We start from the raw sequence: 72,089 nt of genomic DNA on the forward strand, positions 1-72,089 counted from the left end.
TAACTCGAAGTAATTTGATTAGAAGGCGAATTTCATGTCAAGTAAAATTAAAAAAGAAAATAATAGGAAATAATGATTTAAAGATATATGAATAATCTAAAACATTTTGTTCATATCAAAAATACGCAAATTTAATAAAAATTAATAACCTAATATTTTATGATTTGCCACATAAAATATATAATTTGGAATTACTGGTCTGTAAAATCATATCTCATTAGATATTAAATATGTTCTACATTTTTACATTTACTGAAAAGATCGTTATATAATTTATTTCCTTTACTTTAAATAAAATTCTGAAATTTTTAATCAAATTAAAATAAAATATAAATAAAGAATATGTATTCTTTTCAATTTATCGTTCAAAAGTTACCGATAAAAATTTTTTCTTATTGTTGGTCCATCATCATTGAGATATTGTATTGACATACATGTACTTCGTGTCAATGTTTGAGCTTGAATTCTCTCGAGTGTCGCGTAAGTACTTGCGTGCGACACTGTGATATACACGCTCGTCATATGGCATGACACGTGCGCCAAACGCTAAACTCATTGTATGGCAAACAACGAATTAAGTCTCACCGGCCGTCTCTCGCTTCAAACCCGAATCAAATTCTCTATATTGAAATTTGTCAATAAGACGCTGCGAGTGCGACGAGATCGATCTATAACAAAGTTAATGATGAATGAATGTTTCCGTTAAGTACTAAATACGAACAGTGTACTTTGCAAAATTTAACAGAACAAACATATTTTTCTAACAATAAGATTATACATTATAAGAGAGTAACAATAGGCTCGGCTTTTACTTAAAGTATAAAAATAAACAATATTAAATTTGTTTAAACGCACATATTACATACGCGTCATATATTATAATATAAACAAGCCGGTATTATCGTACATGAGATTTTAAAGTAGTCATTTGGCATCGTCAAGTCCATTTAGATCTCGGGTATGTTCGAAGCTCCCAGATCTACACAACGAAGATGTACTTAACAGTGGAACGTAATTTGTGTTCCTCTTCAGTTAATTATGCGCGGGAGGCATTGATACCGAAAGGGGCGAGACGAGACGAGGCGATGTTTAAAGGGCAACGGTGTAATCTGAAGAAAGAGGCGTCGAGGCGCATCGTGGCATCGTTGAGTAAAATGGATGGCTATCGAGATGTGGTAGCAGAGAAAGAGAGAGAGAGAGGGGGGAGAGAGAGAGAGAGAGAGAGAGAGAGAGAGAGACATACGGTTGTGTGTCGCACACTAGGAGTCGCCGTCTTAGTGAAAGCTGGCATGATCTAGCATGGAAGATCTTAAGGGAAAAGGGGGCTGTCTATCTGTCTTTATCAGCCGGGCAGGCAGGTAGAGCCGTGTCGAACCGTCGTGCCATCCTCGCTTCCCTCGCTTACCCTCTTTTTCCTTTCATTCCTTGCACCTCATCCCTCTCGCCGAGAGCTACGGTGAGAACACCCGATTGGCGTTTCTCTCTCGAACGAGGGAGGACATCACGCACCCCTATTGGCTCCCGGCGAATCCATACTCGGTATTCATTCGCCACCCCATTCGTCGGCCCCTCGCGGGGCCGAAATCCCGCGTCTATCCCCTTTTCCCCGCGTATTCTCTCTCGTTTATGTCCTCCTCTTCGACACCCCTTGAACGACCGATGCGACTCACCCCTCTTTCACGGGGCGCCTTCACAATGCATTTCACCGCCGGCGCTTTCACCTTTCGCGCCGGATATTTCTAAATAAATACTTTTTTAATAAGCGTTGGCTGCGCGAACGGCGAGTAAGCGTCGTAACTACAGCGCCATTTTTCATCATGTTTTTGTGCCCGGGGAGAAAATTGGATTTCCACAGCCAGTCGTTGGAGTGCCAGTCATTTTTCTTATTCCGATATTTGCTGTATCTAACTGGGGTACCACGATTTTCTACTAATGTTGGCAAATGGTGCAGAAATATTATTCTCTTCCCTCTTTAAATAAAAAATAAAAATTTTATACAAAATAAAAATATATAATATATATTTAGAAGTTGGTTCCAGATATCTTGTAATAGCATATAAGCAAAGTTAAAAAATTTTGTACTATACGCACTTATATCTAATATTATATAAATTATAATTATTTATTATAATAAGAATAATAAAAATAAAGTACCAGTTGTGTACTTTACATCAAAAATTTAAAATGGTTATATATATATATATAAAAATAGAAACTTTTAAAAAAATACACATAAGTTTATAATATTGTTCAGAAAATTATTCAAATAGAAAATAGTTTAAAATTAATAAAATAGTTTTAAAATTAATGCGCATAATTTGCTGTAAATGTCGCGTAACATAAAATATAATTTTATCAAAAATAGAAATAGAAATCTTTTTAAACTTAGCGTCTATTATCAGAAACACAATTCAAATTAGGCTGTACTTTCTACGTCGATCGAATTATTGAGAATTCGATGTATAAATGGTAATTTTTCAAGAAAAGACCATCTATTTTGTTACTGGTATTTAGAAAAATGATAAAATGGCATTTAAAATAAAGAACATCTTACAAGTCCCAACGAGCAGCGGTACATGGGAGCATCGCCGATATCTGACTTCTGATACGGCATGGATTGGTGGCTGGTCGACACGGCGGTGAACAAATTAGGCCAAGAAGGAGCCGACGCCTCGGCACCGAAAGGAGATCGATGCAAAGTGTCGAAAGCGAGGAGAGCGAACCTTCGCCTGTACTTTTGACGTCGCCAGTTACACCTCGCCCTTTCTGTCGCGAGCTGAGCGACTCACGCGGCAGACAGAAACGGAATAGCCGCGCTGTGACATCCTGATGGATAAAAGTAGGAAAGAGAGCAAATGAGAGAGGGGGAGAGAGAGAGAGAGAGAGAGAGAGAGAGAGAGAGAGAGAGAGAGAGAGAGAGAGAGAGAGAGAGAGAGAGAGAGAGAGAGAGAGAGAGAGAGAGAGAGAGAGAGAGAGAGAGAGAGAGAGAGAGAGAGAGAGAGAGAGAGAGAGAGAGAGAGAGAGAGAAACGCCCGTCGAGAAACGTGGGGATGAAGAATTTTACGGGGTGACACGGGTCGAGCAACGAGAAACGGGCCATGGATGTCGGCTCCGCCTATCGTACCGCCCACGCCGGTGGTGGTTGTTACTAGCTAACCTTCCCTCGCCCTTCACCCTTCACGACGCAGCTGGAACCTTCTCGCGGCTTGCTAGCAGGCAGCGCACACACGTCATCCTCACCAGCGACGAAAGGCGCCTTTAACCGTCGCCCCAGGGTCGCCGTCGCGCTCCATCCATCGGAAATCATCGGATCCATCGATTTTGGACATTTAGAGTTTCCCCGGAAGTGATTCAAGTTGTGTACCGGATTGTGTGGCATCGGTTGGAGTTCAATGAATTATATTAGACTGTTTCGAGATTAAAGACTCTCTGCCGTGAAACTTGTCGAATTGAATAGAAAGACGAAGGAAAATAGTGGAGGAAGTATTTTGGTGCGCATGAAAATGATTGATTTCAATGATAATAATGTTTAAACAATATTGTTTCCCTGAGACAGAATGATCTTTCGAACTCGATATCCTAAATAGTAATTAATCAAATGCAAAGAGATTTCAGATTTATATCTCGATGATTACGAGTAAATAAAAATGAAACGGAGAGACTAATTCGATAAAAATGTAGAACGTTATTGCTAATCATAAATATGGAATATGAATTGATTAGAAGATTGGAATCAAGAATCTTGATGCCAACGAACAGTCAGGATAATGTAAAATTGATTATTGATGTGTCGACCATCAAATCTCGGAGGCTCTATTTTTGTGATGAAGACGAGAGTCTCTTGAATTTGGTGTCGTTGATTCGTGTCGCGATGTGTGTAGCTTAAAATTATTCGCGACAAATTTCTACAATCGCTGAGGACGATATGAAGAACGTGTAATGTGACTGATGGGAAAGAGAGAACTTTACGCAAAACTTGAATTATATTCAATGTTAAATGTTCGACAATTAATTGGAAATCGGTGAAAGTGTTCGGGCTGGTAGGAAGAACGTTGTGTAGTGTGAGCTGTGCTGCTGAGTTCGATTAAACAGCGAATTTTTCACAATTTCTGTAAGTATAAACAATTAAGAGAAAGTGATATTTTTTTTAATTTCAGAAAAAAATTAATAATAAACTGCAATCAATATAAATTTCTTTTATGTTATGTCCACATTTTATTCTGAAATTTCTTTGCATTATACTTATGTTTCATTAAGTTATAATTGTTTCTTAAGAGTTTCTGAGATTTGCGAAATATTATATTAGTTCCTACGAATTTTAAAGACATATATTAGAAGTTAGTTATATATATTTTATTTACACTTAAATTTTATATATTAATTATAAAATATATATATATATATATATATATATATATATAAAATTTAAAATAATATAATAAAATAAGATTAATGTATAAAAGAATTATTTTCTCTTTTCAATCTTTCATTCAATCGATTATTTACGATTTTTATATTCTATTCTGTTATTTGAGTAAAAAAGAATTTCTGATATATATATATATATAACTGAAAATATATTATTATTATTATTATTATTATCATTATCATATCTGTTGTTATCATAAGGACACGTTGATAACAAAGCATAATATTAATGTAATGTACATATCTTTATATCTTTAATAACAAAATGATGAAACGCTTGTCTGCGATAAAGAGAGTAACGCCTATTCGTGTGTACGCATATTCAAAGTTTAGAACATGGAAGTTCATCAATCGAAGGGTAGATTATGAGATCAAAGGTTCGGTGTAATTAGCTAGAATTCATGGACGGGTAAAACGAAGTTACATAGCGCTTTTCTGCATCCGGAGAGTACTAAATGGATTAAAACGCTCGTCGCGTCGCATTGCTTTCTATCCTCTTGTGCTGAAAATGTAATATATTGTGGGTAATCACTGAATGTGTTCAAATAAGATGTGAAAAAATAAATAACAAATGTATTAGAGTTGTTGGTTACTTTTTGATAAAAAGAAACAAATTGTTTATTCTTTTATAATTATTGTTTTAAATTTAGAAATGTTAAGATCTCAGAGACACAGGGGAAAGAGAAAATGTAAGTCTTTATACAAAATAAATTATCACAATACAGATTTATACAAAATAAATTATCACAATATACAATACAGAAATCAGTTCTACAATACTCAGATTATTCATCTTCATTAATGCAACTTTTATAAATTTACACTATTATGTAGAGTTTTAATACAGTTTATCACTTTGCCATCTTACTTTTTTATCACCCGTGCAATGGCTAACCATCAGATTCGAATTTATCTCGCGGTGATCTTCCATGTTGAGAAGAAGATATCAGTGCAAACGACGTGATTAACCGACGACCACATCGTCCATCTGAGTGTTGTACAAATACAGCAATCTACCTTTCTCCATCTCTTTCTCTTGTAACTATTCAGATACATACCTACGCGATGTATCGCGTATTATAGCGATAAAAACATTTAGCATTCGAGAGCGCCTCGATAATCGTCACGAAGGGGAGCGTAACAATTCGCGTATCCAAAACAGCGTACACGGTGCAAACAAGCGCGAAGCAGAAACGGCGCGGTGAGTGCCACTGGAAATTAACGAACAATTAGTTCGCCCCGTCCATGTTTTATAAATACGCGCGTTCTCTTTTTCTCTTCCTTTCTCTCTTTCTCTTTTGTATCACCGACGGCTATTATTTTCAAGGATTCGTTTGCCTGCTCGCGCCTATATTTACGTGCTACCTACCCAAGTACTCTACGTTCGAGCATGTGTCCGAAGTATCCGAGTATTCGAGCGAGTACTTAAGGCTTTCGAGCATCGTACGACCAGGAGAGGGGTCTTGTAGTGTTTCGTTGCCCTTAAAAGCGCGGGGTGAGATGCGGCGGACGAGGGTAAGCAAGGCAACTTTTCGCGTTGCAGCCTCTTCAAATCTCGTGCAAACACTCGGTGCGGAGCTGTACGTTCGCCTCGGTACGGCGATTAATATCCCAATAAGATCTCGTTCACCAAGCTCACTCGACCGCGCGCGGCTTCGTTGTTTATTCATTGTATCGTCGGAATATTCTCTCCCGCGGGAGATAAGTCGTCTCGATGACTGCTGCACCACCATGTCCTGATTTTGTAGATTTCTTGGATCGAGAATTAGAAACTAGAGCTTGTATAACATCATCCAAAAAACGATATAATACGTAATATGAATAAATATTAAAAAATGCAAGATAGCGTGATATGTCATGAATGATGAAGGATCAGACGAGTTTATTTCTATCAAAAGACTAGAAAATAAAGATTTTTGTAAATTTTCAAGTTAAAATCTCAAGATATTAAAAGATTTAAATATTGAAAATTTAGGATTTTGAATTTTTGAAATCTTCAAACCGTGTAAATTTTTGAAATCTTTCGAATATTTAAAAGTTTTAATTAGCTATTAGTTTCATTGAAATTAATATTCTTTTTATTATTGTTAATGGATAAATAATTTTGAATCGCAATTTAAAAAAACATAACTCTTTCTTATTATTTATTATACATAAACATAGTTTTGATTAAAAGGGAGGTGTCAAGTTTCTTATTTTAAATGTAATAGAAATGTGTCAAATAAGTTATATCGAATGGTTGTATTATAATCGCTTCGATATCGCGCGATTTCGACGGATGGATTGGCTTTGGATGGAATCTTCGTTCGCGCATTGCGGATACATGTCAAATTTGTCATTTAATATTATGAGCGCAGCTGACGAATCTACAGCGGGTGAATAGCGAACTTTAAGAGTGTACGATTAGCATATTTATCGAGTGTGCTGTATCATTTCGTTCGCCGGTTAAAACGAGGCGACACGCCGTGGCATTAATTGCCAACGCTGAGATACGACCGGCTTGACCGAAAAACTTGATATCATTTTACTGGCCAAGTCGCCCAATTATGCTCGACTGTGTTAAGTATCCATCTTTATTTTATGTTTTATTGCGAACTAAGTGGAATAAAATTTCGCGCTCGAAGAAGATTGCTTAATTAGTTGAGCCGAGTATTCACCGTCGGATGTTCAACTCACGATGGACAACAATTTCTTGGAAACTGAGTGATATAAAATATAACTTTTGCAAAGAATGAATCTATTTATTTATAATTAAAGAAAAAAACATATATTCCCAGAGATTTTTAAAATTTTAAACATTACTATTGTCCAGCAGGATTTTTACGATGCGATAATAATAGGATTAAAATTAAACTATAGAATATACGGATATTGTTACTTGAGCTAAAAGTAAAATTTTATTTAATCCCCCCACGCAACTAACATACGTTGGAGAGCGCGAGAACGTCCTCGAATTCAATGGGACCGCCGCGACTTCCTTTCTCGCTTTATTTTCCCCGTTGTGGAGTCTCGGGCATTATTACGCTACTTGATTTCGCATCGAGCCAGCTGTCTCCGATTATTCGCTATAGAAATTTCGGGGATTCCGGTTCAAAAGGGAGACCCCGATATCCTCCGCTAATATTTGAGGAGAGGCCCCGCGCAGTCTTGGGTCTTACCGGACGTCGCGGACGGGCTTTCTTATTGTACAATTATCCTCAGGCTTTTTTCTTGACGAATAGACACAACTTTTCGGTTATGTAAGTACATACAACGGATATGAGTGTTATGTAACTGTCATACGCAATCAATGAAAAATTTTTATCACGCTTAAAAATAGACATTTATCGTTTTTATCATGAAATTCATTGCAACGTGTTCTAAAAAATGTTAAAATGATATACGCGTGTACCGATAAATAACTTCTAATCATATAATACTATTTAAAATTTGAAAGTAAATAATAAATAATAAATGAGATTTATTTAGAAAGAGAAAAAATTGAGAGAAGAGTTTAGAATTAAAAAAGAGCTTAGTGATATTTTTATATTGTACATAGAATTAAGAGATATATCGTAAATTTCCGATAAAACACAATTAAGAAATTGAACTGAGCGTCGAAAAATCTTTTGTTTTCTTAAAGAGCTTTAAGTTTTGTCAATTATATTTGGCAACGAATATCATGCTGCGTTAATTTAAATCATTTAAATTATTTAAATCATTGTTTCCTATCGTGCGAAACATTGTTTCCGATCTTGATGAACTAACGCGCTTTGTTGATTAAAGATATCGCCGATTTGGGAAACTTGTCTCCTGATGGCGGCGCCATCCCTCGCGAAATGCCTTTTTATTGAATGATTTCCATGAGAAATGATGCGCAGCGATGAAGTTCGGGGAGATCACGCGAACCGGAAGAGTAACCGAAGTATAACCAAAGTATTTTGAATATTCGCGAACGTTGGAGGGACAGAAATCATTGCCCGCGGACGTGCTACTTAAGTTTTGCAATTTCTTATCTTTCCATTATATATTCCAATTATTTTTCGCCGATATTTTGTTTCGTGCCAAGAATTACAGCGATGATTAGTTCAGATAACATTTTCAGTGCCATAATTTTTTTTGCAATTTTGCTTTATATTCTTTATATATTTTAAATCGGTGTAAAGCGCAAATATTTGTCTTTAGATACTTTCCAGCAATATAAACGATGTAACATTTTGAAGTTTAATTCTGCATTAATAATTTTACGCATTTAAGGGATGCATTTATCCAACAAGTGACAATAATATTGAGTGGCAAGATTTTGTGTTTAAAATTTTTTAATTTCTGAATTATTTCGTATATTTAATGCATCATATTATATATATACATATAATATTATTTTTTATTCTTATCATTTTTATCATTCTTTTCTTAATTTTTCATATTTTCTCTAATTTTTTGTTCTTTTGTAAATTTTTTACAGATGTTATAGTATAATATTATAGCATAATATTTCATATTATCATGACAGAGTATGTTTATTCCATGCGTCTTCAAACTCTTGCACAATAAAAGAAACTTGCGATTGATGGGCGCAATGCTGTAAATATAGTAGAATATGTGAAACGTGAAAAACGTGAAACTTAAAGTTCGTGCTGTTTCAAGCTATCCGTGACTTAGAGACCTCCACCCCATTATCACCCCGCTCGCCTTTCCTCTCAACTCGCGTGAAGCTCGTCGTCTCGGACCAAGGATCAGTGAGATGGTTAGCCAGATAGCACTTTGCAACGCTCGCTCGCGGCCGACGGGTGGCTGTCGGTTATACAATGGCCTCATGTGTAGGTGGGACACACGTACGAGCGTGTGTCTGTGGGACGTCGTGTGTGCGTGACACACGGTGTCGAGGATGGGGCCGAAGGTGGTTGGTATCTTGTTGGAGGGCGAGAAATACGAGCTGGCAGCCGAGACTCCTCCAACAGCTTGCGTGCACGCGCGATCGAATCGAGAGGAAGCGAGTGTGAGACGAAGAGGCGAAGAACGAGTAGGACAAGGTAAACGCGCACGGGGTCGTTTCGCCTGTTCGCAACCCTCTTTTCGTTGTGCTCTTTAAAAAATTAGCTTCTTCTCCGCGCCGGAACGTTCCTGCCAACGCTGCGTTATCGTACAGTTCAGGATTGGTTTTAAGAAGCAAGCGGGAGAGTAATCTTTCAGGATTGATATGATTGACAGGCTAACAACGATTTGTTTTAAATTATTTATATGACGTATCCAAAGTGCCATTTATCTTTCTTAAAGTAAATAATGCAAATTAATGCAAATTAAAGAAAATCATTTTTGTTAATATTGAGACAACTTTTAGTAATTTGAATTAACAAGATAAAATGATTTTGGCAAATTTAATTTCAAGATTATAAATAAATATAACAGATTCTCAGAAAGAGATATATTTAGAGAATTTTAGACACTTATTTTGAGTAAAAATTTCATATTTTACTTTGCACTATTATATCTATACAGTATTATCAGATCTTCAAAGTCCATTTTGTAAAATTTTTTTCATTTCGAGTAATAACAAATTAAAACAGGAAAAATTACGCCTAATTTTTTAAATTATATATATATATATATATATATATATATATATAATACAATATTTTTATTTAATAGATCTGGAACACTCGAGTTAGAAAAACTATTCTAACTTGATGCAGTACGAGGTGGAGAGGAGAGGAAGTACATTAATTCTGAGTTACCCCTCGAATATCCTTACACCCCCATACATGTGCGCAACACTAAGCCACTCAAGAGCAGTAGTTAGCCCGCGGTGTTCAGGACGGCTGGTAATTTGTACGGAGATATACGATAGACAATAACACCGGTAAGGGGCAGCAACGCATCGACTAATTTGTTTATCATAAGTTTATCTTGATTTATCGTCGCACCCTCACCTATGCCGTTTTTTCGTAATGCCAATCGCGAGGTTTCTTCATCTTTCTTTCTCTCTCGATATCGAGTTGCCGTGAATAAATTTTCTCTCATTATTCCTTTTCTCTTATTTTTCTAAAACCTGTTATAAATACGCCATAATCGCAAAGTATGCAAGATATTCATGTGATAAATATTTTTATTAGATTTTTGAAGATACTACTAAAATATAATCGTGATAACTATATTGCGGATTGTTCGACTAATCAAATTTAGTGTGATATCTGGACAGATTGATAATTCGTACAATATTTCTCGAATGGAATGTTGAAAAATTCATTGTGAAGTGGATTTAACTCATATTAAAGGCTCGTATCCATATTATAGGGAAATCGCTCACATGCCCGACAAGAATCATTTCGATTATACCTTCTTTATACATATATATATTTGTATATATTTATATAAAATTAATTAAACGGTCGATTTTAGATATTTGATCAGTAAATAGTATAAATACATTGCGTATCTGATGCGTGACAAATGTGATTCTATCGAAGTATGTATAGATAAATCCGTAACCTATAAGCCGTAACCTATAGCCTAGCCGTAAACTATATAATTTGTAATGTGTTGATAGCTGATTAAAGAATTGTAACGAACGAAAGAGAAATTCACGATAAAAATGCAAGAATGTTGATTATATGAAAATTTTTTTATGCAACATACATGCAATTTTAAAAAAACTTCATGATCGTTAAGTTTTAATGAAGTTCATCATTTCCGCAGTTTGCGAAAATTATATACAGATGGGTGATATAGCACTGGGTAACGAGCACTCGTATTATCTGCTTCATGTTATATATTATTATTTTTAGGAGAAAGAGAGAGAGAGAGAGAGAGAGAGAGAGAGAGAGAGAGAGAGAAAGAGAGAGAACTGAATTTTTAAAAGTATTCTGTTGAATTTAATAAAATGACTTATTCTTCTAGTTATTCTTAACTCTTCTTTTCTACTTCTTAATTCTTCTAGTTATTCTTAAAAATATTTATTTTGTTATCTTATATATATTTCATTATATGTATAATTAAGATATGATATGAAACAACTGTAATATGTATAACTAAGATAATATAAAATATAAGATGCTTTTGCAATTGATTTGCAATTTGAATATACTGTATAAAATTATATATTATTAACTATCGGTTTTTTACTAATAAAATCTAATTAAAATAAAATAAATGATAAGTAAACATGGGGCCAGAAAAATAAAACTCAGTCTTTGTACGTGTGTATTAACGGAGCGAGAATGGTGAAGGTATACCGGAGGAGTGTCCAGTCACGCTATGGAAATTATGACGTATTACACGATTGCCTTTTCAACGTTGCACGCAGCCTGCTTATGCCGTGACTAATAAGTAGACATAACGCAATTTAACGCGCATTAAGACGGTCTACGACACGATACTGAAAAGAGTTTGAACTATGTGATTCGGAAATAGCCATTTACTCGAAACATGACATGAATTATTTTACTTAATGGTTTGTTCGTGAGCTGAATATAACTGAAATTTTGATTAAAAGAATCATATAAGAATAAAAGATCATATAAATTATGGAATTATTTTTCGAATGGAAAAAATTTCCTGTACAAATATATTTTTAATCGATAGATTATTTATCCTCATAAATTAAACGTTAATAATGATAGATTTATATGATTTTAGGAAACAAACTATGATATTTAAAGAGAGAAAATAAACTATGATATTTTTAAAAAAGCTCTTCTCTTTTATATAATATAAATATTTGTATTTTCAAATTGTTTTGAAAAAATATATTTACTTTTCTTTATATTGTAATTATATGCATCTTTTCAAAAATTTAATTTCTTGTGTATATATATATATTATTCTCCGTTTGTGTATAATTGAAAATAATGAATTTTACAAACGTTTCTTTTTATCGCTCATTATTTCATTTCTTTATGAGAGTAATATTTCAAAGATATCAACATAGTCGCATCTTTTCGCTGCATCGTATGTAAAAAAATTGCACTCGCGCAAATTAAATGCTTGCTCATAATTAAACGATAGGTCGCGATGGTAGTGTGTACGTATCGTGTAATAAATAATTATAGATATATGTATATACGTGTAATAACTTTGTCCTCGTTAGGCGTGCTCATTACGCATTTAGATAGGATCGTAATGCGACGGGGAGATGAAAATATAATTATCCGCTGGGGTTTCATATTGCGGGGGATCGATCGCACATGCGAGATATGCGGTGGACAACGAGCCAGGTCATCTTCTTATGGACTTGCACTTGTGAAAAATTAAAGTGGCAAATTGGTGACACGTTTCGCATGAGTGCGCGCTGCGTACACCACGTATATATGCATCGTTGAACATTTGTGTACGAGCCGCCGGTTAGTGTGCGTTAATTCGAAGCGGTCAGTTAATTAAAGTAATCGAGATAGTACGGGGCACTCGGTAATTAGTAGTTGCGGCTAACGTGATAATGCGATCTCAGATCGGCTTGCGATCACCTTTCTAGCATGGCGAGACTTTACACGATATTTCGAGTGGAAAGATAGTAAACGAAGAAATTCAAGCAAGGTCGCATCTTATACTCAAGTGAGATTTTCGTCAAAGCAGTTCTCTCTAAAATTTATCAGTTGTTAATAACATTGCAGCACAAAGATATATTAATCTGTTGATTAGTATTGTCTGAAATTCCATTCGAAGATAATTCCGCGTCATATTTGATTTTGCAAGTCTTAAAAATTGAATTTTTTTCTCATTTTTGTATTAATGATATATGTTTGCTTATATTAATACAAGTTACCCATATTAATACAAGTATCCCATATCGAGGGATTATATTCTAAGTTTTAATAATTATAATTTTTTTATAGTACAGTATACAATGATTTTTCATATCCTTCGATAGTTTAAAAAATTTTTCAAATATTTTCATTTATTTGTGCAATTAAACATTGCCATTTAACAAATATAAAACTTTCGATGGATTATTCGAATAATAATATTTTGATTTTGACAAAATCTTTCATCAAGATCCTATTAATCATTCATTATCTTATTATCAGGGGTTCAGAGCTCATTGTCACCATCTAGCTGACGGTAACGGTTTAGCTGATAATCTATTCGATAACTCGCGCGAGCAAGATGCGTAGACGACAATTAACATACATTATCATAAAATATACATTTCCCGATCTCGGAATAACTTGTACACCTTATTGTTGCTAATACGCGATTACTTTCCGGTAGGTAATGCGTTCTAAGTTCGCGGGAGTGGGGTTGTGCGAGCATACCGTAGAACGAAACCGAGGTGCACGGACACACCGGAAGTTCATGCTTATTCACTGAGCACCGAAAGGGCGACCGGGTATAATTTGCGTATAAATTAAGCGGAATGAATCAACGGCAGGCGATTAATCGCAATGGCTCACCCGCGATAATAACAATGCCCATTCGCTTGTTTATGAGCGTTAAACGAATACATTACGTTTTTCATTATCCGGCCACGTGGACACAATATCTAGTATTTCCACCTCTTTTCGTGATGCCTGGTCTCCCCTGGTACAAACATATTCTCCGTCTTGATATGTCTTGGTGTATAACTGTGATAATTATAGTTTAGCATACTGTGAAAACAATTTTGTAAAGAAATTGTAAAGATCAAAAGAGTATGTTAAAGAGAATGTATAATTGGATTAAGCAGATTCAAGCGGTAATTATAATGATCTTGATGAAATTGTTGAATTATGGCGCATAATTATCACTATTTTTTATCTGTATGCACAAGAAAATAGAGATGCTTGAAGTGGATAAATTAAAAAGAAATATTCATCAAGTTTTCTCTTTTAAATAAAGTAACATTGAATATATAAAACTTTTCCATTTAATATTTTAATTGATATTTTCAGTTTGCCAATTAAGCGAATTTATGTTAATTTATGTTAATTGTATGATAGAGAGAAATTATTTAGTAATTTTGAAAATTTTGTTATCTTAAATGAAATATGGAAAATCGTCAAACTTATTGTTACAAATTTTTAATTTTAATTTTTTGTATAATATTGAAAAACTATTAATTCATCCATAAAATCCTATAAATAAGTTTCAAATTATAGATGTAATATGTAATATAGTTCACGTGCCCCCACGTGAAGACGATATTGATGGAAACCGTGAGAAGTGGTACCGTTTATGAAAACGCGATTCCCATATTTTAACGTTGGTTGGAATAGCGTGTATTACGAAGGGGAAAGAGAATGGAGCGATGCGAGGGTAGGCGAATTGCACGAAGTAAACAGGCCGTGAAATTACCTTTTAAATATTAGATTATGATTAAATGTGTACCTACCTTCCAGGCACTAAATGTTCAGCATTACCCTACGTGCAGTTCATAAAGCCGATGGGGGTGGTTTATAGCAGATGAGACTCGAACCACCCTTCTCCAAGCTATATCGAGATATCAATCAGTTCTTGACATCAGATAAGATTGGCTGCTCAGGAAGTGAGTGCTTTTTAAAACTGGATGAAGTTTCATGTCAGTCATTGAGATTTTTTACGAATAAATGGCAAGATGAGTGTTGCGTATCTGCTAATGATAATATTATATAAGAATTCTGTTCTTTCTTTCTCTCTTAAAATACAGAAATTAAAAAATTTTCATCTTTAGAAAGAGTTACAATTGTATGTATAATATAAAAATAATTTTTGTAAGAAAGATATAATATTCCCTCCTCTTTTTTTTAAATAAAAAATATCACATTTTTATATCGTTCAAGTAAAAGTCAAAATTATTATATCGTTTGGAATATTATGTTAAATAAAAAGATGAAAAATGTATTGCGATAAATACGAGGGAGTGTGTAAATAGAGGGAATGCAGGTTACTCTTTATTAATTTATTTGTTCATATCGCGATATTTTTTGTGCCCTATTCGCGATAGTTATCACTTATTCGCGCATCATTCCGGCAGCTGTCATGACGCGTTAAGAATTCGTTCTGAATTCAACTTTAAGCTCATACACATTACATTGCCCATAAACATCCGTAACTACAGCAACAGTGACATTTGCGTTCGTCGGTCGATAATCTTTTCCGTCAGCTATACGACGATTTTCGATATATGCTTAAATTGTGACAACAATGTTCAGCTTTGTGTTGGCCTCTAATTGGGTATCATCAACGACCACCGGGTCATAAACACTCGTAGTGACACCTTCGGCAATAAATTTTTCCTGTACTCCCCCGTTAAAGAAGTTAAAGTCTCACCAACACGTGGATACGCCCGGACCCAAGCCATAAAGGCCGCGTGATGGGCAGGTGTTTATATCCGGTCTCTCGCCACCGGTGCGGTGGCTGGCGTTCCGTTCCGTTCCGTTCCGCGTCCGTCCGCCCGCGTGCGCATACGATATGCATACATATGCATAAAAAGAATGCGTAATGGTTAGCGCGGGCATTGTACGCCCCCGCCGCGGCTCGCAATTCGTCGAAAACTCTCCGGCGGCGTAAGCATATGCATTGCTCACTTAACAAGATTGATATGACGAGATATACGCGCGGGGATCGCGCGTGAATGCTCGTGTGGGTGTATATATGTACGCGAGTGCGTGCGAGTGTCCGGCCCGGCCGATGCGTGTGCATCCGCAATTACGCGCGACGAAGGATACGTAATAGATAATTAATGCAAACGAGGGATCGTCGGAAATTTCGGACCGGCAGGACCTGTCGGAAAGGTGCGAAGCGGGATGTTACAGCTTGGAAAAATATTTATGATACATTTTCATGTAAGCCGCAGAACATAAATTATTAGACTATATGCATCTTGAGATTTAGAGATTAGTTTAAGTTATTGGAATCTATAATGAATTTGTTTACAAGATGGTTAGGAAAAGCACAGGAATGAAATAGCCCGTGATTTGTAACTTCTTCTTTAGATACAATCTTAAAATTTAAACTGAACCTTTATAAATTCTTGATTTAAAATAAGTTTCTTATTCTTTATTTTCTTGCGTTTCTTCTTTTTCTTTCTGTATCTTATTTTGAATCTTTTACTTAAGATTGAACAGTATTTTATGCGCATTAAAATATATTTGTCACTGTTTATAATTAAATTGTTATTTATATAATCGAATAACTTGTTTGCGTGAAATATGAGAAATAAATTGTAAATAACATATATGTGAGGAATTTATTTTATTCGTAAAATTACTTGTTTACTACCTGATCTTATTATTAACAATCGTTCATTCTATTATAATTCTAACATATAATGCAGTATAAATTATACGCTAAATTTTTTTTCAGAATTTATAAAAAAAGAGATAAAAATTATAAAATTAATACTTTATAATTATGTTTTAAAAAGCAAAGATTCTAAAAGTCCTCCTCTTTGCTGTCAACGAGAGTCTTATTGTTAGCTCAAAAAATTTTGTAACGGATATTGTGCATTGCGTATGTATGCGAATAGTTTCCAATATTTATTATAACGGTTGAAAATTGCTATTTAACTGGGCATAGAGAAAGAGAAAGAGAGGAAGAGAGAGGGAGAATTTACGTTCGCGTAGCATTCGATAGCGTTGTCTTCGTATTGGCCGACAAGTAGCTGCTGTCGCCCAAAATCCGCATCCCACCATTCCGTTTGAGGGCAACGAGACGTTTGAAATCTCCGGGGAGAGTTTGCCGACTAAAACCAACCCCTGCTGGCTGCGGAAAGGGGCCGTGCCACAATACAAGCAATAACACGTACCGACCTCATCCGCCCCTTTCGTCCCAGCAATCTCACTGTCATCCCGTGCACGCACCCTCTCTTACCTTAATCGACGAAGGATGATTTGGTCTTAAATAAACTTCTCACCTCCGCCGACGTAGACCACATCCCCTTCGACCCTCCGCCATTTATCACATAAATTGTCGAGTGGTCACTTTGATTATAGGCTTACCCTGTCGCCGCTCCTTGGACTCCCCTCCTGAAATCACAATTGAATTTGATAACAGTTAGAGAAAAAAAGCTTTACAGTTTACGAATTTTTGTGGTGTGAGATCAAGAGCGTGAAAATTATTACAGAAAATAAGAGAAACAAATTTTTTCTCGAAATCATAAAGAAACATACAACAGACAAATACCCTTAGGATTTAATAAGAACTTCTTGACTTTTTTTATAAGATTCCGACTAAACAGTCGCTAACAGTGAACGAAACTGGATGCCCCTGCATCAATAAAGGAATTACAACACTCTCAGAATCCCGAAACACGCCTTTGCGTGAACTTCGAGGCTGCAAGGACTGCTAGGACGGACAAAGGAGTACCGATCGAAGGAGATGGAGTTGCAGTGTGAGACGAGACGGTATTATTCTGTCGAGACGAACGGAAATGCGCATGGAACATGTACACCGACATCCGGCCACGTGTCTCCTCGTAAGACGGACCAATGGAAGCTGCGATACTGTAGGAAAGACCAACCTGGCGCGAGAGTTCAAGAGAAGATGTGGATGGTCTCGGCGAGGCACGCGCCACGACGACCAGAAATTATTCAAATGGAATTCACAAAACGAGCCAGCTGCTTTCGCCTCAGCATGGATCTGAATTGGGGGGAACGACCAAGGAGCCATACGCTGTACATAAAACCTTTTTACGTCGCCCGGTTCGTTCCCGCCCTCTATTTGCCCGACAATTTGACACCGATTTACGGCTTCGTCCGAGTCAAATCGCTGGCAGGCCCGAAAAATACTACATCAAATAATAGAGACATTGAAACTTGGTGATTCGCAAAAAAATTCTATTTGTTAAATATTCAAAAACATGTTCTGTTTTCTGATAGATTAATGAATATGTGTGTAGTTTCTCTTGTCGACATCAATATCGATATATCTATATATGAATATGTAGACTTAAAAAATAATCAGTTTCCGGATCTTGTTACTGTAGTATGTAATTTGAAATAAGTATAAATCGATGAAAAAAATATTTCTCTTTAAAAAATTTTTTCAATTTCGTCAGAAACTTACATTTTCTTCTTGCAATATATTTCCGTTTAAATCATTTTCGTAGAATTTCTTCAATGTTTGGCAAGTTGACGACATAGCCGGAGGAAATTGTGACATTTAACGTGCAATATCCTATATAATCTTGTATGAAAAGCGCCGTGCACATTGGTTCGTGATAGAATAAAGCCTTATGGTAAGAGGGGTGATTTCTCAGGGGCGGTTAGCAGAACGGTTAAAGGCATTGAGCCGTCCAAGCCACTCGCGAGAGAGTTTCGAGCTTCTGAGACCGACGGTAGAAAGCCCCGGGGTTTGGGGGTGGCAGATGGCAGCCATCGGACCAGTTCTTTCTGGCACTTCGTCCCGTTGAAATCGTCTGGGTACTTATTTCAAAAAAGAGTGAGAGATTAAGTATCGAGGGACATTAGAGTATCATCGTGACGATAATTAATGTCTCTCATTAAAGAACATTTCGGAAATGATTGAACTCCCCTTCAATGGAACAAAGAATGTCCTAAAAAAATTCAAATTTATTATGAATTTATTCAAGACTATACTTGTAATTTCTTTTTTTTCTCTCTCTTTCCCTCTTTTTATGTTAAAAAGTTCTTTTCCAATTTACATAAATTATTACACACAATAATTTTTTCTATAATTATTTGTATATAATACATATAAAAATAAATTGCTTTTAACTAAAATATTATAAATGTATATTTCATTGTATGTGTTTATACGAGAGAGAATTAATAATTAAAAAGATTTCCTATTTATTAATTCTTTAGTAAAAATTAAGATTAACGCGGAAAAATTGGGGATAAAAATATTTCTATTTAATGTGAAATCTTCAGATTTCCACTAATCTGATCAGATTATATATATATATATATATATATATATATATACAATATATATATATAATTTTGAGAAAGAGATAAAATGGCCCATATAAATAACTCATTTTCTAGAAATAATATTATGTCCACATGGTTGTAAAAGAGAAAAAATCAATTCTTTATTATTTTATATACATGACATACTATATACACAAGATTTAGTGATGTCTATTCGTAGAACTATTTCGTATTTCCCAGATTACACAATGTAAATAACCGCACGCAAATATCGTCACGGCTATTGCTTCCTTATCAGTTATGTGCTCGATTTGGGGTGCATGCAGCCTATTACGTCGGTGATCCATTGATAAGCACGTCAAATCCGCCAGTAACACACTCCTCAACTAAGCCATGCTATTGAAAGTCCCCGCGACTACTCGAATCGATCATCGAACACCTTCCGAGATTGAAGTATCCTCGATTCAAACTATCTTACGGTGCGTCTCGATCACTCGGCTTTTATCTTCATGAAATAAAGAATCACGAGTTCTTTGCCATAAGCTCTCGTGTTTTACTCAATTAAGTAGTAAAAGTTGCGACAAAATGTTTTTATTTACAACAGTTATTAATAAAAAATTATATAAAACTTTAAAAATTTAATATATAAATATTTACCACATAAAAATTTCGGAATTTTACGATCTAGAAGAAGTTAAGGATTTTAAAATCTAAGAATCAAGCATTTTTACAACAAATTAATTTCAAATTAAAAGACAATTTAATCTAATAATATTTAAAATTCACATTTTCATTGTAGTGTTATTTTATAATGTTGAAAATAATAGACAAGGAAAAAATTTATTTCTATAACTAACATATACTTAAATTATATAAAAGTGCTTATCATTAAGACATTTTGTTGATAAAGACATTTATACGATGATATATCTTTTCATATCAATTCATTTAGAACAGTGGCAGCCAATCAAACTTGCTGTATAACAGCTCGAAGTTGCTGGTGATGCTGCTTGTTTCTCTCACATCAGTATATTGTCTCCCGGTGGCAGTCGGCACGCGCCACTCAAGGAGATTTCTATTCATCTTACCATTCCCGAAGACGCATATAAGTATATCGTACGAGGCAAATGGCACGCGAGACTTCCGGCACCGGTGCCTGGCTCCTCTTTGCAACGTCGTCTCCGGGTATCGGATTTATGGTCCATTCTTCTTTCGAAAATCGAGATCGCGATTGAATGACGAGAGCGGAAGCGGTATACACCCTCGTGCATTTGTGTACGTTCGCCTTGCGCCACGCAAAACCCCTTTTTTGTCGCTCATTGTCTCAACCGGTTTAGTGGAGATGGTTAAAAACATGATGAGAAAAATGCTGCAAAAATATTGTGTGAAATGTGCAAATATGTACAAAGCTGACCGATCAAAATTTATTTAAATAATAATTTAAATATTTATTTTTATATAATAATATTAAGGGGGGAAGACAACAGGTTTTTCAATAATTTTTTACAAAAAACTGAGAGTATTTATTACATTGAATGAAATTACATATTGACATTGATGTTCAAATGTATACACACAAATTTTTTTATAAGAAAAAAAACAAAATGGCGGCGCTACAGCTGCTTAAATTCGAAGAATATATATAGTACAAATAAATGACATATTATTCTAAAGATGTTATTATGTAAGTATTTTATACTATAAATTAAGTTTTTAAGTGTCCAAGTGATCGCTTAAAATCGTATACAGAGAATTCTATTCTCCGCATAATTTTTTCGGAACCTTGTTGTTTTATTTGGGATATTATGCAAAAATTTGCAATTCTGGTCTCGCGTTTGCAGTTCCCTTGGCAAAAGCGTACGTGACGAAAGCCAGTAGGGTGGTCTGAATGGGCCGCGAAGTGACAATGGTGAGGCAATTGTTTCCCTGACTTTTATCCAACTCATTATTCAGCGCGACTATTATGATCGTCAGTGACCGATCGTCGTTACGGAGGTCGATGATCTCGAATTACTCAACCATTGTGTAAAGAGAGAACATGGAAGACGCACTACGCCGAAAATATGAAACGAGCACAGCTTTAGCAATCGGCATGTGTACGTACGTTGAAACGATGCCTGTCAGAATTTATGTATCTTCATTCGAGTGCGCGGAAAGGCGGGTTACAAGCTTAATTAGTCGCTTCATGGTTCGCGTTGTGTCACGTTTACGATTATAACGTCGGATTTACGGTACTACGCGATTCAGAAAAAGTTTAACATTCAATACATTCGCATGTTCGAATTCACATGCACGGTTATTCAGGATCTTGATATTATCGAGTAAAAAAATTAATGTTGTTATATATGAAGCCTTATGCAAAAATGATAATGTTTGATGTCGCGTTTGAACCATCGTTAAATTAAAAGCTGACGTGTGTCTGCATATGCACGCTTTCGATATGCATGCTATAAGACAATTGTTTTATTATTGACACAAATTACGCGTCGCGTATTCAATTCTTCATGCTGGAAACGAAGACGAGTTTATAGTGTGATTATGAAGGCAGCCGATCGCTCAAGGGATTTAGGTTGGAAAAGGAAAGACGAGAAGAAAGAATCAGTGATAACGAGGTGCCTCCGGTGCTCCAACGGGGGCTGCAACAGTCGTTGGGTGGGAGAGAACACTAACCCCCTGTAGACTGCGCAGCTGTGAACCCCCCGCCAACTCCTCTCTTGGCTTCGACTCAACGACGACATGTCGAACACCAGTGAATTCCGGACGTACGTATCGAGCCCAGCGGGATCCGTTGCCATTTTGCAAAGTCGCTCGTATTCATCCGAGCACACACGTGGGCACCAATTTTTTTTCGACCTTTAACGTTTGCTCATATGTACGGCTCTAACGATTCATGCGACTGAAATCTTAAATCGTTATTTCCATCGATACGAAGGACTTTTTAGTTTTCACATTCGCGTCTCTCATTATTGATCATATGAACATTCTAATCATTTTACGTATATGATTATATAATATAATTATATTATATTTCTTGTGATTTTTCTTCATATAGTTTAATTATCTAGTATAAATGAAACTTTTAACTTTCAATATTTTATTCGGCCAAAAAATGGAGAAATCTTTTTTTAAGTGTTTTTTAGGACAATTTTATTCAAGATTAAAAATTTTCTTTAATCACAGAAGAATTGTTTCATCGAAAAGGATGATATATTTGTTTAAGAAAATCTTATAAAGAATATAATTTCAATTATTTATATATACATATTATAATTCAGAATCTCTTGAGATTATTCAATTAATAATTTATTTATTATTAATATATATTTTTTGGTGGACATTCGGCAAATTTTATTTTTGTAATTAAATTTTCTTATATTTTTTGAAGAATAAAATTGCAGACTATAAGTTGGGCGTTCAACGACGCATCCTCGATTCCGTTGGTCGGATGTCAAAGTCCAACTTGGTAAACCTACCGGGAACTTTCTTAAAATTAAGCAATTCCCTCGAATGATTCGGGAGAGACTGCCGGGACGCAATGTAAACGGCATATAACCGAACGACTTAATCCGGAATACCGTCGGAATACACCAATCCCCTGATTCGTCGACTCGCAATTTATTCCTCTATACCCCTCGCCACTGCGTCGCCGCTCTCCAATTAACTTTAAATCACCCTCTTCTATGGACTCTCCTCATAACGTGAAACTTCGAAATTCAGTCCTAGTTCGTCTCGATTTACGTAAAGACATTATTGCGATGTACTCACGCCTGCATTAATATATGCTTCGAAGATTTTATCGAAAGTCAATTTCCTGTTTCCCTACTCTTATTACCGTGTATTATTTATCATTATTTAAAATATAATTATATATTTTAAGAAATTTTGAGATAATTTGAAGATTCTTGATTTTTAATTTATACTACATTTTTATTATGAGTAATTCAAATCTAATAGTGATTATTATTAATGGAGGATCATCACACAATATGGGAAGAAAAATGTTGATATTATAAAAAACACTTTCCTATCTGATAAATTTTTTTAGCATATTTTATTTATAAATTATAATTTTATAATTTCTAATTATAATTTAAAATTTAAGATATTTTATATTTTTTAATTATAATTTTTAAGATTTAAAATTTTAATTATAATTTAAGATTTAAAATTTAAGATAAAATTTTTTAAATAGGTTAAAATTATAATTATAATTATAATTAAAAAAATTCATATATATATATAATATTTTTTATAAATATATCTATCTTTAAACTCATTACAAGCATTAAAGTACTTGCTCTGTTTATATTTAATTGAATTTTATAAAATTCTCTGTGATATCGCGATTATCATATGTAAAAGTGCGATCCTATAAACGATTAAGCTGATTAATTTCGAAACGGCTTACGTCTCGTTAACTGAATGGAATACGGAGGGCGGGTTTGTGGCCGAGTTATGGAACAGAGGACAAACCAAGGGTGCGTGCATTGTGCCTCCTGTCATCCTCAGCCTAAGCCTCAGCATTGCCCCAAATGCTAATTATATGTCAACCGTTCACGCGCCGTATCACGAAAGGTGACTGTTGGCGATGGAACAATGAGAGAGAATTTGTTAATAAGCCTGACTCAGAACGAAGACAATTTCAGGAATTTTCGATACTTTTTGAAGGGAAAGTTTTTCTTTCAGCTACAAGAAAACCATGAATATATTTTTTATGATTTTCTATAACACACAATATGATTATATGTTATTACAAGATACTATTAATTATATGTTATTTATAAAATTATATATTATTAAATTTGCATTCATTATATCATTTGTACCACAACTTTTGAGATAAATTTTTATGTAAATTAAGAAGAAAAGAATGATCTCTTTTCTTTCTGCCTTTTAACTGAATATAATTGATTAATATACGAAACAATATTATTATTATAATATTATTATTACAATATTATTATAATAAAAAGGAACTAAATGTACGATATAATATTTTCACGAGGATTATAAGTTAAATTAAAACAAACAATACTTCGAAACTAGGATCGTAGTTTATAGAAAAGGTCGAGGAATTTTGTGGCGCACCTTATTCCCTTATCGCCACTTAACGGCGAAGAGTGATGGGCGCCTGAGTTCATGAGCAGGTATACTCACAGAAGGCCGTGGTGATTGATGCATCTTGTACACGCGAAATCGTTATCCGCCCACTTTCACCCTCTTATTCCAGAATGTTCATACAAGGGATTCACTGATTCAAATCACAACGCCTACTGTTTCAGAGTCAACTGTTTGAACTAGCTGCATGTCTTTGCGAGACTAGGAAAAACATCATCAATTAAAATTTTAGTTAAATTCTTCAAAAACATGTTAATAAAGTTAGAATTTATTCACACAATTATATTATATAAATTATATAAATATTATATATAATTTTTGAAAATTTAATAAGATATAAAAATATCCAAGCTAATAAAAATTTTGATTTGGTTCATTTTTAATGCATTTATAATTATTTTTACTAATTATTTATTATTATCTTTGTAAAATAATTATAAATATAAATTTCTTGTTCTATTATTATATTTTCTTACATCACGCACACACACACACACACACACACACACACACACACACGCACGCACGCACACGCACACGCACACGCACACGCACACGCACACGCACACGCACACGCACACGCACACGCACACGCACACGCACACGCACACGCACACGCACACGCACACGCACACGCACGCACGCGCGCGCACACACACACACACACACACACAGACAGACACAGACACAGACACATACATACGTACACATCCTTAGAATTTCAAATTTTATGTAAAAAAGAAGGAGAGCGTGTGCAAATAGAAAGAACAATGCAATAATAAAAGCGATAGCGCTCTTTTATCCTTACTATATTAACAGAAGATCTAAAGAAACTCGAAGAAAGACAACTGGTGATCCTCAGACGGTCGCATTTGCAAGTCAGAGGAGGAGCCTGAAAAGTATTTTACGGTAAAGGCAACGGTAAAACATGACATCCAGTTGAGTGTAATATCTTAATTGTTTCTTTGATTATGATAGAAAGTAAATAAGAGATCGAAATCCTGGTGGTCGGAAAGGATCGAAGGACAGAGAAAGGTAATTAGCAGATCGACAACGAGGCGAACAAATTTGCAAAACCATTTCAAGTTCCTTCGAGTCTCTTCAACTTTCTTTAAGTTCGTAGCTATCCGTTCATCGTTCGCTAATAGTTTACTGGAGGTGATTGGATTCTTCGGGTCGTTTGTAACCACATCGGTAAACTTTGTACATTTAGCGCCCGCGATTTAATCCTTACCGGTAGATAAATCGCTCGCTCGCAAAGGGGTTGCCGCGTTATTGAGCCAGTCACGAAAGCTGGCTCTTAGCTTCGCGTAGTCCGCGCGTCTTTTATGCAAAACTTGCAACACCCGTTATGAACATTTTGTTCCTCGATGTTAAATTTACTTCGCATTTCATTTCTCTCTTGTGAATTATTTAAAAACATAACATTTCTAGCAATTGACATAGCATTTGATTCTTGAAATTATTTTCATATTTCTGCTTAGAGTGATTTTTTTATGTATGATAATAAAAGCATTTATATTTTGCAAACATGTTTAATAAATGATGCAATCCGATGATGCATTTATACACTATAATAAATTCATATATCAAATGTGCAATGTTGCGCGCGCGTGGAATATAAAAATTTACAATTTTAGAAGAATCTATCCTAAAAATATGTCATGTAATGTGAATACGCAATATAAATACGTATATACATATATGATCCCGCAATGAATTGCATGCATTTTATTTGAAACATTTGAATTTTTTCTTATTGATTGTACATACATTTTCTATATGTATGCAAAAATATAATTGTTAACAATAAAATATTGTTATGCTTCTCTATCATATGTTATTATACATGTTTTTTAATTGCCACAGCACTTTAAAATTTGATACATGATTTTATCCTCTTTTCAACTTTTTATCTATAATTGTATGATTATTCGGTCAACTTTTTTATCGTGCATAGAAAGAACAATTCGCGAAAATACATCAGGCTCCGCGAAAGGAGCAAATAGCTGCGTTGATGATCGCGTGGGATCACGTTGTCGATTGGGTCGAGTGGTATTAAGAAAACAAAATGGTCTCTGGCTACGTGTCGGCCATACTTCGGCTAGGATTGATATAAATTGGTAGAATTGCCGAGTGCCACGGGTCCCGGTAGCGGGGAACGATACTGATTGCCACGGCCGCTCGTTAAGTACTGTAACAATGCTAGCCCCCACCACGGTAAGGTTTGCCACCCCTCGCTTCTTGCACCCTCGGGCGACCGATGATAGCCTCCACCAATCTGTTCTCGTTCATCCCCTCCGTCGGTAGCGGCTTACTCTGCTATCCCTCTCGACTGAAGTGAAACGAAAAGAGAATAAGGAAAGAGATACAGATTGATGCGATATCAAAGAGAAGGACGAAAATACAGCTTGAGCGTACAAGAAGAGAAGGAGTGAGATTATAAGGGACAGAAAGATAGTAAAAGAGAAGAAGGGAGAAGCGTGAGAATGGAAAGGAGGATGAGTGAGGCAAGGTTAAGACAGCAGAGGGAGAAGCGTGTGAATGAGGAGAGTGTGAGAAGAAAACCAAAGATAATGTTGGGGACGAGTAACAGAGAAGGCAATGAGCGCGGAGGAAAATGAAGTAGAAGAGAAAATGATAGGAATGAGAGAAGGAAAAAATAATAGAATGGAAGATGCGTGCAAGAAGTAGAATATAGACATACAGAATTGAAAAAAGAGAGAGAGAAGGATAATAGAAGGAGATAGAAGAGATACGAGAATCATAGTGTTTTGTATTTAAGAAAAAAATAAGAGTGATACGAGAGAAACAGTGAATGAGAATGGAAAAAGGCGAAAAGAAATTAAAAAAAAATAAAAATATATATATATATATTTTTTATATATATATATATATATTTTATATATATATATATATATATATTTTATATATATATATATATATATATATATATATATATATATCGTAGTAAGATAAGAGAAAAACGAGAAATAAAAGAGAAGAATAAATGGAAAAAGAGGTAAAGTTATCACCTAGGAAATTAAATAATAGAATAGAATAGAACGAGTGATATATATTCTAGAAATGATAAACTTAAAAAATATCGAGAATATAATAAAAATGTTAAAAAATATCAAATTTTTTAGGGTATATGAAATTTGCTTTAAAATATTGACAAATACCAATTGTTTGTAAAATATATCTATAAAATCAACAATACACATCAATAATAAAATAAAAATATAGCCACATGAAAGAAACGGAGAGAAAAACACTTTAAAGACACAAAATGATGCCATCTAATGAGTGCTTTGAGCTTAATTTGGAAAAATTCCAAGAAGAGTCTTCGCGTGATACATAATCACATCCTTTTTTAGTCGGTGGTACACTTCGATCGACGGTTGGAAAAGCGCTTTTCATGGCGCTGAAAGTTGGCGTCGCGTCAACGTTGTCGGCGCTTTTCTATAGGTAGCAGGGGCGGATTTCGAATTATGAGGCAAGACCGTTTTTCTCGAGTCTTGCTTCTCACACCGGGGGTAGCTTTTCTTATCAGGCTACATCGGTTATTAAGGTTGCCTTCGACTGAGGAACAATCGAGAGGTACCCGAGATGGGCGGGTTATGAAGGGCCACTGTGTCGTCCCATCTAACTTCATTCTTTTGAGCTTTTCGGTAAAATTTTCAGCGAGATATATAAAAACAAAGAAAGTTGGAGCGTAAATGTACCACAATATGATGTAATAATGAGAAAGAAATTTACAGATGATTAGGATAAATTATTGATTTCATAAGAAATTATTTAATTTAAATTTATTAGAAATATATTTTTAATTTATTTTAAAATTGGGTGAAACGTTTTTTTTGAGATTTGATAGAGAGATTTAGGCGTATACATATATATATATATATATATTTCTTATTCATGTACAAATGAAAAATAGTGATTGTAAAATTATGTAGATAGTAAATAAAAATTAATGTTTTTAATATATAAAATAAAATAAAAACCAAAAAAATTTGATCGAAAGGCAGTTAAAAGATACTTATAATAAAAACTTTGGAATATATTCTATTAATTAAAATAATCGATTTTTTCATTGGATTACACTAAGAAAGATAAAAAAGTAAAAAGATTTATTAATAAAATATAATAAAAGAGCATTTCGAGTAACATTATTTAGACAAGAAGAATATATAAGTGTTATTTTTTAGCAGAAGAGCAAGATATTAAAGTTTGGCAAATATATTTCTATAGCTATACATGTTCCAATCAAACTCATCCTATCATAAATCTTGCATCAAGATCGGACGACTATTGCACTGGGAGTATTTCGTGGGATAGCCAACGAAATCCCATCCAATTTCAGTCGTCATTCCAAGTCCAAACATAACGCCATTCCACGGAGCAAACATTTCTACTTTTCGACGTGCAAACCTTTCGCGATACCTCCGGGAAAGCTTGCTCTTCTACTGTGCTGACCATTTCGCGTCTCATTCAGTTCCGTCATTCATTCCTTGCTCCCATTGCATATGCTTAATGGCTCACATATACAGCTGAGTTCAAATATCTATATCATATTAAATATTCATTTTCATAATAAGATGTATGAAAAATATATCTTATCGTTAAAAATTTGAAAATATACTAATAATATATGTATTAGCTGTGTGTTATAAATAGCAAATGTGTCATATTAATAGTTTCGTAAAAATAAAGTTATATCATACATCATCTTTTACTTATGTAGTTTTTTCAGTTAGGAGAGAATTTAAAAAAAAAAGATAAAACTGTAAATAACTTAGGAAACTTATGTAATATTCAAGAATCATTTTTTAAATATATAAAAAATGATTAAAGTGACAGTATTTATGGACAGAAAGTGTGAGAAATATTGGAAGCATTAAAAAAATCGCTTCGTTTTCTTGTTGAATCGATGTTTACTTATCCTCATCGTTTTTTCTTTTTCTATGAACGCGAGGTTCAATTGAGCGGATATAATAGCGGTACCGTATGTTTCACTTGGATTTACTGACATGTGAGTTTCGGTGTGTGCTAAAACACTAACGTGGGGCTGCGAAGGGGGAATTGCTAGTACTGGCGGCCCTCGAAGTCATCAAATTGATAGCCATGATTTTGATATTCCCTCTTTGAACGATTAGTAAAGTCCCGTGCATATTGAATGTACTGTCGACGAATAATAGACATTTTAATATTTTCATCCCGTGAATAATTTTTCATTATATATATTTACAAATTTTATACATATTTCACTTATATATTTTTATTATATAATTCTTACATTACCTTAAATTATAAAATTAATTTTTGAAGAAATAAATTAAATTTACATGTTTGTATTAATAATTATTAGAAGCACTTATATATATATGTGTATGTGTGTGTGTGTGTGTGTGTGTGTGTGTGTGTGTGTGTGTGTGTCAAAAGATACGGTACTGTTTCGCGCAAAGTTCATGCGAAGCATTAACGAGGCACTCCGTGTATCTATATCTATAATTCCTAAAAACTTACCTTTTTAAAAAAAAGGTAAAAAAAGGGTGTCAAATTCATGTACTAATTGTATCTAATTGTTGTCTTGTCTACAAAAATAGTGATATATAAAAATTGCGCCAACTAAGGATAAAAATTTGTACAAGACAAATAGAAGTACAAGGAAGAAAATTTGTACAAATTAACTTGTACAAATTAATATAAAACAAAAAAATAAAAAAAATTTTAATTAAAAAAACTTTGCGCTGCCAATAAAATTGGCACATATTCCAATTAAATATATATTTAAAAAATTGGAACATATTCTAATCATTAATTTTAAATATTAATTTTTCGATTATCTTATCTCGATACTTTTATGTACAAAATAATGTGAGGAATCAATTGGTGTAAAAAAAACACATAGTTATTTTTAAGGAAAAATATGTAATTGTTAATTGAATTGTATTGTATGTAATTGTTAATGAATATTTTACTAGATATATTTTACGGTTTATGTAAAATTAAGAAATTATTTCAAGCCTCATAATTCGAAAAGTGAATCAATGAAAAAATACTTTATTATAGTGTTTTGAAAAGCTCTCGAGGTAAGCTACAAGAATATGTAATGAAAAATGGGGGTTTCCAATTAAGAATTTGAAGATGATCTTCATGCGATCTTCAAAAGACTATCCAAGATCAAATAATTGTCCATCTTATGTCCCCCTCTCATTTATACAACTTCTTTCTTTATCATTTTTTTATATATGTAAAAATAACGGAGTTATTTGAGGTGTAAGAGTTAAATGAAACACCTTATATATATATATATATATATATATATATATATATATATATAAAATTAATACAAACATGTAAATTTTATATATATATATATTTTTATTTTGATTAATTGAGAAAAAATATAATAACATATTGATACATAAAAAGAAATTGAATTTAATTCGAGTAAAGCAGATGTAAAATATATACATATTTAAATTTATTTAAAAATATATACATTTAAATATATAAATATATTTATTTAAAAATATACATATTTAAATTTATTATTATTGTGGCACTTTCATTTATCTATTATTGTAACACATATTCACATGAGAAGTAAAAGATATTTTTACTAATATTATATTTTAATTACAGCATATGAAATCGTAACATATAAACTTTCTGTATTTCTAAAAAGAAAGAACATTTTTCTTATATAAATTACTCAAGAGGCGTTAAAAGAAATCAGTCAGTAGGCGGCGTTAAGTATAGGGGTTCTTTCCAACCCGCTCTGCGCGATTCACCTTTGATCATGAAAATCTCTCGCCCTGGGAAATACCGTCTGACAGTCAGTATTTTTATTGCAGGCCTACCATGCAACCATTCGCGACGGGCAGCACAATGGCAACGGAGACACCGACGAGCTTGCCGCCTGAGAGGGTGACCTCCCCGACTCCCTGCCGTAATCTCACCTTCTCTATCGCGAAGATTATGGAGCCGGACAAGCGACTGACCGAGCAGAACGCTAATCAGGTCCTATCCCCACCATCAACGGTACTAACAACGACAACAACAACGATTTTACAACAATCACCGAGCATCTCTTCTCCGTCATATTCGGCGCATCTGAAATCGGCGTTCGAAAAATACGTGCCGACTTTAAGACATCAGGATTTGCTACAGCATTACCCCGTATTATCCAAATACTATCCGCTGTACTATCCCAGTCCCTTATTGAGGGCTTTCCCGGGCCCACCCGCTTCAACTCCGTCGGTAACGCAAAGCTCGCCACCCCCAACGACTATTCAGGAGGCCTCTTCCAGGCTCAGTCTTGCCAGTATGTCGCCGGAGAATCAGCGTGGGAAGAAGAGTCCGGCACCGCGCGGCGAGCTCGGCACTGTGAACAAGCAAAAGACCTTTACCTGTCCAGAATGCGGTAAGGTGTTCAACGCGCATTACAATCTTACGCGACACATGCCGGTACATACAGGCGCCCGGCCATTCGTCTGCAAAATCTGCGGCAAAGGTTTTCGGCAAGCGAGCACTCTCTGCCGGCATAAGATCATTCACACCGCTGAGAAGCCGCATAAATGCGTGACTTGCGGAAAGGCTTTTAATCGTAGTTCGACTTTAAACACTCACACGCGAATACATGCCAATTTTAAGCCATTTGTTTGCGAATTTTGCGGCAAAGGGTTTCATCAGAAGGGCAACTATAAAAATCACAAATTGACGCACAGCGGAGAGAAGGCATACAAGTGCAACATCTGCAACAAGGCATTCCATCAGATTTATAATCTCACTTTCCATATGCACACGCATAATGACAAAAAACCGTTCTCCTGTAAAATCTGCGGCAAGGGCTTTTGCAGGAACTTCGACCTGAAGAAGCATATGCGGAAGCTGCACGACGCAGGTTCTCCAGTGCTCAGTGGATTGGACACCTCGAGCCAGAGTCATAATCAGCAGTCGGGCTACTCGTCAGTGTACCATGGTCCAGAACATTCCATTGTCAATCCGTTCATACTTCCCCCGCCTGGATCTACAAGTTATCATTCTCTCAGTAAGATGTTGTGACAGAGCGAAAACATGCATTATCCTAGAAAGACACAATATCCGCTCATCCTCGGCTCGCCTTGCTATTCGGCTGACATGGGCCAATTAGCGCAAACTTCCAAGTAAAGAGCAAAGGAAACGCCAAAGAATCCGCATTCGATATATCTCTTATTTGGAGAAAATATATCCCGTTTTTGTTATGATGATTGGAAAATACATTCACGACGTATTTAGCTGAAAATATATACAATATGAAAGTGATCAAGAGCTAATAAGATTATTTCTTGTAAGTGCAACAGAAGTTTCAATATAAAAAAAATAATATTGCAGTTTTTTCAATAAAATCTGACAGTTGGTTGTTCATCCGCATGATTACAAAGTTGAGGTTAAAGTTAAATTGAAAACAAAATACTAAATGACTTAAATGAAATTATTGCTCGATTTTCTTACTTTTATATATCGGGATAATGGTTCCGTAGTTCCCTATTTTTATAACGTAACTGACGTTAATTAAATTTTATCAAATTTATTCTTTCAAATTTATATATATATATATATATATATATATATATATATATATATATTGTAACACAAAATTGATTTTTCATATTTTTATAATATCTTACTGTTAAAAATTCTTGATTAAATTTATGTTACATTTTATTAGCCTCCATAGAATATATTGTAAATAGAGATATAATTGTCAGACTTTCGACTGTGGATTGCACGCTTTGTAATAGTTTGGGTAATATTTCAATATGTGATTTTACGAGATATTTATCAGACGATGTATCGGATATCGTAAATAATTCATAGTATGAATGAAATCAACCACATCCAATCAACAAAATGCAGTTGCCCTATTAGTCCCTTCATCAATTGGAAAGGGTTTTAATGATCGATTTTGGGTATCGATGGCTGCAATGAATTCCTGCGGGTTTATTACATATGTATGTAAATATTTGTAAATATATATATGTGCAAAGCAAATACGTTAACGCGTAAACGGTGGACGAGATATATTAGTAAAGTGATTTGTAATTAGGACTGTCTCAACATAGAGACTGACAGAGAGAGTAAGATGAAATCGTCCAAAAGACTTATCAAAAATTCGTCCAGATCTCATGCAGTGATTACTCTCGAGTTCCATTATGTGTTAATTGCTCTATTGTGTGACAGAAATAAAAATTTAGAATAAATATAGTTTGTCTGATGAGAGGATTTTGAAAATATCACATTTGTTGAAAATATCACATTTGGTGCGAAAATAAAATCAATATTCTTTTATATATCTATTTATTTTTAATGTAATATAGATAATATTTTTAATGTAATATATATAATATTTTTAATGTAATACTTTATATATTTCAAAATTAATATTTTCACATTTTCTCCGTAATTTTTAAAGTATAATATGTGAAATAATTTAATTTCTTCAAAAATTCTGTCAACAGTAACTTGGATAAATCAATAAATTCATATTTAAAAACCTCGAGACAAACTATATATTTTTTGTCATTGTTATTTTTATCAAAAAATTGTATATTAAACAAATTTTGATTTTATTGAAACAGGATCGAAATATAATCAAATACGAAGATTAAAGGAGATTCTTTTGTATCGCGAAATAAATAGAAGAATCTATAATTATGTGGGCATACGGAGCGATTTTACACATTGATCGCATATCTATCTACTTTTAGGCAAATGTATAAATCGGTGTGATAGTAGCTTTAAGTGAATTATAGATAGCAAATAAAATATTGGTCACTATTATTATTATTGTAATTATTAGAGCTAATCATGATTATTGTGGCTAATATGACTACGATCATTAAGAGCTTTGCAATAGATTCAAGAATATTTATAAAAAGATTATTATTATCATTATTATTATTATTATTATTATTATTATTATTATTATTATAACTCATATGTCCATCTATGCATTTTTATTTACATCTCGTAATTGAAGAAAAGGCAAATTAAACGCTATTTTCTATTTATCCAATAAAATAAATTCTGAAATGCACCGCGAAACAAAATTGATTATACAACAAAGATAGTTTGCTCTATTGTATGTCTTGAAAATTTATTTTAACGAAGAAGGTCGTAACAGACGTTGATCTGTATATGTTGTGCGAGCTAGATAAGCGGCAGGTAATCGCGGTGAATTAATCAAGCGTAATTAAAAATGAAAAGTTGTATATGTAGATAATCGATAGAGTAGATGAAAATGCATATGTATGTGTCCCTGTTGTAAATATGAATCAATCCAATGCAATAAATTCATCGATACCAATGGATTACCATTTATTTTTCTCAATTTAGTTTAAGTCTTTTTTAGTATAATCGTTTGTCAAATTTACCACTAATCTATATGTTTAAGTCTCTTTTAGTATACATCGTTTGTCAAATTTACCTAATCTATATGAGGGTGTATATATAACACACACTTGCAGTTTAGTTTTCTTTATAAAACAAAAATTGCGAAGATATAACTTTGAAAAATTATTAAATATAATTAAATGTAATTTTCTTTCTCAATATCGAGATTATTTTTTTCGAGATTTTCTTTTACATATAGAACGTATCTATAATTTAACGATATTGAATAATACAGGCCTGCAAAATTTTATGTTTGGTTGGTTACAAAAAACAGAGTAAATGAATCTGATAGATTTTTTGACGCTGAAAACGAATCTGGCCGAGAATTTCTCCAGCACGTCAGATATTTGAGTAATTTGTGGTTAAATAGTTAAGAAATGGCTATTTCGATTTTATGAATTTATTATGGGGCAATCTAATTTTTTGAAATATTTCTACTGGCATAGTTACTAGTCTTCACCTTTCAAATTCACTTTCGATTGCCACTGCACGATTTTTTCGCTGAGATATACAAATTATAAGACTGGTTATACGTAGGGTTTCAACAGATATAATAACATAGAGTGCTTATAAGATAGTGGGAGATGTTCTGAGAGAAGAGGATAGAATGAATTTACTTGATGCGTCTGTCTTCTCTTGACACACGCACGATGCAATTTCAGGTTATTAAAATCGCGCATATTGATGCGCGGGTACATTCATTAGAAAAAGACAGACACACAAGTAAATTCATGCTTTCCTTTCCTCTCAGAAGGACGTTCCAACTTCGGGCTTCACTTCATAAGCCGTCTATGTTAATATGTCTATGAGACCCAATAAGCCATTCGAAGTCAACCGTACCATCTCTCTGTCTTACCATAAATCAAGATTTGGCTAAAAACATAAATTTTTGAACGTTGTCTGTTTTGAAGTGATTTTTTGAAAATAAAAATGGCAGATTCAATATGGCGGACAGAATCACAATAAAAAGGTATAAAATTTAGAAAAATTCATCAAAATGTGTAATAATTATAGATGTACAAAATTTTTTCGATAACCGCACCTGATAGATGTAAGCCTTTTCAAATTTCAAAATGGCGGCTTTGATATAGTTCTGCCATATTGATGTCTACGTAAAGAGTGACCGCAAAAATCGCCTATTTTTGGTCCCGCGATATTGGAACTGAATTGTGTGCCAAATGATACCTTATGATAAGATATCAATCACAAAAAATTTTTAAGTTGAGGTGAGAATTGGTTCCAAAGATATGGGAAGTCAAAGTTATTAAAATTCATTAACGTTATGACAATTGTGTGGTTCCTTGGATATGGCCAATATCGTGGGATACATGTACCTAATCCTGATATTTGTAATATATCCATAACCATTTCCAAGGAACAAAATCAAGTAAACTAAATCTTAGTATGTGTTTTCACACATACTTGTGGATCGATTTACTTAACAAGAAAAAGAAATTAAAACATTTTTTAAATACATGGTCCGCCATATTAAATCGGCCATTATGAATTTTAAAAATCTGACTTCAAATTCATTGTCAGCAGCTAGCAAAACCCCCGGGTACGAAGTTTTAAATTATCGGACTGAAAGAAAAATTCGTTCTTTAAAGCGTACGGGCTGACGAGTTAATGAATTTTGACTACTTTGACCTCCCATATCTCTGGAATCAATTCTCACCTCAACTTAAAAATTTTTTGTGATTGATGTCTTGTCATAAGGTATCATTTGACACACAATTCAGCTCCAATATCGCGGGACCAAAAATAGGCGAAAAAACCACTGATTTTGCGGTCACTCTTTTCTTTAACGTAAATTTTCTTATAACTTCATACTTGTATTGTGTCAGCGAAAAAAAATCATGCGGTGGCAATTGGAAATGGATTTAAAAGGTAAAGACTAGTATTATACGATGCCATTGATAGAAATATTTCATAATATTGAAAAAATTAAGTTCTCCCGTAATAAATTCATGAAATTTGCTGAAATAGTTATTTTTGAACTATTTAACCACAAATTACTCAAAAACATGATGTGCTGGGGAAATTTTGCGGTCAGATTCGTTTTCAGCGTCAAACTAAATCAGATTCACCTACTCTGCTTTTTGTACTAACTATCCCTTACAGGCCTGTGTAATTAATCTTTTTAAAATATCCATTAATATTACTTTCTATAAGGTTTAAATATATAAAAATGTGTTACGTCGAATGATAGATAATTATTATTAAATATCTTGATGTGAATCTTTCTATGTGAATCTTTCTTTGTGAATTAATCTTTTTAATTACTTCAGGCTGCTAATTTAAATCTATGCTAATTTAAATTTGCTAATGAATTATGGAATTAAATAATTTTGAATAAGTGTAATTTTAATTTTTATTAATTTAGTTCGCGGTCAATTATCGGTATACATATATCCGATATATATAAAAAGCAAAAGTATCGCGAGCCTTATGTAATCGCGTCGATTACGTGGGAAACAAGTTTAATTTGCGATGCGTAATAAATGTAATAAGAATATACATGTACTAATCTCTCAGACACATTCGAGCGATCGCTAATCTAACTGCAGCCGAGCGCGCAAGAGCCCCTTAAATACATTATTTACCTTGATATCCCATCTTCTATAATCGCGAAAGAAAAGGATCGACGATATCGGAAGTTAGTTAATTGACGAAGAACATTAAAAAAGAGACAAAGAGCATGCATTAAAGATGATGCGATCTATTCATGTGAGATAGAGAGGAAGAAAGAGAAAGAGAGATGGCGCGATTTAGAACGGAATAGAGAGACTGAAAGTATAGCATCCAAGAAAGATAGTAGCTACGTAAAAGAGTCGGAGACTGATCGGGGGTTAAGGGGGTTGCGAAGGGATAGAGAGAGAGTAACGTGCTTTCGTCCTGATGTTTGCGCGAGATATCGCGCCGGTCCTCTGATGTATCTGCAGAATCTGTCCTTCATCCATCCATTAAATCCGAGCTCATCCAAACCATTGGGGCTACCTTGTCTCTTATCAAACACTGTTGGTCGTTATGGGATCGACGGACTCTCTATAGGGCGTCGTTCGGGTTACGTGTCAATGAGGAATGTGGCGATGTTTGCGATGTAACACGGATGCCCGTCATTGAAATGTACTTTCGTGGTCGATACGCGACGCATCATATCTCAGTAATGCATCTAGACTTGATGATATGATATTAGATACGTCGTCCTGGCCGCATCACTGATTCTGAAGAATTGTGTTATAGAGGGAACAAACTTGCACAAATATTAAATGCAGAAAAGAATAAAGACAATTTATTCTCTCTTTCCCTTCTTTTAAATTTTTACTTATTTATTATTCATATTTTTATTTATTCATATTAATATTATAGTGAGAATTTTATAATAAATTTCGCGTATTTATTCCTAATTTTGTCACGATACCATAGAAACATATAATAAATACCATTTTCTCTGCACGACAGCAGGAAATCTCGGTTATCCTGAAGAAAAGTATAAAAAGTATAAAAGAGTCCTGGTAGCACAGCGAGATTTGTATACAAACAAGTATTTAGTGGTATTTAATAGGAATTATCCTCACTGCAGAGGCACAATTATGACGGGATTATTAACACCTGGAACCGATGTCGTGCTGCTTCTTGAGTTGCCGGCTTCTTGCTTCTATTACAAGTGTCCTAAACTACGAATATATTTTTCCTGTTAAAGAGTATAGATTGCAAAGTAACCGCGTCGGTCACCTTTTAAGTTGACTCACTCTACCACAATTCCAGTTTTGGAAATTTGCTTTATGAAGGAAGAAACCGCCCTGCTAAAATTGGCGTAAAATCGTTAGATATAATCGTTTACGATGTTTAAGAAGAATTCGGTCTATAGATCCTTGCATTGCTTAAAGAAATACTATTTAAAAAATAAAAAATTAAATTTTACTGAAAAACTGTTATTTATCTCGAAATTATTAAGAATTATTATTAATAATTTTGTCATCAATAATTTATAAAATGTTAACATAATCTCAATTTAAAAATATTATAAAATTTTCATTTTTTAATTAAAAGTTTCTAAAGAAACAATGTAATGTTAATTGAAAGATAAAAGAAAACTATACAAAGCAAAGTAAATGAATAATCGTTAAGTAAAATCGATTATCTTTTCTGCCGCGTTTATTACAATTCATTTTTTAATGTATTATTCTTAGAAAATGTATCGCAGAATTTCTGATCTAGAATGTACAATTAAATTTGTAAATAATAAATTTAAATAAGGCATAATATTTACATCCAGATATTCTACAGTTTTTCTTTGTAGGAATTAAAGTCCGATACATCGCAGAGCGTTGAAATAAATTCAATGATTGTCATTATTTCCATAAATCCGTAGATAGATCTTCTCTAAATAAATTTGATCTTGAGTGGAGCACGCCCGAAATATATATTTGTGAGTGAATTTTTGCGCGTATATCAGTGCAGTCGAGCGAACATTCGCGTGAATCCTGCAGTGGAGCGGACGATCCTCGGTGATCCGTGATACAATGACAATACGTAGGCCGCCATAATGCCGGCATCCACATCGACACGCTGCCGTTAGCTCTATGGAGGGATGAAGAGAGTAATGAAGAGGTGTCGAACCGTATCCCGTAAACCCCCATCGCCGAACCAAGCGAACCAAGGGTCTCGTTCGCATAATAACTTACAGTCCGCTCATCAGTTACGGGTTTTAACCAATTATAAGGATATTAACGGGGGTGGCAGTCGCGAATCAACCCCCGGGAGCAGGAGGCCGCCGCATTTACGAACGATCCAATATCGCACCGAGGGGATTTACAGCGCCTCCTGCTGCGATCATTTTGCGTGCCGCCGCCGCGCCGTTTGTTTCGATGATCGCTCGTATCAATACATCGTTGTTCAATGAGAGACGTTTCAATGAATTAATTTCCTGATTGTTTAAATCTTTCGCATATCATGTTTTTATATGAGCATGTCTACAGTGCAATAGGATATCCAAGTTGTTAGAAACTTAACGAAATAAAGGAAATATGATTTATAATTAAATGGTTATCACATTTTTTTTAAAGAATTATTTTTTCAAAGACTTATTGTTTAATTTCAAAGACTTTATTCTTATAAATAAAAATCCATATTTTCTAAAAATTGTAGTTGTAAACTAAAAAGATAAAATTGATAAAATATAATTTCATGTGCTATTAAAAATTAATTAAATAGTTAAAAACTATACAAATTATAAATATATCATTAAATGATTAAATTGAAAGAATTCATTTATTTTAAGCTAAATCACACAATTGTTTTTTAATACTAGTAGGGGGGGGGGTTCAATAATTATTTAATTTCATAATGTCTTGTAGAATTTATATTTTTATCAAAGATTTATATAATTATCAAAGACTTTTATTAGAAACTTATATTTAACGAAGGTAATAATTAAAATATTTTTAAAATATTTTATACATGCCATGTTCAACATGTTTTTTTCTTTTATCTTTTTATATTTTTGATTTCTATTTTATTTTTAAAATAAAAGTCTTTATTGTATTCAACATTTAATATTCATTGCGTGTATTCTTTAATAATTTTGATGTAAAAAGCTTCAATACAAACGTATATATGCGTGTCTGCCATAATTCCATAGTAATCGTGTCTCTATCGACTTTCCTAACTGTAATATCGCGCATGGTCGACATCTAATTACGTAGTATCAGGTGTCACTGGGGCATCTCCTAGGCTAATCCCGCTTCTCTTGATGATTGTACCTCGGTTGAGCGTTTATCCACGGTTCGACGCCTCGATGAAACGCGACAGAGCTGACGAGTCACTCGATTTAGCCCGAATCATTCGACTAAGCGGAAGGAATATAAAGAGGGCGGTCGAGCATTCAATCGCGTATCCGTTTCACGGAGACATACCATTTTCTTTTGTTACCTCCGTGAGAAGAGAATCTGAACCCTTCTCGTGCGTTTTTTCGACGTAATAAAGCGCACCGCGTGCCAATCTTATTGCATCGAGAATAATACTGGAAAAAAATTCTGTTAGGAGGTATACTTGAATTCGCCCATCGTATTCTGGCAATCGCACGGTTTCAACAGCAATTCGTTTTCAAATCATACCGATTGTTTTTTTATCATTAATTTAAATTTTATTATTAATTTATTATTTAATTTGTATTTCGACAAAAACTTATTTATCCTACACAGTTATATTGCAGAATTATAAAACAGACATTCAAAAAAATAATAAGTATACATTTAATAATGATGATTCAGTTAAGCGAAACGGCTTTAAGGAATTATTCAGCATCTCTCGATATAATATAAACGAAAACGCGATGGAAAAGGACGATGATATAACGACATACTTATACCATCGAGGAGATAGACATGGCATTGATTCCCATAATCACATGATTTATTATATTGCAGGGGATGACGGGCAACAAATTGAACGACGCGACACGGCAATGGAAGTTCAAAGTTCGTCGCAGCGAATTGCGAGGAAGGTGGTCGAGCGCGAATCCCCCGCATGCGGAGCTAACAAGGGGGTGGTTGGCGGTGACGGTTGCGCAATGCGATGTATTATAATGATGTCCCTCTTGGGAACACGACGGCATTTCTCATTTCCACGCGAATCTCGGTACTTAGGCGCGCGATGCCATTGATTCGCTCGACCTCTTGGTAAAATCGTACGCCTCAACGAGCCATCTTCCTCATTATCGCCAGACTCTTATAAAAGCCAAATGGGAACGCGATTCAGCGAACTCTCTCTATAGAAGATTTCGATATTATATTCTATATTCTTGCTCTGTTATCTTATTGTTCAATGACATTATATATTGTATCTTTTACTATATTGTATCGTGTATTTTCTCGTTGTATTTTCTTTTTTTATTCTCTCACTGTTGTTCGAAGTGGTTACGTATTCGCGCATTAAAAATAATACCTTACACTTTACATTGGATAAATACATATAAAACGAACTACATTTATATACACATCATATATATATATATATATATATATATATATATATATATATATATGATGTGTCCATTTTAATAATACATGCAGCTAAAATATTGATTATTGAATATTTATAAGTGTTGATAACATTATTATAATATGTGGATTATATAATTCTAAGAATGTAAAAAGAAACTTTTAGGTTGAACAATAAAAAAAAATTGTAAAATTGTAAATCATAGTTAATAAAATATTTTGCATTTCGTAAACTCTAGAAGCATATAACAATTGAAGTAATAACGTAAAAAGAGATTAATCGCTTTTACTATATTTTAATACATAGCAACACTTTTCAAAATTTTATTTAATGGTTTCTTGTAATATTATTTTAAATAAAAATATATATACTATTTCGTGAAAATAATTAGGATTCTTGCGATTTGGGTCAGACTTGTGACTAGCAAAAAAAGAACAAGTGCTGAGGGCGCACGCACGAAGTCACGTCCTCGAAAGGACATAGACGGTGTCATGTGAGAGAGGGAGAGGGTTATATCATTGCCTCGGGAAGTCACTGGAGATGCTCGAGACACATTTTCGAATCTGTTTAATCTTGGTACGCGGCGCGTAAGTGAAAGCTATCTTCGTGAATACGAAATCAAACAAAGTGACAAACGCCTTTTCTGTCGCCGTCATCTCGAGAGGAGTCGAAGTTGGCCGGGTTGGAATAAGATTGCGTTCCCCTCGCCGCATCTCTTAACACTTTGATGTGTGCGCTTAGCAGCAAATGCATGTCACACTCGAAGTGTTTATGAGGCAAATCTTTTACCCTCTTCGCTAAAATTCTCAACGCGCCTCGTCTTATCATCTATCTATTCTCCTTTACACGCCTGCGCCGACACTTTGCGCTCGTGCGCGTTTTCTTTGATACTTCGTTCCTCTTTTCTTCAATCGCTGTGAATACGCGCTATCATCCCTTTTTTTAGTTCACTTTCGTAAGATAATTAATTAGCTTCTTCTTTGCGTATTGATCAATTATCGACGACGTGGCTAAAGTCATCGAATCGGAAATAGCGCATTAAGTGACATTGGAAAAGGCAGTGAAATTGTGACAAATTCAAAAAACCAATGGCAGAAATAATTAATCATCATCGGGATTATAATTACAAACATAATCTATATTATTTCCGGAATAAAAAAAGAATATTAGAAAAATTCCTTGTAATAATATAATAATAATATAATAATTCATACAAGAAATATATAAATTAATATGAGATTAATAAAAGAATATGTAATTACTTTGATACACATTATACGAACTTTTATAAAATTTTGTTAAGAAAAATATAATTTATTTAATTTTCACTTTTTATGTTTAAATATATAATAAACAAATTAGCTGGAAATGTTTTTTATACAAAGAATTTGAAGCGATAATTAGATGGTACTATCATTTACATGATATATTATTTTGGCATTATATTTCTTGATATATGTTATTAATTATTATAATTTAGTTTCTTTTCGTATGTATTATGTATTATGTATTATTTTTTTCCCCAAATACGACAAAAGATTTTTTTTAAATATCCAACCATCGAAAATTTTTATATACGCGATATAACAGGTCATTGCAAAGGGATCTAAAATTTTAAAGATTAACACTTGGATTATATCGTTGTAAATCGAAGGTTATAGAGAATTAATCGTTGATACTAGCTTCCCAAGCGATACATTCATTTATTCGAGTGCGAATGTATAGATTACATTTACGCGACCAATTTTATTAGATCATATTGACGCTCGTCCATACGATACGATATTTGTCTGTTGAGTATTTGGCGAATGAACGTATATCGTCTAGAAGCGGCTTTAGTGCGGAAAGCGGCTTGGTGCAGCAGATTATCGTGAAACTGCGAGCGAGATTGCGCGTGGATACGTGAAGCGTATTAAAAACTCACTGCGTCGTGTTCTCCGTTAACTCTCCGTGAAATATACGAATCCTGCGAATTGCGATGCGAATGAGACGCGACACGTGGGCGATTTCCGTCCGACGATTTTTTTTCGAACAATACCACGGATTACAGGTAACTTTGTTCCGCGATTCGATTATATTTCGGCACGGAAATTGCGTACTTATGCAATGGTCCTTTCATCGCTCGCGCGTGTTTTTTTCCTCCCGCCGATGATGAGAGGAGGAGACGACGGAATGAATGGCGAACGAATGTGTTTCGGAAACTTGTTTCGACAGTGGCGATAATAAGGACCCATTGAGATGGTATGCTATTGTGTTCACCTGGGTATATCTGCCCTTTTGCCTCGATCCCGTCCGAACATCCCGAAGATTCTCAATGGAGCGAGTGGAAACTCGTGAAACGAGTGGGACGAGCGTGTGAGTAGACGCGCTTTCTTTAGCCCGTTCTTTTAAACATACGAATCGCCGCGCCTGTCATTGTCTCTTTATCCTATTCTTATTTATGTATGTAATCGCGTAGCTGCGCGTAATGATTATAGCCCGGTACTTGTTACAAATATATGTTTAAAGCCGAAATACACGTAGGATATTATGTACATGTATAATGTATCTTAAAATTCATTTTACCTTCCAAATGTTTAATTTTTCATATATTATTTGTCTTAGATATCGTAATTTTAGCTTGATGAGGATGTATAGCAGAAGAATTTGATAACATACGTGTCAAATGCTAATCTATATTCTATAAGTTTTTTAAACATTTATTAGAAATTTTTTTAGTTTCTTCTTGATAATTATATTCAATATTATCATGCAATTATATAATATACATATACAGCAGAAAACTGTGACTGAGCAATCTGTGAGCTTAAGATCATCCTGTTCCATAATTCATTTCAGTAAAGAAACCTCTGAACAGAAGTCCATTTTCGAATTCTGTCGTTTTTCTTGACCGCATGATTTACTATCAATTAGAGGAAGCAGATATTGATCGGTAAGATTTCAAAGTATCAATGCTGAAGTCTCATTATGGGAGAAAGTCTACATTCGATACATACAAGCATAGCGGAATCGAGGCGATCAGTAATCCGCGTGTCGATTTTGATGGTAAAGGAAGCCGACAGCAGCCTTGTCGAAGACTTTAACATCAGGCCGAGATTAAAGGACCCGCGTCAGTAACAATATGGATCGGCATGAAACGACAATGGAGGCGGTAGCCAATGACCAATAAATTGAACTACGGCTCGTTTCACTAATTCCTGTAATAATCTAATAGATTAACGATTATCTGTTTAGTGCGGCTCGTTTACGTTCCCTCTATGCCCCTATGGAGAATGGTTCATTCAAAAATTATGAATGAACTTTTCGAGACTTCTTTTCGAAACGGAGAGAGAAACGCCCCGTGTGAAAAGACCAGTTTTACAAGAATTTCTGCGTAAAAGATAAGAACCGGAAATACATATGGAGATTAATTCGTAGTAAGAAACATAAAATATATTTTCTGTTATTATAATTTTTTGCAAATATTATAATTTTACTATATATAGTATTGTTCTTCACTAATACTAATGTTGACAATATAAAAATTACCAGTTGCAATTAATAATATATGTATAAATAATTATATATGGGAAAATAAACTTGATACAATAAAAAATAATAAAAATTTATTGAAATTTTAATATATATTAAAATTTTCTCATTTAAATAGTTATGTTTATTATAACGTATCACATAATTTTATGAAGTTTTTTTACCGATATAATTGTTAATCTTTATCAGTGATTAAAATTAGATCGTTTTGATGCAAATGTGATTAGAATTGAAAATTTCTATTTGCACCACTTGGGCAATGCAAATCCAATAATAGTTTGAGTAAAAGTGAAGCGCGGATCTTTTTATTATTTTAACTAGCTGTACCAAATTTGGGGTGCAATTTAATTTAATAGGGGCAAACGGAGGTGAAGGGAGATCAAGAAGATTGAAGGGGGTGAAACGAGCAAAGACCACTGATCGGTATTTAGTGGTTTCTGCGTGTGACATGTACGAGCTAACAATCATTCCATTGCATTTTGAATGAGCCGGGAATACGAAAAAAAATTTTTTTAATACTGTGGACGTCAATCAGTATGTAGACGACTGTTTATAAGTTTTTCGAATAATAACATACAAAGCTGGAATCATTAACATATAATTGTATGTATATAATTAAATGTTTTCGATATACGTTATATATAATATTTTAAATTTACAGTTTTCTTTCCGGAATAAGAATATGATTAAGAGAAGTTGCATATTACATATAAATATATAATAGAATATAATATATTATGCATACGATATATATATATATATATATATATATATATATATATATATATATATATGCATATAATAACAATATATTAAAAAATTTTATATATACAAATTAAATAAAGATATTTATATTATATTCAGTAGCATATATATGATATTTTCAAGTTAGATTTTTTCATATAATTTAACGTTACAAGAATATTAAAAAACAATATGTTGTGTTCTGTCCTAGCCTTCGTGATAGCAATCGAAACCACAACCCCGGTCGAAAAGCATGAGACAAAGGTGCATCGCGTAGAATCCCGCGTTAATCGTTGATGCACGAGGCAGAAAATAAAGACAAGTGCAAGTGCGCCGCACAGTGCACAGAGGCATCGTCAACGGCTATGTGGAGGTACACGATGCGTGCGACAAAGAGGGATGATTTTCGCGGGTAGTGGACACACGGACGGGAATTCAGCGTTTTTGAATGCAGGAGACGCAGTACGTATGTGTGTGTACGACGTGGGTGGAGAGGTTAACACGTGCGCGCGAGGGATTTCTGTGTCGCCGTGAAACGCTTAGCGAGATTGCAGTCGACAATACGACAATACAACGTGCGTGACACGCCCGGCGCGATTTTCGCAAGGGAGGGCAGGAAGAACGCGAAGGGGACTATGCGATGCGGGAAGAGAGGACGGGAGGAAGGTGGAGAGAGATACAGCGGCGACGAAGGGGTGGATTTCGAGCAGACACTGAAATCTCGCCAATTCTAGAGGGGTGACTCGCCACACCCCAGCTTTCATCGTGCGGACTCGACGATTCTACCGCGATCCGCGATTCTCACCCTTGTTTACTGCGGCGGCACACAACCCCCTTTCCTCTCGTCAAGAACGAACGAGCGATATTTCTTCGTATCAGAAACCCGCTGGATCATCGACTAATCTGTATGATCGGTTAATCTGTGTAAACAGATTTTGTGTTGACGGTTTGGCGAATTCGATTGGTATCCGAGCGCATTTACTTGTGTGGTATTTATGAAAGAGTAAGTAAAATGATATTATTTCTTTTATTAATTTGCTAAATTATCGATATATAATACTGGAATAAAATTTTATTGTAATTTTGTAATTTGTATTTATTGTAATATTGTAATATTGTAATTTTATTGTATTTTTATAAAGTTGATATTGTTTTTGAAATAATTTTATTATATTAATTATAAATTCATATATATGCATTTGTTTTAAAAAAACTATATTTCTAGATAAATGAGAAAATTGACAAAAAAAGATTACTATTCACATTTTTTATATTTTATATTACATTAGTATATAAAATATATAAAAATTATAAGCTACATATATGCAATGTATGTACATATAATTGGACGGTGGAAGCAACATGAACCAAGCTCAATATAAAGCTATCAAAATACGCAATCTTTACGATAAGCAACTTTTCAGTATATAACTTACACATTTAAAAGAAATATATTAAAATCTTTTCCATTCTCTAAAAGCAGTGCAAGGCATTATTAAATTCACTCATTCATCAAACGAATGAAATTATTTACTCATTATTAATTTCCTCAACATTCGAATTGTCAAATTACATGACTCAATGACAAATAATAATTGACAAGTAGTTGAGTTTACAAGCTTTCTTAAGAATGGGCAATATATGTTAATCTATATTATATGTATATATGTATACACACATATAATATAGATTAACATAATATAAATTATTAATATTAACATATATTGCCCATTCTTAAGAAAGCTTGTAAACTCAACTACTTGTCAATTATCACATACATATACATGCAACTTCTTAATCATATTCTTATTTCAGAAGGGACTGAATTAAAATTTTTTATTCAAAGGAGGCCGGGTAAAATTTTTTTATAATTTTTAGGAAGATTATATTATGTTAAACGACTATGAGATTATATTTTTGTATTGAGATTATATTATTGTATATACATATATACACGCACACGTCCATGATGATATTGTCTATATATGTTGAAAAGATATAAAACGCGCTGAGCATAATATAGACCCTATCTCAAAGCAAAGTGGCAAGCTGCTAGTACAAAAAGGTGCTCCAATGTATACCAAATAGTATTCGCGAGATCATCTTCGCCCCTCGACGTGACGCGTATTTTCGCTCTGTGTGTACCCACCCATACATGTATCTAGCTTATAAAATAGCGTACAATGCTGGCATTATAATGCTCGGAAAGTGCACAAGTGCATGGGTTCTTGAGTTTGTATCCAAGATTTCGTATCTGTATCTCTTTGTGCACATCCGCGAGGATTCAAATGGCCAGTCAATGGCAAAGGGACCACACGATTTGTCACGCTATATGTTCATATGTTTGCAATGCACTACAAACTATACATGTATTATGAATGTAATGTATAAAATGAGATAAAAATCATGTCGGTACAGAAAAGTATATGATTTCTCATACAAAATTGAAAGCTATACTAAGTTGAAAGCATTGAAAACTTTTGTTTTCGTAAAAGATTTGCTTTCGGAAAATTTGATTTTAAAGATCTGCATATATTATTCTTGGACTTTGAAATTTGACCTTAATCATAAATTAGTTTGTATATGTATATATAATTTTTTTAAATTATATTTTTTTACATATATAAAACTTTTACAAGACTATTGTTCTCTTATCGATTATTCTTCACACGTGATATAATAATTTTAGAGAATACAGGTGTGATGCGTGGACGGAAATCATAGTTTGGTTATATTTTTCATAGGACGGACGACGTTTTTGATGGAGAAGCATGACCCACTTCTTCGCTATTACAAATCAATATTACGTCGTCTCGAGGGCGCCCGGCTATACGTCAAAGTGAGATCAAACTTTTTCAATCTCGATTAATTCTGCCGCTGCGGTATTGCCGTGACAGGGGCGATTGTCCGCTGTTAAAGAGTGCGGAAAACTGCGGTTGAGTGACACGAGCGCTTGAAATTTAAAAAAAAGAGCCCTATGAAAATAAATAGAACGGGGGTGTGCGTGGTGACAGGCAGCGGCGCTTCATAAATGCCGCGCCGCGAGGTAATTTCTCTTTGTCACGCTCAGCTCGATAATGCGAGATGACTCTCAAAAACGCAATTCAAAAAATCGCATTGCCATTATAATAAACTTCGATATATCATATTCTATCAACCGGAGTTCCCTAACAAACGTGAAATTAAAACATACTTGTGAGCTTTACTGAATAAATGTAACATACAAAAATAATTTATAAATATAATTTCTTGCAGATTGACCATAAGATTAATAATAATTTCATCAATATTTAGAACACATTTTTACATTTATTGTGAAATATATACGTTACGTAAATAATTTCATTTTTTAATTCTAAAATGTTTTAATTGATTGATGTTTTAAATGTTTTATGTAATTGTTTATTCAATATTATAATTATTTCTTAGTTAATAAGCTACATTTTTATGTAAAAAATTGTTCTAATACTAATGGCAAAAGAGGTAGAGGACAAATAAAATTATAAAAATAAAAGAAATGAAAACTAAAATGCGACATACAGGTACGTTGATATATACAATATTTATACAATATTTTCAAATTTTAATTTAATAAATAAACAGAAAAATCCAACTCCACGCCAATGGGATGTGGAACGTCCTATAAATGGTTAAGCTGGGCTTAGTCAGTGCTCCATACAGGGGTAAAGGTTGCAGATTGCCGATTCTGTGCGGTTCCCGGATACGTATACATGTAATACACGCACGATACACGTGTATCCGTGCGGAAACGGCACGGCTCGTCGAAATCTCGGCGTAAGAGAAGTCCAGCCTTGCGTTCCCTATTACAGTGTAATGCCTGCAGGAGCACTGAGGGGAAAGCGGATCCTTACGGCAGCGAGATTCTCAATGACGATGACAAGGGCCGACAGCCTTTCCAAACACACAGTTGTAAACGTCTGCTCTCGTTTCATGCCAGACGTGACCGCATCCCCCTAAGGGCTTTACTATCATTTTGCCAGCGCGGCTACTGTTCGCGCTACCGAATTAATACGGTGGTAACTCTTGGTTATTACGACACGAAGAAAACACGCTAGTGTATCGGATAAACTTGCGTGAGAAGTTTACGATTTGAGGCAGTTTTGTTTTAGTTAATACATGGTTGACGTATCTTTTGCATGTGACTGTAACAATAAGATCGAAGAATAGAATATTTTCAACTTTGTAAAAAATAATGTGTGTGTATTATTTTGTAAAAAAATAATGTGTGTTAGATATATAAAGTTTATACTTTTTATTTCTTGTATTTGCAAGTACTAAAATAAATTATAATTTTATTAACATTAATACCTAATTTAGCTTTAAGTACTCATACTTGAGATATATTGATTAATGAAATATGATAATAAAAAAAATTTATGTATTTAACGTTTAATTATTATTTAATTATTATTTAATTATTATTTTGTTTTTATATTAAATAATATATAAAGTTCATTTAGATAAAGCAATTATATAGCATAATTATATATATTATTCAAGTTATGTACATATAATTTTATGTAAATTTTAAATTCATATTTTATAATGTATGGATGAAAGTGAGTAGTGTTTCAATTTCATTTATATTAATTGTAAACTTCATTTTTTCGCAAAACTTCTGACTACAGATTCACGTGAGATGATAAAGTGTATGTCGATTTATTAAAAATTCTTTTGATCACTAGTTGTTTTCAAATTTAATTCGATTTTATGAAAGAATTTTAAATGATTTTTAACGATTTATAGATTGGAAGTTTGGTTCATTGCATCAGTTGTTTAAAAGAAATAGAAGCAGTCAGCTGATATAATAAGTTCTTCCCTTTATATTTTGAGAATTTTATATATTTTATATATTTTGAGAAGATCATACGCAAGTTATATCTTATCTGAAAAATCTAAATTTTTTTTTAAAAACTTGTAGTAATCCAAAACTTTATATTATATAATAGTAATAATATGTATCTTTATATTTTTTTATATATGTAATAGTTGTAACAGTTATTAACAGTTGGGTTACATTATTAAAATGAGAAGTTAAAAATTAATAAAGCAGTGTCATATTTTTTAAGAAAAGCCATACTAAAGCTATTAAAAGATATTGATATATGTCAATTAATAAGCAAACTTTTGTTGCAGTGAGAAAATTGATGGATAAAATTTAAATTTTATTGAATTCTTTACATTTTATTTAATGTATTATATTTAATGATTTCAGTAAATATGTGAACATATTTAAAGTCTTAAAATTCAGATTCTAATTTCTGTTGATCTTTCTTTTTCAGTATTCCACTTTACGATGCAGTTCTTTTTCCTTCGAATTTTGTTATACACATTCAGTTAATTCTTTCTACCACTCTCTCTTCTATCTGTTTGAACTAGTTTGGTGGTTTGGATCATTAATACTTTTATTTGTTCAAGTTTGCTTTTGCTTAACCCTTTGAAAGAGACTCCATTTCCAAAAGAAGCAATTTCAAAATGACAACAACAACAACACAAGAGATTTTATTGGTCGCTATGAGCCTTACGGTAAGCTATGTAGCTATGGATTATCTTTCTAATGCTGGTAATACTTTGGCTTTAACCGGTATTAAAAGCAAATATACTTACATTCTATTCATTTCTGTATCACCGATCATCGCTGTATTAATGCATGAAAGGATCGTGTGTCCCGTTTATGTTTCCACAAAGATCGGATTATCAGAAAATATATAAATACTTGAAATTGTTTGCTTTGTAATCCTTCATGAAATACATTCATTTTTTATAACCAGTTACACATTGATTTTTACAATTTCTATGTGTTAAAAAATTTACAGTTTTGAAAATCAAATATTACGCGACATGGAAATTTATATAGTGACTAAAACACTTTGAGTATTGCGGTTACATTTGATGCACACATATGCCAATGTTTGCTTTTCGACATGCATGTTTTACGCCCGTCTGGTTACTTTGCTCAATCGGACCTTTCCTTTTCAGATGATCACGGATTCAGACGACCCTCCTCGTACGAACGAAATTGTGTATGATAAAACGAGCAGCTATTTGTATATATCATTTTAAATATAAATTATTTACTGTAATTGAGTTTCTTATGATATACATAATCATTTTTCTATGATATACAGAATTAACATTTTTGTTCAGTTGCCTAATAGATTTTCGCGTGCACAATAATCATAATATTTTTTATTAATACATAAAAATTGCATTCTGCATAGCAACATATGTTAATCATGTGTAATTTATATATCAATCACTTATATATATATATATATATATATATATATATATATATATATATATATATATATTTGTATAGAATTTGTGTTTGCCAATCTATCGATTTCACAAAACTGCAAAAATTTTTGTCAGAATTTAAATGTTTATTTAGTAGTAATTACACGAATGAACTAATATTTATTCTAGCATTAATTTCAAATTAATAGCACTTGCAGTCTCCGTTGGCATGCGGCGCTTTTAGTGTATTGTATTATCCTAAAGTGCTGTATGAAGTGCATATAAGATGTATGAGAGAACATAGCGATAGCTCGTTCGTAATCGAGAGAGATGTAGTGGAAACTAATAAGTTCAGGTGAATTACGTTGAGAGCCGAATTTTCTTAGTTAGCGATAGTGGCAATTAATCCTTTTGCGCGAATGCAATATTTTAAAATTGTTACATTCTTCTAATGCTATTTATATACAAATACAGAATCGGGATGCACTTTCGAAAAAAGCATATTTCCGATTATTCTGAAATTTTACATTCTAATGCATTTCGACGCTGAATATGACAATGAAAATTGGCGACAAGGTCATCTTCAAGGTCAAAATGAAAAAAAAGAGCTTCTTTTTGTATATTTTCTTCACACACACACACACACGCGCGCGCGCGCGCGCGCACACACACACACACACACACGCACACACACACGCACGCACGCACGCACGCACACGCACACACGCACGCACGCACACGATACTGCTTTGTATTGTATACTTATAATTCGTTAACACTATATTATTAAATTAAAATATTTTACAAACATTTTATACAAAAATGAAAATTAATTTACTAATTAACCCTTTCGCTGCGGTGAACTCTAATGCGGAGCGCGTATGACAGACGACACATATTTAACCGTGACTGATACACGACAAAGTTTATAAAATTTTAAAAAATTGTCGCTGTCGCGCAAAGTATGTCAGTTACGAGTATGAAGATATTTGAATAATAATAATAAAAATATTGAATGCCTAAAGGCGCCAACAGCATCATCTTGGTGATAACAATTGGACGCCTCAAGGCACCAACAGCATACAATTATCAAAATTTCAAAATGTCTAAAGGCGTCTACAGCAGTGAAAGAGTTAAATACGAGTCTGAAAATAGCAAATAAGTGATAAAGGATTTTTAAGAAAATTCATCTAATAAGTTTAATGTATTAATTAAGCACCACGTGGAAAAGATAGGGATGTATGTGGGAGGAGGTCGGACGTGTCTTTACGCCCATTTGATCAACGAGCGATAGAATCCATCCGTGGCAACGGCATTGACGCATATCCTGTGGAGAGAGCATTCATACACTTTTCAGCCCAACGAATAATTGCTAGAAAACAATATGTAATTACACACTTATCTTAAATATGAAAAAAAATATTTATTAAATATTATTAGCAAATATGTTAGTCTTTTTTCACCAGACGTATATCATCAGAAAAAAGTTGAAGATTTTTAATAACAAGATTATACATTGTACACACACACATACACACACACACACACACACACACACACACACACACACACACACACACACACACATATATATACTAAGAGTTGTACTAGTTAATCACGAATAGGAATTTAGTAAAAAATACATATACATTTATGGAAACGATATTTTATATAAAATTGCGAATAAAAATGCGTAAAAATTATCGTATGATCAAGAGTTGTTTGCATACATCACTAGATTTCAATAAGAGAAGGTGTGAATAGATTGTTCCTGATAATGAGGAATCTACTGGCTAAGCAACCAAGTATCCACTAGTTCATCTATCTAACCAACCCGCGATTCGTTCCCTCATACCTATCCGTTTCTACCCATTCGCATCCCCTTTGAACACCATCGTTGCCAGTATTCTCTTGCACGCCTGCGGTTTCGTTACGTTCCAACTTCTCTTTTAACCTCTGTCACCTCGCTACATTCGTTTGTTAAAAATAAAAAAACTAATAATGAGAAATAATATTTACATATTCATAAACATATTTTCGTAAAAGCTATATGAAAGAATTACAAATCAAATATTTTTTTTGTTTGAAATGCAAATGTTAACTGTAAGTTATTATAGTACCTTTATTATTATTATTTTTTAAATCCTAATTATATAAATATTTATTTTTAAAAACGTAACGTTAGTAAATTAGTAGTACATTATTTATTGTATATGTCAATTAAAATAATTTTAAAACAATTGCAATTACAATGATTGAAAGAAATAAATTTAGAAATAAATTAGAGAGAATAAATTAAGAAGTCTCTTATATGTGTAAGACCTAAGGGATATGAAAATGTTATATTTCAAATTAGCAAAAAGTGCGAATACTTGTAAAATATCTTTTATATGATTATCTTTTACATTATACAAGAAATTTTTTTATTATATTAAAAAATTAACAGTATAAATATGAAACAAAGGGCCTAGGGGGATAAGCATGTTGCCCCCGCCCGTATCAAAAGTTGCCCCCGCCCGTATCAAGTCGAGATTGGCATCATAGATTGGCATCTATGTGTCTAAAAAATCCTGTAAATATCAACCTTAAAATTGCATTTTTGTAGGAGTTATGGAGAGGGAAAGCAAAATCAAAAAAGTGATTTTTCTCGAAAACGACTGAACCGATTTTGATGAAAAAAATATATGTTATGAACATCAACAAGACTATTTTAAGAATAAATTAAAAAAAAAATTCTGACCAAAAATACGAGTAAAAAAAATTTTTGAATTTTTCAAAATTTTTTTTGAGGTTATGTTTTAGAGATACACCTCCAATTTTTTTTTTTTTTTAATCTTAAAATGTCTGCTTTAACATCTATTTTTTCCAAATTTTTCGTAGAGGTACTTCATGGCGAAAAATGATGAAAATCATGCATGCGGCGCGGTACCACGCTTTCACAGCACACTCTCGCTCCAGGCGCGTATATCGAATGTTCTAGTCTGGTTAGTATGCTGGATTCTTGAATTATTTTACGACAAAGTTAGTAGAAATGACAGAAAGAGATTTGAAAATCTTATTCACCGGTTCATACCAACGCGGTCAAGCCATATCATATTTGGCAGAAGTGGTTGACAAAGATGGTAAACTAAAAATTGAGTATGTTAAAGATCAGTCAAATGTACTCAAATTGAAAGTTCCATCTCGTTATATTTGTCGAACAGCATATCGATGCTTCTTAAGATATAAACCTAACAGTGTTGGTGTTTCTGGTTTGACACATTACACATGTGAATGTGCCAATGGCAAACGGTCTGTTGGTTGTTGCTCCCATATTGCTGCAGTGGTGTATTATTTATCTCATGCTAGGTATTTATCAAAAATTTTCAAACCGGCCGAAATACTCAGCGAAGTATTCAAGAAATACAATTACATTCCAGTAATTGAGAGTGATAGTGATGAAGATTAAAAAAATAATAATCTCATCTCCTATAAAAAGTACCCGGTTTTCTGAGAGGCGAGGGGACTCACACTAACAAAGCACTCCGATAAGGAGTTCAAAACCGTACTGCATCCTTTTCATAGTGAATTCTGGACACTTATTTTTATAGACTAACTGCAGATCTGACGAACTGACGATCCTTATTTAAATACTTTATATACATAAAATGTTAACATTCTTTTTAACCGTTTTTCACGAAATAGATTTTCAATTATTTCATCTGATCTGATGAATCACGTAGATATCGTTACAGAAATCATAATTTCACTAAAACTTAACTTTTTCGAAAGGCGCTTAAAATAAACGTACAAGTAAAAATAAAATCTAAATTCTTACTAACTTTGTCGTAAAATAATTCAAGAATCCAGCATACTAACCAGACTAGAACATTCGATATACGCGCCTGGAGCGAGAGTGTTCTGTGAAAGCGTGGTACCGCGCCGCATGCATGATTTTCATCATTTTTCGCCATGAAGTACCTCTACGAAAAATTTGGAAAAAATAGATGTTAAAGCAGACATTTTAAGATTTAAAAAAAAAAAAATTGGAGGTGTATCTCTAAAACATAACCTCAAAAAAAATTTTGAAAAATTCAAAAATTTTTTTTACTCGTATTTTTGGTCAGAATTTTTTTTTTAATTTATTCTTAAAATAGTCTTGTTGATGTTCATAACATATATTTTTTTCATCAAAATCGGTTCAGTCGTTTTCGAGAAAAATCACTTTTTTGATTTTGCTTTCCCTCTCCATAACTCCTACAAAAATGCAATTTTAAGGTTGATATTTACAGGATTTTTTAGACACATAGATGCCAATCTATGATGCCAATCTCGACTTGATACGGGCGGGGGCAACTTTTACATGCTTATCCCCCTAGGCCCTTTATGAAAATAGAGCTAAGAGCTATTAACTAATACTATTTTACTTTATATTAATAATCTTTTATCGTTTATGATATTTCTTATATTTCTCGGTAATGATACGACAGAAACAAATACCGCGACAACCAACAAGGTTGCTTTCGCACCTAGATTTCGAGTGGTCGATACGTTTCAGTTAACTCTGGAAGCTCGACGAATAGTTGCGAAGGAACTGTCAGAGAACTGAAGAGTACGGAAGCTAGGAGAGAAGAGAAGAGAAGGAGAGAAGGAGAAAGATGAGTGAAGTTGAGGGGGATGAAATTGACGAGGCGACGAGCGATACGGATAGAGGAACGAGTACTCGTGAGCGCGGAAGCGCAAAGGAATCCCTTTGGTAAAAAGAGCGTAGACAGGATCGCAGTTGAAAGGATTCCGCGGATTAAGACGCGATAACGAGCTCCGTTCACTCTCGAAAAGCCGTTCTTAAGAGGATCACGGCACAACGCCGCGTCGATTCCGCGGTGATTGGCTGATTATCCGGCAAAGTAATACGCCGATTTATTGTTTCCCCAGTCTGACACTTCAGTCCTTCGATAAGAGAGATCCTCTCCACTCCGTTGACACCACGGCAGTGAGAGAGATAAGTCGCGGCGAGGAATAAACGCGCGATGTATTAAATGCGTTAGCAATTATACCTATCGGTGTTGAAATGAGGTAATGTTACAAAAAGCTTTTATATTGGGTGTTAAAAAAGTCTGGACACGGTCGAATATCTCGATAAGGAAGAGTTTTACTAGAAAGTATTTCAAACAAAAGTTGTATGGCTTCGAGGGGGACATAACATGGTACCATTGGTTTGACCTTGAAGAGTTATTTGAAGGTCACGTGAAGGTCACTTTCAACTTTTTAAATGGGACACCCTATATGCTTTTGCATATTTTTGTAGCTCATCTCGAGAGCTTTCCAAAACACTATAATTAAGTTAGTTTTTGTTAAGTACTTTCCGAGTTATGAGACTTGAAATCATTTCTTAATTTTACATAAACCGTAAAATATTTTGTAAAATATTCATTTTTCGATTATCTTACCTTAATACTTTTATGTACAAAATAATGAGAGGAATCAATTGGTGTAAAGAAAATACATAGTTATTTTTAAGAAAAAATAATTGTTAATTGCAAATTACATATTTTTTCTTCGAAACAACTATGTTTTTTCTTTACACCAATTGATTCCTCTCATTATTTTGTACATAAAAGTATTAAGATAAGATAATCGAAAAATGAATATTTTACTAGATATTTTATTGTTTATGTAAAATTAAGAAATGATTTCAAGCCTCATAACTCAAAAAGTACTTAATGAAAACTAACTTAATTATAGTGTTTTGGAAAGCTCTTGAGATGAGCTACAAGAATATATAAAAGTATATAGGGTGTTCCATTTAAAAAGTTGGAGGTGACCTTCACGTAACCTTCAGGTGACTCTTTAAGGTCAAATTAATGACACCTTCTTATGTCCCCCTCGAAGCCATACAACTTTTGTCTGAAATACTTTCTAGTAAAACTCTTCCTTATCGAGATATTCGACCGTGTCCAGACTTTTTTAACATCCAGTATATATTTTTACACAATATATATATATATATATATATATATATATATATATATATATAGCAGATAACTGACGCAAATCTATATCCGTTACATTTTAAAATATCAAATAAACAAAAAAATTCCATGAAACACGCGCCTTTGTAGTAAAAACTTAAAAGTATTCATTCTAGGAAAAGAGCCATAAATACCTTATTTGGCTTTGTAGCTATCTGTTAGTAAACATGAAGTGATATTTATAATATAGCTATTGAGAACGACTTTCCGTTAGCGCATAAACAATAAACATCGATGAAAGGCAATAGACACAATTTCGTTTTCGAGTTTTCTCTTAAATTAAGAGTGGCCAAATACTTTTGAGCGGTAGTGTGTGTATATATATATATATATATATATATATATATATACTTTCTGAAAGCGCTGCTTACGCTGATGCGGTATTAAACGCCGTTTTTTGTAGTTACCTTAAATTTGAAAATATAGCTCGAGATAATCTCCGATTTTTGACACTTTTATACTGATAAAATATCGTTGAATAAATGTTTATTTACATTTGCATGTTTAAGAAATAAATTATAAAATATTTCATAGATGTTTATGATTATTGCGTGCGAAAAGAATTATAAATTTATTAGCTAGACGCATTGCGTTTATATATAAGATAGATGCACTAAATAAGGCCCATCTTATTGTTAATGTTAATAAGTTAAAGTATTATGCAAAAAACGACTGTATTTTTAAAGTTTTTGTTTATTTATTAAACTGTGGAAAAAACTTTAAGAAATTGCTTTATTTTAAAAATTTTCATTTCTTTATATTTAAAAATACATGCTTCATAAGAAAGAGTTCTAGTTTTTAATAAGGCGCATATTAAACTTCAAAGAAAAACTGAATATATACTTATACATTTAACAAAAAATATAAGAAATATTGTAATAGTGTATTTATATATGTAGGTAAATAGACAAAATATAAATAAAAACTAAAAAAATAAATATTCATGCATAAATAAACAAAAATACGTATTTACATGACTTTTTTAACAAAAGACAGCACGTTACCTCTTCGCTGATGTTATACGACTGCAAGGCACTGACAGATTCGCGTCCGAGCGAACCCGCGAGATGTTTGACATTCACATTGCCACATAGTCGTATGATCTTTCCGTATTTATGTGGGAAATTTAAAAACTGGGCCTTGTTAGGACGCGGACCTTGTTTGATTTACTTTGTGCGTACAATTGTATCTTTGATTATCTAATAAAACACACAAGATGGATAATTATAATAAAATCGATCTTTTTTTTCTTTCTTTCTTTCTTTCTCCTTGTTATTACATTTTAATATTTTACTACATTTTATATATATATATATATATATATATATATATATATATATATATATATATATATATTATAGTTACTTTTTTTTATTATCATAGAAGATAAAGTATATATTAAAAATAAGCAATATAAAGTAGATATAATAAAGTATGTATTAGATTTAAGCAATACTCGATGAAAATTGGTAGTTCGTAATAACGATAGAAAAGGACATTTCGATCGTGAGACAATAGCCTTCAGCCTCTCCGAGGGAGACCTTCATCCATGTCACGTCATCTATTATTGCGTTAACAGCTAATCATCTACGATCCCTTGTTCTATTCCGTTATGGGATTCTGGGAGGGTGAAACCCAGACGGCGAACCTGGAAAAATAAAGGTAATTTCATATATTCTCAGCTTCCGGATGATGAATCGCGAGTCACAATAGCGCTGGATTAAAATTTCTCGTGTGGCAGTAAGTTATACAACAAAGCTCTTTCATAAAAATTGCGGAAAACATTTACATACGAACCCGTATCCGAGAATCTCCCTATGATGGTATATCCGATGTCCAAAGATGCGCGGGGACGATTTCGCGGAGAGGTGGAGGATTAGAATGAGACCGGGAGAGACGGATTGTTATACCTAAACAAATCACGAGATTGTTTGCAGTGGCATCGTTTCACGCATGAGGCCGTTCTTTATTCCTTTCTCGAGAGAGCTGATGCCACTTGAGTGAGCTCGAGTGTAGGCGAATGCTAGGGGGGCTGCTCTCTCGGTCGCCAGTCACCCCCGCGGCGCGGGTGGCTTTGATCTGCACCGGAACTAACCCTGCTGTTATTTTATCCACTTCGATGATGCTCCACAGACTACGAAACTCTCGTACTGCACTACCATTCAGTCATCGCGGGTAAAGGAATGACGCCCGCGCAATTGCTTTTCGGCCTCCGCTCGGCCACTCGACGAAAAGGAGTCGAGTTTTTTATCCTTTTTTCTGGCTTATGTTTATCAAAGCGGACGTGGTCTCGTTTTAAGGAATCCGAGTCTGGGACTCGCAAATATCGACACTCGGATTTATTTAAGGTACCGAATAGTTCGCCACACAGAAAATACGGCTTTCTATTTATGTTTACAAAGTAACTTTTATTTTAAAAGTTGCATAAATGTATATCACATTTTTTTTTAAGTATTTTATCACAGAGAAATGTGCAGGGTGTTCGGAAATTCAATCGATAAATTTTCAGAGATTGTCAAGGACACCATATAAGAATCATTATTTTTACAAATAAACTTAAGGTCGGAAACATGTCATTACATCGCTGCGGGGTGTTCAGAAAAGGTCAGAACCTCAAAATATCTTAAAAAATATAAGATTTATAAAAAATTGTTTCAGACAAAAGTTGTGTGTAAAAAGATCCATTTTATAATTTCCGAACCCTGTATATTATATAATTTCTTGATATGTTTTTCTCTTCGCGGTTATTATTGCATGTGTACAATTATAAGTACAATTATCAGACCGAATATGCGTGCCTATCGTATCTTATATATCTAATTATATATATATATATATATATATATATATATATATATATATACAGGGTGTTCGGCAACAGGGGGGCCAAAATTTAAGGTGTGATTCTTCATAATAAAATAAGATGAAAATCAAGAATAAAAACATTTCGATAGCGGCACCCTTTTTTTAGTTATAAATATTTGAAAATTCGCATAAAATCATCAAAATACACCGTGACATATAATACAGTAGTTTACCTCGTAGCAATCGTAACAACGACTCTATCGACGTAACTAATGCACGCCTAAGATAGGCGAATTGCCGTCCTTGAGGTGCCTTTTATGCGATTTTTCAAACATTTATAAAAAAGAAAGCCTCTCGAAATTTTCTTATTCTTGATTTTCGTCTTATCTTATCATGAAGAATCACTCCTTAAATTTTGTTGCTGAACACAATGTCAGAGAGAAGATTCTACATTATAATTTAAACAAATGTTTTAAAAAATTTTGGATAAATTATAGATAAACAATGTTTACCTAATTTGTAATTGCATCAATTTCGAAAATGCATACGTACTTAAATTGGAATACAGATATCTCTGACTTTTATCGACCATGCCGATGCTCTCACGTAATCGCACCTGATGCCGGCTTGAAGGACGACAATTAGATGATGTAATACGATGGTAACTTCGGCTACGGATTCTCCATATTCATGGGAGATCAACGCGCATTTAGACGAGGGATTTGATCAAAGACCTGCTTGACTACAATCTCGGAGCCCTCACAGCCCCTGCGCGAATCTCTCGCTCTTTATTACTCAAACAACTCCCCTCCGCCGGAGCATCCGAAGTTCAACTGTACTTTTCAAATAATGACTCTGTCATATTGTATACCTTTGCATTTTTGCATTAACAACTCAGCGTTTTCTTTTAATGTTTCAAAACCGACGATGGCTACACGACGAGAGACGGGAAGAGAGATTCAAGGAGTGATGGAAGAAAATAGGATATGACAGTCGTGGCGAGATCTTATTGTAGTCTAATGTTTGATTGCGAATTGACATATTATTATATAAAGATTATTATATAAAGACTATATCGCGATCTAAATTCTTCTTCATAATTATAGTACAAATTTAGACGGTATTTTTTAAAGAATAGATGACATGTACTATGAAATCTTTATATGTAGATAAATGATATACTTTTTATATAAAAGTTTTAAGATATATGAAATATATATTTAATATATATAATTATATATTTAATAAGAATGTAAATTTTAAACTAAATTCCTAGAACTCTGATAGTTTATTTAAATTTTAGGTAAATATACCGAATAGGGGACTCAGCCCCAATAACCTTGACCTTGACATATGTTGTCAAGGTTATTGTCCTGAGTAACGTGCAGGAGGTTTAGCTGTCGCTCGTTGTTTATTAAAAAGTTATTAACAAAAGAAGTTTTATAAATGGAACTTAATTTTCGGACACCATGTACAATAATAGACTTCTTGTCACGTTGAAAGTTATAAACGTGAATAAACGTAAAGAAAAACGCAGAAAAAGGCAAATTAAAGGTAAATAAAAAAAAGATAAACAATTTAAATTTATATAGAATTTAATACAATTTAATACAATTAAAAATATCACAAATGTATGTGTACACACACACACACACACACACACGCGCGCGGAGGAAGCAGGGGGGGTCTTTGGCCTCCCTCCCGCAACCACCCCACCGGTAGGGGATGCATTGCGAAGAGTTCAATCACAATGGATATATGCTGTAAGTTGTAAAGCGAGGTCCACCTTGCCTACCGGCGGGGTGGTTGCGGGAGGGGGGCCAAAGGCCCCCTTGCACCCCCCGCGCGCGCGCGCGTGTGTGTGTGTGTACACATACATTTGTGATATTTTTTAATTGTATTAAATTGTATTAAATTCTATATAAATTTAAATTGTTTAAATTTTTTAAATTTACCTTTAATTTGCCTTTCTTTACGTTTTTCTTTACGTTTATTCACGTTTATAACTTTCAATGCGACAAGAGGTTTGTTTTTGTACAAGGTGTCCGAAAATTATGTGAAATTCGTAAAACTTCTTTTGTTTATAACTTTTTAATAAACAACGAGCGACGGCTAAAACCTCCTGCACGTTACTCAGGACAGTGACCTTGACAACATATGTCAAGGTCAAGGTTATTGGGACTGGGTCCCCTATTCGGTATATTTACCAAATTTTATAATTACATAGATTTATGTTTTATTTTTATTTATGAAAATGTTACATAATCGATAATATTATATTATAATAATATGCAATATAATATATAATATATTACACATGAAGAAAATGCAATAAATGTTAAAAAATTAATAAAATTGGAATCTATTTCTCTAAGTTTCTATGACACATAATTGTACACATGAATTTATATAATTTGTAAAGGTTGTTTTCATTAGTGCATTGGCAAATGCACTGCATCTAACAATAAACAAAAGAGAATATTTCAATGAAAAAAGAACGCAAATGAGAAACGCGCCAAATTACAGTGACTCACAAAAGTATTTGAACACTTACCATGAAATACTTTATTAATTATAATTAGTATATTATACAATACTTACAGATATATTATTAACATTGTAAATAGGTATGACTCTCTAGATCTCTAGATTATATAGGTCAAGTTTCAAGCAAAACGAAATATATATACAATAGTTATGAATTATTTCTTACAAATATAAACTTCGCTGAGGCCACAAAAGTATTTGAACAGGTAACTTTTAAAGCTTTAATATTTAGTAGATCCACCTTCGGCACGAATAACATGTTGTAAGCGATTATGCATATTGTTTACTAACTTTTCTGTAACGCTCGGTGATATAAAATTCTACACTTCGAGTATATTTTCTTTTAAACTTGCCTTGGATGTTATATTAAATTTTTGTAATTCTTTTCCTATTATTGCTCATAGATGTTTAATCAGGTTAATATCGGGGCTTTGTGGTGATGACCAACATGTGGGAGGTATTGTATATGATCTATTCCTTAATGATTTCTGCGGTATGTTTAGGATCATTATCCTGTTGAAAGTAAAAGTTTTCGTATATACCCAATTTTCTTGCACTTTCTTTTAAATTTCGTTGTAAAATGTGCAGATATTTGTATTTATTCATTATTCCTTCTATGAAGACCAAATTCCCGGTGCCGCCTGCTGCCATACACTCCCCGATCATAATTGAGCTACCCCCATGTTTTATCCCACCGTAGCACGCAAGTTTTTCACTTCCATCTCGGTATTTGCTTGTCTCCAAACACAACTGCGTCCGTTCGACCCAAAAACGTTAAATTTCGATTCATTTGAAAATATTACTTTATTCCAGAATGCATTATCTTTACTAATAAATTCCTTGGAGAATTTTAATCTTTTTTTCTTATTAATATCACTAATGTACGGCTTCTTTCTGGAACCCTGGCATGAAAATCATTTTCACGTAGCACTCTTCTATATAATTCTGGATTTACATCTTTTTTGAAGTTCTCTTTAACTATCGTTGCAAGTTTTGTAACAGAAATTTTTGGATCTTTTTTATTTCACCGATCAAAGCTCTTTCTTCTCTTTCGTTAGTTTCTTTGGACGGCCTGACCGGTACTTGTTTTTTACAGTTCCTTCAGATTTCGATTTTTTAATAACATAATGTATTGTAGATCTATTTATATTTAATAATTTACTTATTTCACATTACATTTTTCCTTCGTTGCGCCACTTGACAATTAATTTTCTCTCACTTTCAGGAATTTTAGATGTTTTGGGACATATGTTCAATATAATATTTCACCATGAATGCTAGACTATGTATGACGCACGTATGACGACAACACAATGAATGTTTACATTCAGTGCCTGAAAAATTTTGTTTTCATTGATTCTTAGAACTCATTTCTGTATGTTCAAATACGGCTTTTGTGGCATCAGCGAAGTTTATGTTTGTAAGAAATAATTCATAATTATTGTATATATATTTCGATTTGCTTGAATCTTGGCCTATATAATCTAGAGAGTCATACCTACTTACAATGTTAATAATATTTCTGTAAGTATTGTATAATATACTTATTATTAGACTGAATAATATATTGCATATGTTATTTGCCGTATACATGCATATATTATGCTCATCTGAATCATCTATCTCGTTAAATTAATTTAGTCTATTAGTCAGCACTTGTATCATAACCGGATAGTGTTGATAGCGGTTATACGTATGTCAATATAATGCTAAATATACGATGGATGTTCGAAAACCATAAAAAGTATTCCGGTTCGAAAATTCGTATAGAAAAATCAGCTTTAGCATAATTCGAGAATTCGAATATAACGGGCGTCAAGAATCTTCTCGAGCTTTCGATCCTTCAGAAAAACGCGGCCGTTCCTGTTATCTCGCGTTTTTTCATCGATCAAGAAATGTTGGTAATAAACATTCTCAATAACATTGTCAACCGTCGACAAAATCAGCGTAGCGTATGGGCATGCGCGCCCATACGTCACGATCAGCTGATTGCCAATCAGCTGACAGAAAAAGATTGCGCGAGTAGGTATACAAGGCGGGTTCTAACGCAGGTCCTCTCAGGGGGGGTGAGGCGCGAGGGGATCTCAGCGGCGCGGGGGAATGACGTCACGCGGGACGGAGGGGATTTCGTAGGCGCGGGGGCTGCGGGGCGGGGCGGGGGACGCTTGTGTTGGATGTTTTATGACAAGTATAAACAATCATAAACCGATGTTCGGCTGCTTTGTACCCTTGCAGCGCGTGTGAGAGAGAACGATAATATCGCGTGCGAAAAAAATGCGTACGAGAGAGAACGATAGCGAGACTTATAATTAGCGCAAAGAATGGGAAAAGGGTAGTGCAAGGGAGAGGTGCGTAAATAATTATACATTTTTCTTTTTGAAATATAATTTCGGTGGCGCGGGGAATGACGTCACGCGGGACGGAGGGGATTTCGTAGGCGCGGTGGCTGCGGGGCGGGGCGGGGGACGCTTGTGTTGGATGTTTTATGACAAGTATAAACAATCATAAACCGATGTCCGGTTGATAAACAACGGTATTTGAAGAGGATTGGATATTGAATTATTTTCCATATTTTTTCTAGGAAGAATTGCAACGTATCAGCACCGATGTTCGGCTGCTTTGTACCCTTGCCGCGCGTGTGAGAGAGAACGATAATATCGCGTGCGAAAAGAACGCGTACGAGAGAGAACGATAGCGAGACTTATAATTAATGCGAGAGCACGCAAAGGATTGGAGCGCAAGGGAAAGGCGTGTAAATAATCGCAATTTTTTTGAAATATAAATTTATTTAAAAATGTGTATGAGTATTACAAATTGTGTGTGTGTGTGTGTGTGTGTGTGTGTGTGTGTGTGTGTACTTAATATTAAAATTATATAAAATTTAAAAATTAATAAAATATAGGAGGAAAAAAAAAAGATGAATATAAAATAATGCGGACGGTGCGCCGGGCTGTAAGGGAGAGGCAGCTCCTGAAACAGGAAAAACGCTACATTAATTTTATCTTAATTAAAATAAAAAAAATAATAATTTATTTTAAGATACTTTTGATATATAATAAATTGTAAGTTACTTACAATGTTATCCATGATCCATTTATTTAATTTGTGCAAATAGGGCACATGTTGCAGGCCAATATTTGATTCAAACATTTTCTGCACCCTGTGCATGACATACTCGAATTTTCCAAATGAACATAAGCTATGGTTCTATGTTCTCGAACAGCACTAGTTTCTTCAAACTGATACGGTACACTTAGAAAGCATTCGATACAATATTTCGATCCATTTTCCATGTAGTAATAGGAAATACAACATATCTTTGTTGCTTCGTTGTATGTCATTATTTCAGGTATGCTTAAATCTCGCTGTTTCTTTTGTAACCGTTCATCAAGAATATCGACACTATTGTCACTATCATAATCACTGTCCTTCGCCAAGGGTTCTATATCAGATTCATCATCTTCCATCTCTCTCCTCTCTCTCTCCTCTCTCTCTATCTCCATCCTCTCCGCCACAGCTGGATCCATCCAATCATCGTAATCATCATCCGTATCGTCGTCGATGATAATTACGTTTTCTTCAGCCATTGCACAAGACCACCGAAACACAGAAGAGCAACGAAAGAAATGACACTCTAGTGCAGCAGACTCCTCTTCATTATATATATTTTTTAACATAAACAATATAAACGCGGGGGAATGACGTCACGCGGGACGGAGGGGATTTCGTAGGCGCGGGGGCTGCGGGGCGGGGTGGGGGACGCTTGGGGATGTGTTGGATGTTTTATGACGAGTATAAACAATCATAAACCGATGTCCAGATGGTAAACAGCGGTATTTGAAGAGGATTGAATATTAGGGCCAGAATTATTTTCCATATTTTTTCTAGGAAGAATTGCAACGTATCAGCGCCGATATTCGGCTGCTTTGTGCCCTTGCCGCGCGTGAGAGAGAACGAATTCTTTCTGAGATGTAAATAAATGATTATTATGATACACCACTTATTTATTTTACACAAAGATGAAAAGGTTTAGACGAAATACAGGGAGGATTGAAGCGCATCAAGTCACAGTACATGATTTGAACGCGCATCGACACGTCGCGTCGGTATAGTAAAAGTATAGTCAAAAAGTATAGTGTTCTGTCAGTGTTGTGGGATTATATATATATATATATAAAAATGGAAGACGAAGATCACGCGTTGTCATCTGACAGTGACTGCATTAGTGACTGCAGTGAGAACTCCACGGAATTCAGAGAGAAAATAGTGTCTGTTGCGGAAATTAATGCTTTAAACGCACGTAGTACAAAATTTTGTATCATATACAGTTATTATTCCACGGGTGGTGCTCTAGCTGTATGTCCTTCGTGTATGATTGCATTGCAAGGCGTGGATAGCCAAATGATGTATGCTATTAGAAAACATAAAATTGAGACACTTAATGCGATGGATGGCCGATTTTGTTCAAGGTGTAGCGAGCCGTTGTATATAAGATTTCCATGCAATATGTGCCCAATTTGCACTCAGTGAAAAAAAAATGGAAAATATCGAACAGACTGAACGCGACCTGGTGGAGCGATCCAACCAAATTGCCACCTTGGGCGAATATTTTGCATGGCTACAACGATGCAACGAGTACATCGAGTCGCTGGAAGAGCAAAGTCGGATCAAACGACTACGATTATCGATCGGGAATCGACAATCATTGATTGCTCGGATCGCGCGACTCGAAGGTGCAAAGACTCGATTGCAGAGACAGTTTATGCCCAGTGGTGGTAATTACAGTGGCGACAATAACGCGGGTGCCGGATGTAGCGCGCATCAAAATGAACTTGTGTGGCGCGAGATTGATACCGCGTTCGATAACCGTATTCTGACCGGTGCTGTGATTAACGCAAACCATATCGAACCTCGTCAATTTCTCGATGACGCCAAAGACATTGTGATAGAACATGTGCAGGACGTTATAAGAAGACACAACAGTGTAAAAGTGAACACTATATTCAATGGTGAATTTGTGTCGGGTGATAAGCGCGCAAATAAAAGTACCAATACGAGAAACTGTGAACTCTTTCACACATCCGATTTACACGAGTGGTACGAGCGTCGCGTTATCGAACCCACTCTAGCATCGCTGGAAGAATTTCAGGAACGCGATAGTGGCTGGGCATTGTCACGAATACAGAATTTAACTGTAAATATAAATAAGTATAATCCTATGCGCGCGGGATGCCATATAAAATTGTCGCGGGAGATTATGATGAAGAGAGCAGTGATTAACGTACAATCAAAAGACAATGCGTGTTTCGCGTGGGCAGTGGTCGCCGCTCTATATCCCGCTGAAAGAGACACGAATCGGGAATCTTCATATCCCCACTATACAACGGTGTTAAATGTACAAAATATTGAGTTTCCGATGACGTTGAACCAACTAAAAAAGTTTGAACTTGTCAACGATATTTCGATCAACGTCTACAGCATCGAAGAGAAGAACAGCATTGTTCCGATACGTCTTTCGCAGCAGAAGCGGGACAAGCATGTCAACTTGTTGTACGTGGAAGACGGTAACAATGTCGGACATTTCGCATGGATCAAGAACTTATCCCGGCTCGTGAGCTCGCAACTGAGCAAACACAAGAATCAAAAATATATCTGCGATCGGTGTGTATAATTTGAATAATTTATGTAATTATAAAATATAATGCATTGCATAAATCTTTAATTTTTTAAAAATTTTTATTTTCTTTTATAGATGCATGCATTACTTTGGTTCGGACGACAAGTTGCAGTTACATACGGTAGACTGCGGAAAAATAAACGACTGCGCTATCCGGTTACCGAGCGATAAGGACAAGTGGTTATCGTTCAACAATTACAACAGGAAAGAGCAGCTTCCATTCATCGTGTACGCCGACTTGGAATGCGTTCTGGCCAAGATGGAGGAAGAGAAGAATATGTGCCAGCACCATCAAGTATTTAGCATAGCATATTATATACATTGCTCGTACAACGACTCATTATCCGCATATCATTCGCGCCGCAGTACCGATTGTATAGCATGGTTCGTCGAGCAACTTAAAATGTTAGCATTTCGTGTAAAAAATATTTTAACTACTAATGTCCCTATGGTAGATTTAACATTTGAAGAGTGTGAAAAATTTAATAACGCTACTCAATGTCATATATGCGAAAAACCGTTCGCGCAAGACGATACACGCGTACGCGATCATTGCCATTTGACTGGACGGTACAGAGGTCCCGCGCATTCAAATTGTAATTTAAATTATAAAGAGTCTTTTGGTATTCCGATAGTGTTTCATAATTTATCCGGTTATGATTCGCATTTCATTATCGAGGAAATAGCCACAGCGTTCGAAGGGAGAGTCGAGTTACTTCCAATAACGAAAGAGAAATATATATCGTTTACCAAAAACGTCGATCTTAAGGAAGAAAAACCAAAAAATCAAGTAAAATTACGCTTCATCGATTCATTCAAATTTCTTACGGCAAGTCTCGACAAATTAGCATCTTATCTAGATAAAGATAAACTGGATATTTTAAAATCAGAATTTCAAAATTTATCGAGTGAAAATTTCAAATTATTAACACGAAAAGGTGTGTTTCCATACGAATACATCGATTCCGTTGACAAGTTGCAAGATACATGTTTACCACCGCGCGAATCATTTTACAGTTCCTTAACCGGTGAAACTATATCCGAGAGCGATTACGCGCACGCCGAGAACATCTGGACGCGATTCTCCATTCGAACGCTAGGCGAGTATAGCGATTTATATCTTAAAATCGATGTCTTGTTATTAGCCGATATTATTGAAAACTTTCGCGAGAAATGTATCGAAAGTTACGGACTCGACCCTGCGTATTATTATATTCTTCCCGGATACACGTGGGACGCCATGTTGAAGCATACAAAGATTACGTTCGAATTGCTTACCAATATCGACATGGTCGTGTTTATCGAACGCGGTATAAGCGGTGGTCTGAGTCAGTGTTCTAACAGATACGCGCGCGCTAATAACAAGTACATGCAACAATCGTACGATCCATCGAAACCATTGTCGTATTTGATGTATTTCGATGTAAATAATTTATACGGATGGGCAATGTGTCAACCGTTGCCCTATGCCGATTTTCGATGGGTCGATGACGTGTCGAATTTTGACGTAGCATCGATCGCGTTAGATTCGCCTACGGGTTATATCCTCGAAGTCGATCTCGAGTACCCGCAACATCTTCACGATACGCACACTGACCTTCCGTTTTGTCCGACACGCGACAAGCCGCCCGGCAAGCGGCAAGACAAACTCCTCGCAACATTATACGATAAGAAGCGTTACGTGATACACTACCGTAATCTACAGCAATGTACGCGACACGGCCTTCGCGTTACAAAAATACATCGAATTTTACAGTTTTCACAATCTCCGTGGCTTCGCAGTTATATCGAATTAAATACACAGTTTAGAACACTCGCGAAAAATGATTTTGAAAAAAATTTATATAAACTGATGAATAACGCGGTATTTGGCAAGACGATGGAAAATGTGCGTAATCGTGTCGACGTAAAATTATTAACAAAGTGGGACGGACGATACGGCGCAGAAGCAATGATAGCGAAACCAAATTTCCATAGTCGAAGTATTTTTTCGGAGAATCTCGTTGCCATAGAGTTACGCAAACTAGAAGTAAGATTTTATACACCAATCTATGTCGGCATGTGCATACTAGACATTTCTAAAACGTGCTTGTACGAATTTCACCACGAGTACATGTTTCCTCTGTATCGCGACAAATGCCGAGTAATGTACACCGACACAGATAGTCTAATATATCACATCGAATGCGTCGATGTATATGAAAACATGAAGCGCGATATCAACCGATTTGATACGAGCGATTATCCAATTGATAACGCGTACGGTATACCGCTCGTAAATAAAAAGGTACCGGGTCTAATGAAGGATGAAAATAACGGTGCCATAATGACCGAATTTGCCGGGCTCAGAGCAAAAATGTATGCGTTACGAGTCGATGGGAAAAAGGATACGAAGAAAGTTAAAGGTGTCAAGAGCAACGTTGTCGCGAGAACGATAACGTTTGACGATTACACACGGTGTTTGAAAGAAGAAATTGAAATGACGCGCCAGCAGTCGTGTATAAGATCGAAATTGCACCAAGTATACACAATCCGCGAGACAAAAATTGCTCTGAGTCCGTACGATGACAAGCGGTATATCGTACCCGAAACCACCGATACGCTACCGTGGGGGCATTATAAGATACCATTGTAAAATGTGTGTGAAAGAAATATTAATAAAGATTTTTGTATTTTTATATTTCATATATTTTTGTAATGCATATCTCATACATCTTATATTAAAAAATACATGTACTATCGCAAGGAATA

The 72,089-nt window shown here is 34.2% G+C and overlaps 3 protein-coding genes across 3 annotated transcripts; all 3 read left to right on the forward strand.

Annotated features, from left to right (window-relative positions):
* Nucleotides 1-3,249: 3,249 nt before the first annotated feature.
* On the forward strand, nt 3,250-32,745 carry LOC145970747 (uncharacterized). Its single transcript, XM_083097670.1, has 2 exons — nt 3,250-4,111; nt 31,178-32,745. The coding sequence occupies exon 2, from the start codon at nt 31,185-31,187 to the stop codon at nt 32,385-32,387; it is 1,203 nt and encodes a 400-aa protein (XP_082953796.1). The 5' UTR covers nt 3,250-4,111; nt 31,178-31,184; the 3' UTR covers nt 32,388-32,745.
* A 35,097-nt stretch (nt 32,746-67,842) lies between these two features.
* Nucleotides 67,843-69,983, forward strand: LOC145969868 (uncharacterized). Its single transcript, XM_083096163.1, has 3 exons — nt 67,843-69,322; nt 69,414-69,722; nt 69,974-69,983. The coding sequence occupies exons 1-3, from the start codon at nt 68,199-68,201 to the stop codon at nt 69,981-69,983; spliced, it is 1,443 nt and encodes a 480-aa protein (XP_082952289.1). The 5' UTR covers nt 67,843-68,198.
* A 1,414-nt stretch (nt 69,984-71,397) lies between these two features.
* On the forward strand, nt 71,398-72,009 carry LOC145970852 (uncharacterized). The gene has a single exon (XM_083097856.1). It carries the CDS (start codon nt 71,398-71,400, stop codon nt 71,971-71,973), a length of 576 nt encoding a protein of 191 aa, XP_082953982.1. The 3' UTR covers nt 71,974-72,009.
* Nucleotides 72,010-72,089: the final 80 nt, after the last annotated feature.

This window comes from Camponotus vicinus, unplaced genomic scaffold (genome assembly GCF_025532165.1).
Source record: "Camponotus vicinus isolate PSW18456_S1 unplaced genomic scaffold, iyCamVici1.0 SCAF_4, whole genome shotgun sequence".
Classification (NCBI taxonomy): domain Eukaryota; kingdom Metazoa; phylum Arthropoda; class Insecta; order Hymenoptera; family Formicidae; genus Camponotus; species Camponotus vicinus.

Coding starts and splice junctions, on each gene's coding strand:
- LOC145970747 (XM_083097670.1), top strand. CDS start 31,185: ATGCAACCATTCGCGACGGGCAGCACAATGGCAACGGAGACACCGACG.
- LOC145969868 (XM_083096163.1), top strand. CDS start 68,199: ATGGAAAATATCGAACAGACTGAACGCGACCTGGTGGAGCGATCCAAC. Junction 69,323..69,413: donor CAAAAATATATCTGCGATCG/GTGTGTATAATT, acceptor TTTCTTTTATAG/ATGCATGCATTACTTTGGTT.
- LOC145970852 (XM_083097856.1), top strand. CDS start 71,398: ATGTGCATACTAGACATTTCTAAAACGTGCTTGTACGAATTTCACCAC.